Genomic DNA, 60,377 nt, shown 5'->3' on the forward strand with positions numbered 1-60,377 from the left:
CGATTCCAGCACTTGGGTGCATCTGTAAACACGAGTAAGTTTAGTTGACTCTTCGTTTTACCTAAAAACAATTTTTTACTATTGTTTTCTATACTGGTAGAAATTTCATTTAAAAGTGCCAACTTTTTCCCCCAAAACTGTAATTTTCCTTTTTCAAAGTTCATTAGTAATAAGAGAAAGGGAGAAGAGAAGCAATTTCTTGGGCATTTCTATTCATTTTATGAAAAAAGAAATATAAAAGAATTTCCCGCGAAGTTTCTATTCAAAATCGGGTTGTATATCTAATTTTTTCGCGTGAAAAAACAACTCTGTATCTCCTTAACAAAGGAAATGGCGCTCTAAATCGAACATCTCGAGAAAGCCAGCAAAGAAAAGGTCATATCGATTATATGTAAGTGTTTAACATCACATGTCTCGACGTTAGGTTTTCATTCTACATATCGGGTGATCTTTTTTAGCTGCATGAAAACTATCGATATCGATAACTATGATTTGACAACTGAGAATTACAAACTGTGTTGACATTTCTGTTCAGTAAAATTTGGCAAGTCATCATGAATCGATTAACGCCGTAACAAAGTGGGGAAATTTCGAAAGAGGGGAAATTTATTAAAAACAAAATAATAATAAATAAATAAATGTATTCGCGAAGTTCATAGAGCAAAGTGTTAAAGAAGACTATTGAATTGGATTTTACATTATCTAAACTATGTTTTTCTGCTCAATTAAACTCAATTAATTTTTTAATAACGATATTTTTATAGTATTTAGTGAGTAAAAAAACTTGTAATCTAACTTAGGTAAACATTTTTTTTGTTAAATTTACTTTTGTGATAAGTAGTCAGTAAGAACAATTGTTTTTTGATTTCTAAAATTAAACAAGTAGAAAGAAGCCGAAATATCGATTCTTCGTCGCTCTCAACTTGTTGGCCTTTGTCCTTCGACTATTTGGAAAATAAGGACCTGGCTTCACTTGATGTGCCTAACTCATGCCGGTTAGCACGAGAAAGAAACGACTGTCCCGCTTTGATAAAGTCGCTACAAATCGCGTAAGCGGTTGTCGCGCCAATCAAGAAGAAGAAGAAATCAAAAATTGAACTGATCGAATGCACCAGTAACTCGTAGCCGCGGCGGACATATGCCGGATATTATATAAAAAAAATACCTTGAAATTATCTACCAGATTATAATAAAAAAATGATTTCCAACTCTGAAAAACACAAAACACTCGACACAATCCCACATTTTCCTCCATATTCCCGTGCTTTTGTCTCCTCGTGCATCTACGCTAATTGAAATACAAAAAGATTTATGTAATTACATATATACAGTGCACTCGCGGTAACTCGAATAGCCGCTAAGTCGAACGACGTGCTAACTCGAACACATTTTTTCCCCTATTGACTTCTTTGTAACTCGAACAATAAAAAAGCGCTATAACTCGAACAAAAAAACAAATTTATTTGTACACACATTCTTTTCAAACATGTACATTTTGTACATAGATACATATGTAATAGTATATGTATATAAATTATATGTATACTAGTGTATTGTCCATATGAATATTTCGGCGTTAATATCCCGTTAGTTTTCTGGGAACAACATCTTGCATTGACCAAATTGCTTTAAATTTGTCATTTGTAGTATATCAGTGCACGTGAGTAATGGATCGTAAAAGGTTGAAGTGTTTAACATTAAAAGAGAGGGCTGAAGTCCTTAACAAAATTAAACGTGGACGTAGTGTTACTTCTCTAGCGAAGGAATATGGGGTAGCCAAGTCCACCATAAGTCTTATAAAAAAGAAAGATAAGGCAATTTATGGCTTGTACTAACGCTACCGGCAACCATAAGCTTAAACTTCTCGTTATTGACAAAGCAAGAAATCCTCGTGTTTTCAAAAATTTTAACTGTCCGGTGGAGTACAAAAATTCCAAATCAGCCTGGATGACTTTGGCGATTTTCAAAGACTGGTTTCATAATTCGTTCGTGCCGCAGGTAAAATTCAGATTCATTAAAACAATTTTTTTAACCAAGTTAAATGACTTTAATATTTAGGTAAGAAAAAAATTGAAAGATGGGGACTACCTGCGAAGGCTCTTCTTCTAATTGATAATGCCCCATCACATCCCAACGAAATCGAATTAAAGTCCGAGGATGGTTTAATTTTAACTATGTTTATGCCGCCGAATGTGACACCATTGATCCAGCCAATGGACCAAAATGTAATTCGTATAACGAAACTATACTACAGAAATTTTCTACTGGCTTCCATTTTCAACAATCGATCGAAAAATCGATATCGATGACTGTTTTTTTAACATAGCACACTCAATTGATAAGTCGAACAAATTCGATAAATCGAACAGCGCCTGTTTTAATTAGTTCGAGTTATCGCGAGTGCACTGTATTTGCAATACATACCTTATGTACGTATGTATGTAGATCAGCGAAAACGTGCCACCAGCCATCGCTCGAACTGGGTGCCGATGACGGGACCCCGCAACTTTTATTATTTATTTTGTCAATTTAATAAAAGATTTGTTATGCAAATAAATTGCTCGTTGCCTTGAGAGCTAAATGTTGTCTAACGTTGGCCCCCATTATTTCGATTAGCTTGCATTTGTTTTTTTTTTTTTTTAATTTTGAAATTTTTGCAAAACAGTGTTGTAGTAGTAGCTGTCTGGGTACACTGCCGCTAGTTTGCAAAATTTGCTATAAATATACAACGTCAGAAGGAGGTGTGTACCTGAGAAGAACAATATCATCATCATCCGAAGAGATCATGTGATTTGAGCACTTGCCAATTATAACCGTAATAAAATGGGCAGTGGCAAAAGGCTTGCGTCATACTTAAAACGGAAAAGAAAAAATACAAAAAATATGAATGCTGTGTACTATTTTCACAAACATAAAAAACAAATAAGACAATTGGCTGGCAAACAACGGTACTTTTTGGCAAATGAACTGAGTAAGACGCAATTTGCGGCTTTAAAAATTTAAATATTTGTATATTGTCAATCACGGGACTGCTATATTTAGAATATCTAAAAACAAAAAAGTTGTTGAACTAAGAAAGTGAGCGCATAAAAATGAAGTATTTAAAACGGCTTTTTTTAATTTAACCTAAATGCTTTTAAAAAGGCAATGATGCCAAATTTTCATAAAATACTTACGCCAAATGGCAATTAAAAAATACAACCATGTGACTAAATTTATTGATTATCAAATTATGAGACAAAGTGGTTTTCCTTGTATTAAATTAAATTTACCCGTTTTAATTTTTTTACTTCTATTCATACCTACACACATAAGTATGTTTGGAGATTAAGGCTGAGTATTAATTATTCCACAATGGTATTTACTATTTTTGGCAACTGGTGGAGTATTATTATTAATTCTGAAAATCGCGGGAAACGTCTATTCAAATCCCGGGATTGTTGAATAAATTTGTTTTATTAGTAACATGTTCATCCCCCTCATGAATAAATGAAAACTTTATTTGCAGCATTGGTTGAGTTTTTTTCAATAAAATAGCTGAGTTGGTATTAGGCGGAGAGTTGTTTATATAAATATATATATTATATATACAGTGGCCGACATAACTATGCATACCCTACCTAAGGGAAAATTCAAACACAAATATTTTTTTCTATTATATCATTCAAATTTCGATTAACTTATTAATTTATTTATAATATAGTAACATTATAAAAACACAAATCAAAATATTTCAATTCCAAAAACAAAATATTACTTTCATTTTTTTTTTTATAAATGCCCAGAAACTTGTAGCGACCAAATTTGCATACCCTTGTACCCTACTAGTAATAGTAAAAGTAATAACGTTATGCAAATGACTCGATACTTAGTGTTGCCGCCTTTTGCGTTAATTACAGCCAAAAGGCGGCGTGGCATACTGTGAACTAATCTCTTAAGAAGCTCTTCAGGTATTTTATTCCAGGTCTCTTGCAGTTTCTGAAAACATTCTGCTTTCTTTGAGCGGCAACTTGATCGATCGATTTTTTCGTCTAAATATTGCCATAAGTGCTCGATAGGATTTAAGTCTGGGCTTTAAGCGGGCCATTCTAAAAGCTCTTTTGAGTTTTGTCTAAAGTATTCCTTTCCTTTGCTACGCGACTGGTATGTTTGGGGTGGTTGTCTTGTTGATAGACCCATTCTTCGTGCCGAGGGCTCTAGGAATGTGCTTAGCATATTGACGTAGGACTCCCCAGTCATATTTCCTTCAATATGTACCAGATCTGATATACCGCTATAGGAAAAACAGCCCCAGATAATCACACTTCCCCCGCCAAACTTAATTGTGCTTTGCACTCACTTTGATTGGAGCCTCTCATTACTTTTTCGCCACACTTTTTTTCTTCTTTTTGTATTTTTAAACTCAAACTTGCTCTCATCGCTCCACATAATCCTCTTCCAGAAACTCAATGGCATATTGAAGTACGATTTCATGTTTTTATTGCTGATGAAAGGTTTCCTGATCTTGTAATGACTAGAAAATCCCTCTTCACGAATTCTCCGCTGAATTGTTCGCTGGCTTACATTAATTTGAAGACTTTCTTTAATAAACCTTGCCGAAGTGGTCGGGTCTTTCTTAATTTTCCTTACTATTTCCGTGTCATCGCAAGAATTGGTTACCCTTGGCCGACCTGTTCTTGGAGCGCTCGCAAAGCCGCCATTTTTTTTTTTAACTTTTTATAACTCTCTGGATTGTTGACTTGCATCTATTATATTTTTTAGCAATTTTGCCATACCCCATTCCATTTTTGTGGTCCTGAACAATTAGATTTCTTAAATCAATGCTTATTTCCTTCGACTTAGGCATTACAATATGCTAAAAGTATATTTGTTGTAAAACACAAGGTAAAATAAACACACCAAAAGATTGTTTCTATTACCTTTTCACTACGAATTTGGGAAATATTTAAAACGAAGGACAACACACGCGGATATTTTAGTGATATGCACACTTTTGTCGAATCCGGAAAGCAACTGAGACACAATTAGTGAAAATTGTTCTGCCATGTGAAAAGATAACGGGACATTTTTAACGGCGCTGGTTTGCTAGCTCACACTTAGAAAAATAATGTGTACATTCTTAAATTCGAGGAGCAGCTTACGGACTTATTTCCATAACAAAATATTTCTTCAAGGGTTATTCATAGTTATGTCGGCCACTGTATATATAATAGGCGCGTATACCCTTTCTGGGTGTTTGGCTGAGCTGCTCCTCCTATTTGTACGGTGCGTCTTGATGTTTGTTCCACGAATGGAGGGACCTACAATTTCAAGCCGACTCCGAGCGGCAGATATTTTTTATGAGGAGCTTTTTTAGAGGAGGTTTGCCATTGCCTGCCGAGGAGCGACCGCTATTAGAAACAACTTTTTCTTCATTTTGGTGTTTCACCGGGATTCGAACCTACATTCTCTCTGAATTCCAAGTGGTAGTCACGCACCAATCCATTCCGCTACGGCGGCCGACGTAGTGTCAAAAAAATAGCAATCGTACATGCATAAATAACATAATAACGTACATATGATACACATCAGCATATAAAAGGTGGCGCAAAATTAATTCCTCCAATTTTGTCTTGAATAACTAAATACAAGAAAAATAATTTTGAGTGATGGAAATCTTTATTTTGACCTTTACGGGCTTCTTTGCTTGTCTGTTTATATACTGCAGCTGCCTAGTCTACAAGTGTCAAATATGATTGACGTACATTTGCGAAAATTAAAATCTTCCGATACGGTGATTAATTTTGCCCCACATTGCATGTGCTCTTGCGCTCACATAATTAAATCACTTTATCCTTTTACAATATTCACAATATTTTCATGCAACTCTTTAGTTATGTATACGGAATTCTAACGCATTCAGTATCATTATAGTGAAGAGAAGGAATATATTTTTGTGCATACGCTGTTGAATACTTTCTGCCACTACTATACTTCCGCTTCATATGGAAGGAAATTCACGTCATCGTATGAAAAAAATTTCTCAAAAATCGATGATTTTTGAGCGACTTCAAACTTACACTTTATTATACTGAATTTGAGAGGGCTACAAAACTACAAAGCCATAAGTTACCTATTCTGATTCAAAAGTTTCAAATTTTTATGGAATTTTTTGAAATTTGTTAAATTTTTTAAGAGTTTTGTAAACAAATCAAACAGGAATATAATCTTAGAAAGTAATTCGCTTATATATTTTAAAATAAATAAATTCTCTACTTCGTTTAATTTCTGAAAGCGAACATTATTTAACATTTAAGTGTCAGGTTCTTGATAAACTGGGTGACTATATGAAGATAAATCGGTTGCAATTTTAATTTTTTATAAATGATGAATATCAATATTTATATTATATGTGTTTTTAGAAATTATATTTTCAAATGCACCTGTGAACGATAAATATTTAAAACCGATATCAAACAGTGAATTCAAATAATCTGATATAGGTGATTGCTGCTGCCCCAAATATTAGATATTTATACGTGTGATACAAAGACTCGTTAAAAAGTACTAACGATTTAAGTTTATAGAATTTTATGTTTATTTTTATTTATCATTTATAATTATAATTAATAATTATTGTGTGCTAATTAAGCCAGGGTGATATTGTATATATCTCCTATAAACAATAATAATAATTATTGTATATTTATAATATATTACTTTATTATATTTTTTAATCTATAATTTATGGTCTCAATATGGTCTAAATTGATATGGCGCAGAGAAAAACATACGTAAATATTAAACTAAAGACGGTCTTGATTGCGTAAAATCAAAATCTAAAGCATTGAAGACTAAATTTAGTTCAGCACAAGTTCTTGACACCAAAACTACTTCTACAAAAAGCAATTTTAAAAAATTCTGAATGGCGAAAAGTTCTAGAAGGAACATTAAAAGTGATCTTTTCTAGAAGAATAGAGCCAGTTATGATGTGAGCACTCTAAACTGGATATTTTGTCCTCCAGTGTAAAAAAGCTAATTAGTTGGCAACGAGAATAGTAGAAGATAGTGAAGAAGAAGAATAGAAGGTAGTGAAAAATCAGTCTTGACCCAACCAATGCACAATAAAGTGTGTAGGGGTTCGTAGACGCTTGAAAGTTTCGACGAATAAAAGCTAACATCGAATGCGAGCGGGAAATAATATAATTGACATGGCTATTATATGTCAGCTTGGAATCAAATACAACACCAAGGTCCTTTATTTGGTTCACAGATTGTAAGACAGAGCTAGCGATACTAAAAGAAATATTGATATTAAGCACCAACTGATTTTTACGGCACCATTCACTGCCTTTATTTTTGACGGATTGAAGGTTGACTGAGTCGCGGATATCTGTAGTAATTTCTGTATTATAATGTTTTGATTTAAAATAGTACCATAGGGTCTGTTTAACAAACTCAAACATTTCCTTACAAAATAAGTTCCCGTAAATCCCGGGTTCAGTAAGATCCCAAAAATTTACATCTCTAGTATAAGCGTAAATATACATATATGATAAGCGCTGTACTATTTTATACGACTTATATGGCATTCAATGGTAGAATGCAGGGTTCAAATCCAAGTGAGCACTCTTGTCCGTCTAACATGGCGGAGCATCAACATTTTGACTAGTTTTTTTCCTTTTTCGTTTTGAATGTTCATTATTTTTTATAAAATTACAGCCCACTGTCTAACATAAACCATATAAATCCAATTTCAAAATTTTATGGAAAAGTTATTGTAGAAAAATTCAATAACCCAAATCGATGGTTTTTAGTTATAATTTGTTGAAATATTTTTTGTATGCAGTTTATACAATTTTTCTACAATAAAGTACAAGTTTGTTCTTTTTTATAGTTTATTTCATTGATGGGTTTTAATCATATTTAACACTTTTCTAAGGAGTTTATGAAGTAAGATTGGGTCACGGTGTAGAGAATGCAAAGTGGTGGCTAACACCAAACCGTTCACCGGCTCTCAGCGATTTTGAAGGAATCAGCTGATTTGCTGACGTAACTGGCGATGTGACAGCTGTTTGTTTATAACAGAAGTCAGCAAAAACTGCGATTTGGTGGGGGTGTACGAAAAAATCAACGCAGTCACTGCCCATATTACTTTGTTGTCGTCTGAACAACGATTTATTGGAAGAGCGTAAAGTTGCAGATCCAATACAGGTTGGCTTCTTGGCTTCGTAACCTGTCAAAAATTAATAGAGTAATACTAAAACGGCGGCCGCCGTAGCCGAGTGGGTTGGTGCGTGATTACCATTCGGAATTCCCAGATAGAACGTTGGTTCGAATCTCGGTGAAACCAAAATTAATAAAACCATTTTTCTAATAGCGGTCGCCCCTCGGCAGGCAATGGCAAACCTCCGAGTGTATTTCTGTCATGAAAAAGCTCCTCATAAAAATATCTGCCGTTCGGAGTCGGCTTGAAACTGTAGGTCCCTCCATTTTGTGGAACAACATCAAAACGCACACCACAAATAATAGGAGGAGCTCAACCAAACACCAAAAGAGGGTGTATGCGCCAATTATATATATATAATACTAAAATATATGAAATGAGACCAACAGGCAGTTTTGTTTGAAGAGCTTGAAGTACGGCGAAGTTTCAAATAGCTCAATGTTCGACGAGTACTTGCATTCTATTCTTTTGACATTAGGAATTAAAAACCCCTGTCTTTCATTTAATTTGTTTTGGTTTAGCTTCATTTCTGAAATTTTAGGAAGATTAGAGGAGAGATTGTTTATTTACATTTATTTTTCAAAAATGTTTGAAGAAAATTTAATAAATGCCATTGAAAAGCATAGGTGCATGTGTTCGACGTCTCTTGACGCATAGCTGAAAGTGCCCATGTTTTTGTCGGTATAAATATATATAGTAATTCGCGCACCCATAACTTTCAACGTTGGCGCAATTGGCATCTTGTACATTTTTATTATTGAAAGAAAAATTCGCAAGATGTTTCCACAGCTTCAAGTTAATATCATGACTCAAAAATGTGTTATGTATTGTATTATTTAAATTGGCTAACATCTGTGATTCTTTTTTCCTTTTACGAATCATCTGATTGTAACAATCACAGCGTTCAAAGTGCCCATTTGGCCGTACAAGTTTTAAAACCCAAGCAAAACAAGTACAGCAAGCAAGGCCAGCCTGCATTGGGTCAACACTTTAAGAGTATGTGTGAAATTAGCGGGCAGACATTCTGCTGTGAAGTCCCCTTTGACGTAGCAGTTAAAGTTCCTCTCCCAAAATTGCTTTGCATGGCCAAAACTTGTATTCCATCATCCTTGAATCAGGGGTATAAATTGATTGTTTCAGATGGATGCTTCGGTAGAAAATAGCATTTATTAGTAATTTAGAATTTTGACTTAAAACGTGAAGCTACTTCATAAAAACAAAAGCACTGCCGCAATTATTAAAGCTCGAACACACCCACATTGTTGTGCCTCCATTGAAAACCTCGTTGAATAATGAAAGATATTTCAGTTTCTTTTATTTTCGATCTTGTTAATGGACTAATTGACTGCCCGGTTCTTCTTGAAAGAATACATTTTAATGTTCCTTGCAGGAATTTTCGCCGTGTCAAAATTTTTCATGTTGGCGTTAGGAGGACATTATATAGTTCCAAAGCACCTCTTGTTAGAACGCTGTCTGACATTAACTATCTCGCCTCATTTTTGGATCTAAACTTTTCCAGAGCGAAACATGTATTTAATACCCAATTAAAAAATTTCTTCCTTTGTAAGAATTCTAAATAACTACCTAATATATTTTGTTAATTTAGTTTAATAAGCTTTAATTTTGTCAACTACTTCTATATAAATACTCTTAGTTCTATTGTAGTCAGTAAGAAACTTTGTATTTCTTGACTTTCTAAAATGAATTAATCCTCTCTGTAAGTTATAAGAAATTTTCTTTTTTTCTTTTTACTCATTAAAATTGAAGCTAGTTAACTATAAGTTTAATTTTACTTTGATTAATTAATTTAGCATTAATCTGTATTCATAGTCTGTAAGAAATACTGTATTTTTAGACTATTAATTGAATTAAATAAATAAATTAAATAAATATTTCCATTCGTCATTTTATTACCAACAATTTTTCACAATTGCGTCGCGCAGCAGGAAGACAACGTCACAAATATTTTTTTTTGTTTTGCCTAGTTTCTCTTACGTACCGTTGTTTTTATTCTAATGAACAAAAAACAATAATTCCTGTCATTTTTGTTATTGTCACCATTCAATGCCAAATAAACGCAGAAATTGTGAAATCCGTGGCGCGCTGAAGCAGCAATGTCGGAAGAGTGGGCAGGCGTGTGCCTGTGTAAGTTTAAGGGAATTGTGCGCATGCAAAATCATTACTAATTAAAGTTCAATGTCGTCAGTGGCGCACTTGCCACTTACAACAATCAGCTTGTTGCTGTTGCTGGTTGCTGGTACATACTTAGGTGGGCAGTCAGTTGGATGGCGCACACACTGTCCCAGTCGCTTCCCAAGTGGTTACTGTTGCTGCTGTTGCATTGTGTGGCAATTAGTGGTGCACTAAAAATCATACATTTATTTGCCTGTAAATACATGTGAATTATTATCAACTCTATTAGAATGTTGACAACAAATTTAGTTTGTAATACGAGTATCGGTAACATGTACAGTGTCGGACAAAACTTACTGGACTTGTGCCTATTATTGACACTTTCGTCTCTTGCATTGGCAAATATGATTCTGATTATAATAAAATTATTTAGTGGTTATATAAAAAAAAAAAAAATAATAAACAATCGTAGAACTCATTTCACTGCGTGACATTTTATACAAAAAAAATGCACCTTCAATATTCAGTGCGGCAAAACATATTCGACTAATTATTATTATTTAATATTTTATAAACCAAGCTTAGCCTTCTACGCCTGTAAATCTATATTCGGCAAAAAATGGGGTCGCAAGCTACGTGTCATACTCTGGATCTACAACTTTGTGGTTCTGCCAATTTTAACGTATGGATGCCTAGTTTGGTGGGAAGCTCTTCAGAAGCGCTATAATAACACTAAACTGGGGAGGGTGCAAAGACTGCATGCATTGGCATCACTGGAGCATGTTAAACTTGCCCCAGAGCTGCCCTGAGTGTCCTTTTGCGCTTACTTCCCGTGGATTTTCTAGTTATATCCATTGCTGCTCAGAGCGCTATTAGGTTCAAGGAGATTAGCCTCTGGAGGCAACTTCCTGTAGGACATAGTAGCATCTTGAAGCAGATCTCCCCTTCCTTCCCTGTACTTCGTACTAACCTCTTCATGCGCAAACTGGGATTTGACGGTTGTGCTAAGGCTATCTTTCCGAGCAGGCAAGATTGGAAAGAAGGGAGAGTCGGCACGGATATACATAGGCACCTCTGTTTTCACTGACGGATCCAAGAAGAAAACTGCAGTGGGAGCGAGGGTTTTCTCCAAATCAGCCAACATTTCAGTCCCCTTTAAACTGCCGGAAACGAGCAGCGTTTTTCAAGCAGAGGTCTTCGCGATCCTTCAAGCATGCAAAATGCTTAGGGATCGCTGTTGGAAGGGAAACATTAATAGTTTTTCTGATAGTCAAGCTGCGATCAAGGCCCTGTTTTCCCTTATCTGGGTTTCTGTGCACAGGGATATAGAGGGAAATGAAATTGCCGATGAGTTTGCCAGGAAGGGTTTCAGTTGTCCCCTTCTCAGACATTGGTGTCCCCTTGACCGTTGTTAAAGGGAAACTGGACAATTTTTTTGTAAAAAAAAAACGCAAGACAGATGAAGGTCTGTCTCATTGTGTGCCATTTCAAAAACACTATGGCCTCAATACGATAGAAACTCAACGCTTAAGGTGATGGGAGCTCCCAGCCATTCAATTTGCAAACTCATTGCGGTGTTCACTGGTCACTGGGTGATCGGTACTCATGCGGAGAAGCTTGGAATTCCGTACAACCCCTATTGCAGAAGCTGTGGGGATCCTACAGAGAAAGAGACTGTTGACCAGTTTCTCTGTAAATGTCCGGCTCTGGCGGCTAGGCGCTTGATATTCCTTAGCGTGCCCTTTGGGGGTGGCTTGAGGAAATTTTCCAGCCTAGATCCCTTTTCTCTCCTCTACTACATCAACAGCACTGGATGGCTGCAGATGGTTTTCTCTTCCCTAAATTTTTTTGGAGGTAGTGCTACTTGAAATGTACCTGTCTCTTGCCATCTAACCTACCTACGTATCTAATATTTTATAGCACAACTTTTATTTTAAATGAAATAACCGCATCTCTATAGAAACATAAAGGCATACAAGGGTAACATAAGAAGACGTACATATAGGGTTGTTAATGATTTATGGAGAAATACTTAATCAGACCATATTGTTCATATTGACACCCCCTTTGCCTATCCAATTTTCCAGCAATTTTTGATTAAATGAAGGTCCCGCCATTTAAAGGCAATGACTTCCTTTGCGATCCAATTTCTTACGAGTTTTGAGTTGCGCTCGGGTCGTTATAATATTGGAACAACCATAAACGTTGCATATTCCATTTTTCATGGGGAAGCATTAAACTCTCGATAATATTTTTGAATATAAATCGATCCACTATGCCATTTAGTAGGTGTTGGGGTTCAGTGCCAAATCGAGAAAAACATCTCCACAGCATGATACCCATGCCCCATGCTTACCTACTTATATTACTTGCCAATATGGCGGATCTAAGCGCCTTTTGCGTGGCAGGCGAACTTTTCACATTCCGTCTGAATACCATATTTCATATTAAATTTGGATTAGGTACAAATACCACAGTTGTCCAGCTCTTCAGTGGTCAATTGATGTATTCTGCAGTAAATTGGAAATGTTTCAATTTATTTTTTCATGAAATATTCTAATTGGCTTTTTAGCTGCATTATAACTTCTTAGTCCGCCTGCAAATCCACTCATTGTACGGTGCTACTGCTTACTTTTAAGTTTAAGACTTCTTTAATTCTCTAATCATCCTTGAGTCTTCTTATCGTTTTGTAGCTTTAGGGCGTCTTCCTCGATAAAGAGTTTCCCCAGTTCGATATATTCTGAACTTGCTTATTATGAAACATACAGTTAATTTTTTGTATGAAAACGTTTTGCCAAAAGCTCTATTAAAACAGAAATGCTATGGTATATTCACTATTAAGACACATCCGTCCTACAGAATTTCTTGCCACAACTGTCTCAACACCAACTGCCAGTTCGTAGTTTAATGATTAAATTTCCATTATTCTGCGTCATTTACATGCGTGAATACAGCGGGCTGATTTGCGTGAAGCCATTTTGTAAATGAAATGTTAAGACAGCATATTGCCCACATCAGAAAACGGCACAAAGTAAAAACAGAAATTTGCCAGATGTTAAGACTCATTTAGCAGTGTTCCCACGGCACTCGATTCTACGTTACCGGAACGACCCGTATTTATATCCGGCCAAGAACTGTCACTGCAGCAGGACTCCTCATACATTTTTGGGAAATGTTAATGCACAACAACAATACTCGTAACATATTTAGTAGAGATTTAGATGTGGATTTGCGGTTTGTTTATAGCCCTAACTATTTTTTACTAGATTTTTAAGGGGTTATATACCTTGTGTTTTTCAAAAAAATCAAAATAAATTTTATTTCTTTATCGTAAAGTACAATCCCTTGAGAACATTTTCCAAAAATTTCATAGAGATCTGAGCAATAGATCGAAAGTTACAGCGTTTTAAATTGTGCGTCGTCACGTCCTGAGCGTACGGCCTCATGCGGCGCTTGAAACTTTAAACGCGATTATCTCAAAAACGTGTTTTTCCAAAAAATGCTTTTGCGGTGGACGCGATTGCAAAAAAAGTATTCAACCGATTTTTATAATTTTTTTTTTAAATTGTTCGTAATTGATGTCGCCTCTTAGTGAACGATCAACTTTTTATGTATAAATTTTTATTTTGCAGATATGAATTTTTTAATGCCAATTTTAGGACTGTAGAAGTGGAGTTTTTTAAAAACATGTTCCTATTTTCACAAAAATCAAAATATTTAATATATTGATCGTTCACTAAGAAGATATAACCCTATACTAATGAAATCTTTTCGATTTTTTGATTTCAGTTGACTTGGTGGACTTGAATCGCGTCCACCGCAAGCCTCTTCCAAAAAAAGGGTCTTGGGGGAAAACGCCATAACTCCGCCATTTTTAAATATTTTTACACAAACAAAGCCTTTTTTTTTCTTTAAACATTGTAATATCCAATAATAAAAACTTTTATACAATAAAATTATTGCTACATATCTTTAAAAAAAACCCAACTTTCGCTAATTTCACCGGACCACAAGGTATATAACCCCTTAAGCAAATATTAAAAAATCCAAATGCGGGACAACTTTTACACTCCATTTGGCTGCATCAAATAAAGTCTTACTAAAAATGCTTGAATTACGCAGAATGTGCATGTGGAGCTTGCTATGATAAATTGCAATTTCAGCATTTCTGCTTGTTTGCTTCAGATTTGTAAAAAAAAAAATGTTTGATAAAAATTCAAATTATATTCGATTATAAAAAATAATTATTTAACTTATTTGGGTTTTGGTTTGGTTTAATTTTATTTGCTAATTTGTCAGAGTTATATGGTTTTAAGATTGTATTAATACTTAGTTCCATATGTTTTGTCCCACACTGTATGTATGAATGTTTACAAATATTTCCACAATTTCCGTTTTATAAAATACCAGCTAATACCCGGCATGCGTTGCTACGCCTCAATAAACGAAGTAAAAGCAACCAATTTGAGAAAAATTTAACAAAATTATTTTTATTCAATTTTGTCTGAACCAAGCGGTTAAGGTGTTCGGGTCACAGCGGCATAGAGGGAGCTGGCTACACAGGGAACTTTGGAGACAGTTTCGTCGCGAAATGAGAGGATTGGGGTTGCCTTAAGAACCTGTGGTCTGCTCCTGGAAAGATGGGCCTCGAGTCAACTCAGCGAGCGCTGGGCTAGTGCGCAAAACGTGCAAGGTCACGAGATCCTTCTGGCCACGGGTAGATTGGGGACACTCGAGGGAACTCCTAAGGCTAACAAAGCCTCAGCTCTCGAATTTGGTGGGTATCCATACCGGACATTGTCCGTTAGGTGTTCATGCGGTGAGACTTGGGATTGCCTCAAGTCCGATCTGCAGAAGCTGTCTTGAGGACGAGGTGGAATCATCTCAACACCTTCTTCGCAGCTGCCCTACTCTCGTCTGACAAAGATTTAGACATCAGGGCTCTCATATTTTCGCTACGCCTGTGGATATAGCGGGTCTAAATGTCATAAATTTGGTGAAGATCATCAGTAGCTTGTTGCGGCTAATAACGAACGCAAATCAGCCACCGTCGGCGTCGTCGTAAAATGCCTCTTCTCTATCCATCCCTAGGCTCCTCCTTCCCTCCCTTCTCATTTCTCCTCTCCCATGTTTAGCGTCACAACGGACGAATTTTTAATATTTGTCCAAGTGTGCCCTAAGCTACAGCATCCATTTAACCTAACCTAACCTAAGCGGATAAAAAACGTTTTTGGCCTTCCCATTTGAGGCATAGATAAACAATTTATGCGGAGTTTCAAGTCTACGGAAAACTATAAATAGTGACCAAAGGACAAAATAAAGATTTTTTAAATTCAATCCAACTTTATTTAAAGACTTTGCTTGGACTTTATTTTTTTCGGTAGGTATAACTGCAACACGCGGAATCAAAGCAAGTTTTCTCCTTTCCAAAGAGTTTAAAAACCCAACATGGAATATAAGTTAAAGGAAATTTGTTTCTGCATTCAGTCTTTTTTTATGAAGTACATTAAATTAAAACATGTTAATTAAATGTCTTAATCATCGGTAACTGCGGTAAGTTAAGGGTTAAATTTGGTTCTACTAGACCCTAATCAAAAATCTTCGCTTCGAACTTTTCAGATAGCTCTAGCTTTTTAGCTGTTTGTTTTCGCCAAATTAAATGTACCTACGCTTTTTTAAATTTAAAAAATGCAAAAACGGTAATAAATCCAAAATATAAAATCCAGTAATAAATTCGAAAAGAAATTTAGAAAAACAGATAAGCGCATAACACAGCTATTTTTCTATTAAAGCAGAAACGATATGACGAGGTAAATGTTAATAACGTAAATATAAACAGTGAGAAAGAAGATGTTACCGAGTTTTTAGTTCTTATTAAATTTCAAAATTGTACATATATGTCAGAATCATTTTCTTATAAACATAGTTGGTATGGCTCATTTGAAAAGGAATTTTAGACCAATGTCAAAATAAGCCAAGTAACCACAACCAAAAACAAATGACGTCTCATGTAAGTAAGTTTTGAATAGTTGGAAAGTCTGAAGTTTGTAAAATATCAAATATCAAAAACAAAGAGAAAAAAAAATGGAAGCGTAATGTAGAATAAAATATTGATTTCACAATATAGCAGTATTTCAGTAAAATTTTACTTATTTATTGTTAATTATTGAATTTAGTTTTTTAGCAGGTGGCAACCATATTACCAAATGTATTCGAAATTAAGAGTTTTCATACATCTTTGCTTTGCTACACATATATTTCAGTAAAATTATCTATTAAATTGCATTAATAACCCTTTAAAACAAGTGGCAGCCATCTTCAAAAAATATTTGCTTAAATAAGCTTCCTTAAATTATTTTCGGTTAACACCCATGCTGATTTATTTTACTTATTTATTGTTAATTATTGAATTTAGTTTTTTAACAGGTGGCAATCCTATCAAAAACATATTCAAAGTTAAGATTTTTCACACCTCTTTCCTCTGTTATGTTTTATTTATTTCATTATTTTTACTTGCACTTAACCTTGGTACAAGTGGAAACTCCTTTAAAATTTCGTAATTAAACTCTATTAAATCTTTTCTTATTTGACACCTATATTTTAACATTTGATTGAACTTATTAATTTAATTTAATATAACCTTTTTAACAGGTGCCAACTCTCTTAAAAAAGTAGCCTAGTTTTCAATCACAAGTCATAAATTATCTTTGTGCACAATTTTATGCAAATCTGTTCAATATTTTTCGGGTGATTGAATCAGAAACATCCAATCTCTCAAGCCCATAATCATACATACAAACTTTCACATTCATAATATTTGTAAGAAATAAAATTAGTAGGATATGTAGATATGTAGAAAATAAACTCTATTCAATCTCGTAATTTCTTCTCTTCTCTTTCCAGATGCTTGTCTTCGTTGTCAGGCGGAAAATAAACGCGAGGTACTCGGCCGTCAGGATTGTGTGGTGGTTTGGGGCGAATGCAATCATTCATTCCACCACTGTTGCATGTCGCTCTGGGTGAAGCAGAACAATCGTTGCCCACTCTGTCAACAAGAGTGGTCCATTCAACGCATGGGCAAGTAGCCGACATGAGACCCAGATGATGAGCACAGTTGTACTATAAAAGAATAGAATATCTAAAAATTAAGAATACAATTGGTATTGAGATTATGTGAGGAAGTTTTCTCATTAGATTTAAGCTTCAATTTTTAGTTGCTGAGTATATAAGACAAAAACATTAAAACACAAATGTATGATGGGATAAATGTTGGAATAAATTTGATTTGAGATCAATTATGAAAGAAAACGAAACCAGAATCAATCTTAAATATGTGAAAATATAGTATGCCTCTGCATGGATGGAAGATAAAAATAATAGCAAAATCACTTCTGTAAATTATTAGCAGTAAATTTTCGTAATCAGAATAAAATTAAAAGAAAAAACAAAAAAGCGAATGCCCCGGGTGAGGCTCGAACTCACGACCTTAAGATTATGAGACTTACGCGCTGCCTACTGCGCCACCGAGGCTATACCAAATACGCGACGATAGTGACATAACAACTGCAAACGGGGCAAGTAAGTAAAAAAAAATACTATATACAAATAAAAACGGTTCAAGTACACATTTATAAAATACAGAAGAGCATTCAAATTAATAGTACATCAATGCAGTCAAAAGTGAATGCATGTTCGCAATTATTTTTACGTTGTAGTGCACGTAGTCATTTTTTAGTGTTTTTATAATGGGGCGCAAAACTATTGAAAACCGGAATCGGAATAATGAATAAGATTGTTCTTTACACTATTAATTTACACTATTTTTTATATATAATAGGACTATGAATAAGTTCGTGCGGTTTTTTTCGAAATTTGAAACTTTATTGACGTAAAATGGTTACAAATTTAATATTCAAAATATTGTCCATCGCTTACTACTACTTTTTCCCATCTTTCTGGCAATTCACGGATTCCCTTTGTGAAAAATTCGGTCGGTTTTGCCGCAATCCACGAATCGATCCATTTTTTGACTTCATCGTAATTATGGAAGTGCTGGTCAGCCAGGCCATGTTGCATCGATCGGAAGAGATAGTAATCGGATGGCGCAAGGTCTGGACTATACAGCGGGTGGGGTAGGACATCCCATTTGAGCGTTTCTAAGTATGTTTTTACCACTTGTGCAACATGTGGCCGAGCATTGTCATGTTGCAAAATAACTTTGTCGTGTCTATCGGCGTATTGCGGCCGTTTTTCTCGCAGTGCTCGGCTCAAACGCATCAATTGTCGTCGGTAGACATCCCCCGTAATCGTTTCATTCGGTTTCAGTAGCTCATAATACACAACACCCAGCTGGTCCCACCAGATACACAGCATAACCTTCAGGCCATGAATATTCTGCGCCGACGTCGATGTTGAAGCATGGCCAGGGTATCCATACGTTGCCCGACGTTTTGGATTGTCGTAATGGACCCACTTTTCATCGCCAGTCACAATTCGATGCAAAAAACCCTTTCTTTTGTGCCGTTGAAGCAGTTGTTCGCATGCCATAAAACGGCGTTCAACGTCTCTTGGCTTCAATTCATACGGCACCCAATGGCCTACCTTTCGGATCATTCCCATGGCTTTTAAACGTTTGGAAATGGTTGATTGATCAACTCCCAAAGTTTTTGCAACCTCTTCTTGCGTTTGAGCCGGATCTTGATCGAGCAATTCCTCCAATTCGGTATCCATGAACTTTGGCGGCGCACCCTCGCGTTCTTCGTCTTCCAAGCCAAAATCACCACTTTTAAAGCGTGCAAACCACTTCTGGCACGTTCGCTCAGATAGAGCATGCTCACCATAAACTTCCACCAAGATACGATGACTTTCGGCTGCTTTTTTCTTCATATTAAAATAATGAAGAAGAATTCCCCGCAAAAACACATTATTTGGCACGAAATTCGACATTTTCAAGTGTGGTAAAAATATTGTTGTTTACGCTTCAAATAAAAAACTTATACTGACGTTTGTGCCTTACGACAGTAGCTCTCCAATGAATGTTTGGAAATGTGGATCGATGGAATAATAATCAAGTTACGCCATCTGTTGTAAAACCGAAACGAACTTATTCATAGTCCTATTATTTCATCATGAAAATATATACATAGCTACATAAAATTGTATGAATTTCAATATACTTAAATGCGGACTTGTGTAATGTCAGCACAGAGTCGCTCTCTAAGCGCCAATTTTTTAATGCGAGTTTAATTAAATAACTGAGGAAACTTACGGCGAAAACTCGCTCCTAAACTAAATTTTTGTTAATAATCAAACTGCGTGAATTCTGCATGTATACAAGACACTTTAAAAAGCCGTCGGTAGTTACAATTTTGACACCGGCATGTGAAGGCGACACTTATCACCTTTTCACATGCCCTTTAAAACCCATCTAACACCCCTCTCCCTCTGGACCCAACCTGTCGAAACAGCATGTTTCCTGGGCCTACCTTTAGATGAGCATGACAAAGACGACCGATGATATACTCTTCACTGACGGGGCTTCCCTTACTGCTACAACAACAACAACAACAACAACACCACATTTGACAATGGTGACGGAGATTTGGACTCTTGCGCGGGACAGCTTGACCAAATGACCCACAGCATGAAAATATTGCCTCAAACTGTTCGAGCGAGGCGAATTCGTAGCGATTGAAGGGTAGAAGAAGACGGTCATATGGTAAAAAATTTCAAAACGATAATAAAAAATTGAACTGAAAAATGTTCAAACGGTATTTTCTTCCTTTTTCTTTCAACAACTTGTCTTGTATTCAAAGAATAGATGCGATACAGTATTATTCGATGGCAAGGATCATCACTCATTATTTGTTTTCGAAAACAATTATTGAATTCACTAAAATATTAGTTGTGTTCTACAAAAACACGTCTAGCATTTATGTACTAAGTTTTTTTTTATACAAATAATCACTCAATAAGAATTTATGAAAACATTTCTTGTGATTTTCCTGAACAAAAAATTAAAACCTCCAATAATATGTACTATATGTCTTAACAGTTACTAGACATTAACCTGCGCCTCGTTCATGCTTGCATGAAGCTAATTTTGGATTAAAATATACATATGTACATGCAAAGGAGGTTCAAAGGATACCACTTTTCATCATACTTAGCACGACAAAAAAATTTTAAAATACATTAATTGGTCAAAAGTTACACTCCAAAAAATATAAAAGTGCTGGTCAATACATTTGAAAACACAAACCCATGGGTATATACTCTTTGGCTTTCAAGCATTTTTCCCGATAATACGTTGAGCTGTACGATAATGCTATTCGAAATTAAAAAAGTGCATACTTTTTGTAGAGCTGGCTTAGGAGATTTTGAGCTCTAAAAGAGTATTAGAAATCATTGAGCAATGCCGAAAAGATACACTCCTCCCATAACAACTTACAACATAATTTTTATTACTTTGTCGACTCAAAACATTTTTGAGAAGTACGATGCCACAAGAGCGGTTGAATGGATGTGCTGTATATATATAGACATAAAGACATAAATTTCCACGAGAGAAAGAGTTTTAGAAAAGCGAAATGAAATTATAGTTCTTATTGTCTATTTCCATTATTGTTTGTTCCATTGTGATTTGGATTTAATTTGTTTTCACTAAAGAAATGTTTTTTTTTTTATTTTACTTATTCTTTTTGTTAGAACGTTGAATGTGTTTTTTATTTTCATTTATTTGCATACATATATGTACGCTATTGTCAGCTAATTAGAAACGCTCTCTTTTGATAAACGCTTGATGAGCATAATATTAAACTGTTTAAATGTACCGTTATTTTTTCTCTTAAAATCATTTGCATTGCTTTTGATACTCTATTTACTACCCAATGCGCCTAGTTTTGTAGTTGTGTAACTGAAGTACCGTTAATATTATCCAACGCAGTGTATGGGTTACTTAGTTCAAGGTAAATAAACTGAGACGAGTAATTAGAAACAGTTGTTCAATGGAAGCATATTCGGCAAGTTGTGTTATTTTAATAGTAATATAATCGACTTTTTGGTATGTATATATTTTAAATTGGTTGTTTAAAAGCAACTAAAATATTCGTCTTCAAGAAAAAGCAGCAGCTGTACACCTGCCCGGCGCAGCTTCATTTTTGACCTTCGTAAAACTGGAAAGTCGTACAGTGAGATTTCTAAGCAAGTCAAATGCTAAAAAAAAAAAATGGTTTTTAACGCCTTAAAGCATATCCAACTTTTAAAGACTATTGACAATGTTCCACGTAAGAAAAGGCCCCGGAAAACTTCAGCAGAAATTGACCGCAAGATAGCAATCATCTCCAAAAGAGACCCAAAAAGGACTTCCACTAACATCCAACGGGAAATTCAGGATCAATATAATTTCGAAATATCCAAGAGGACAATTGCTCGGCGTCTGGTCGAATCTGGACTGCATGGCAGAGCAACACGCAAGAAGCCCCTTCTAACCAAGATACAAAGGAGACGGCGAGTAGTCTTTGCGAGATCCCATTGGTCATGGACTCCAAATCAATGGAAATATATCGTTTGGAGCGATGAAACCAAGATAAATCGCATAGGCCCAGATGGTAGAAGGTATGTTCGACGGCCAATCAACCAAGAATTCAATCCTCGCTACGTTTCACGGGTAGTGAAGCATTGTGGAAGATCAATCATGGTGTGGGGATGTTTCTGGTGGAATGGTGTTGGCCCAATCCATAGGATTGATGGAATTTTAAATAAGGAGAAATATGTCGATATACTAAAAAATGTAATGTTGCCGTGGGCTGAGGAAAATTTTCCTGTTATATGGAAGTTTCAACAGGATAATGATCCAAAGCACACGGCAAAGTTGACGAAAGAGTTTTTCGACGAAAACTCCATCAACGTTTTGGAATGGCCATCATCCAGTCCGGACTTAAACCCAATAAAGCATCTCTGGGGTGTCGTTAAAAAAGCCGTGAGTGCCAAAAATATCCCAAATATGGATGCATTTTTTGCCGAAGTAAAAACGGCATGGCAAGCAATACCTGTGGCGCGCTGTCAGAATCTCATTACATCAATGCGCAATCGATGTGAGGCAGTGTTGAAGCAAAAGCGTTATGGAACCAAATACTAACATAATCTTTAAGTTGATCTGATAATACATTACTGTTTCTAATTAGTTGCCCTATCCAAATCGTGCATTTCACATGCTTTAAAAAAATATATATATTTAATAAAGAATTGCGATTAAATTGTTTTCCACTAGTTTTTAAGTTTATCATATGTTTAAATAAAATTGGCAAACAGTTATGAAAATACGTGTTTAAAAGGAAAATGGAAAATTTATTTTGAAATAAGTGTCGTTTCTAATAGTTAGCACCTAAATTGTATATTAATTTTTATGTTTTTTTTTTTTACTTTTTATAAATTAAGTACTGTAAGGAAACCTACAAAGCTGTACTTATTTCATATATGTATGTATTTATATTTATGAGAGAAACCTCCGCCGAAAAAAATTCTGGTTGCGCGCCTGTGACAGGATATACACATGTTCATTTTGAATTCTTCTGTTTTTTCTTCTTCTTTTTGGGACAAAAACGGCCTAATACATATTTATTAAAATTGTTCATGCAGTGTTTATATAAATAAAAGAATTGGAAATAGTTGAATAGTTTTCGAGTTGTGACGTCAGCCAATTTATATAATTTATGAGTTTTTAGCTGCGCTTCACTTTTGTGAACTGCTGTATTTATAGGCTCAGTATTGTTATGAAAGCTAACGGATTTGGTGGATAACTTAATGATTTGCAACCTTAAAAATGTTAACTTTTACTGTACTTGTGAAAGTTTTTTTGAATTATTACTTCCTACTAATATATTGGCTATCCTTACCCTTATCGTACATATGTATTTAAATTGTAAATATTATGTCTGCATGAATTTTAACTTGGCTTAAGAGTATACATATATACGCATCCGTATATACGTTTGTACTTGTAAATACATTTACTTTTATAGTCGAATCCTGTTTATATTATTGTTGTTTTTATTATTTATTCTCTAAACACACCCTGCTTTGAATAATAATAGCGTCAAACATTCTCTGAATGCAGTCGTCGGGTTTATATAAGACTTTCGGCAACCACCGTCCACTTGTCCCTTTGGCGCAGAGGATAGCGCGTTGGACTTCTAATCCAAAGGTCGCGGGTTCGATCCCCGCAAGGGATGTTCTAGTAAGTTAAATTCTATAACTACTTTTTTAAATAAATATGTTATTTATATTATAACATTTCAAGGAAATAATTTAAAGACTAAGGTATGTACAAACGTTGTTTTTTTTTTTTTAAATATTGGTTTTGGAATTATTGCCTATGAAATGTACTAACACGAAGCAATTTACTTTGAGAATTAATATTGCATAATATCTGTCTCGATAAATATAATACGCGCCTCCACTCGTCCCTTTGGCGCAGTGGATAGCGCGTTGGACTTCTAATCCAAAGGTCGCGGGTTCGATCCCCGCAAGGGATGTTTTTTTATTATGACAGAAAAGTGTTGCTGCTGTGATTGTTGCTTACCAATGCCAATGTGGGTTGGTATAAATAAAAAAAAAATTGGAGAGCTCATATTTTCCTCATTTCTAATCCAGTATTCTCCAGTCAACATATTAATTCAAAATTTAAATATTTGTACATCATGCTTCTGGCATATGAGGGACTATACATATATAAGAACATATTTAGATGAAACTGATGAGCAATTTAACTGTTTAATGCGAGCTATATACGGATATTTAATGTGCTAATTCGTTCCTTTACTTAATTTAAATTTTTAAATTGTCTTTCTATTATATGATCTGTACAACAATTATCATATTGACACTTTTACATAATTTCAAATATATCATATAAAAAGCAAAACCTTTAAAGAAATGAAAATTACATATTATATTTATTTTCCTTCCAAACAGCTAACACCTTTTAATTCATGACTTTGGCTGCAACGAAGGAGGCAGATTTCTTTCCAGTATATTTACATTTAGACGCAACTTGTCCACATGTGTGGGGTTAGTTAGCTCTTCTTCGGCCAGTCGTTCAGCTCGATTTTCCTGTATGGATTCTGAAAAAAGTAATATTTCTAAACGCAATACTCCACAATGATGCAGTGCACACTTACTATTATATGGAGTATGTCTGTCCGAGAGTATTCGCTCGAGGTTATAACCAATGAAGCCCACGACACCAGCAATCGGTAGTGTTATGTAGACAGCATTGCGACGGAGTACCGCCATTAGGATTGGCCACATTATTCACAAATTACAAGCTTTTGATTTTTATTCAAGAAAATTGGTAGTTTTTGGTATATTTATATAATTATAATATATTATTGCGGCTAGCACACTTAAATCCGAAATATTTGTAGATGTTTACCGGTGTGCACGTATTAAACAGCTGATTATAAGTTGGTTCTAATTTTTTGACGTTTCACACTCCCGCTTTTTCGGTTTAGTGGTATCACCCTGTGTCTAATTTAAATAACGCGCTTGAAATATTCGGTCGCGTATAAACAAAAGGCAAGTGTAACAAGTGGACAAGTTTATTGTTTTCTAATTAAATCAAAACAAAATGTGACTGTTTCAAATAGTGAGTGAATAGACTTATGAATTTAATAATAAATTGTCCTATATGGAATTTAATGCCTGGCCAGAAGGTGATGAAAGTAGCCGAGCTAATGGAAACCAAAGAAAAGTGAACTTGATACATACAATTTAGAATGATTTTATTGTTAGAAAAGCAGGATTTAGCGGTAAGTTTTTAAAGTACGCTAAAAAATTAAAAAATAACAATTGCGTTTTTACACACTTTGTTGCGCCAATATTTTCATCGTATACTATCGTATTTCTTAAAATTAATAGAAGTGAATTTCTCCTTTGAATTCTCAACTGGCGCGTGTATGCGTATCTGCCGTAAATGTGTGTCCCGACCATTTTGATGATTCGCCACGATAGCAATCTGCAACATGTATATGCGCACGGGCCGAGATTTACCATTTTCTACATGTATGGCAGTCCAACCTGAAATGTGTTAGCTGTTAATATATGTATATAACATATTATTGCTCTAAATGGTCCCACCTGTTGGTTCGAAAAGTTCATGGTTTTGCAGTTCTTGCAAGTCATTAAAGTTTGAGCCGGTCCTTAAAGAAATACGCGACGGTGTATAGCTTTCATCGAGTTTGTAGTCGGCATACAAATAAACAGCACTGATTCGCGTCTTGCGATGGAATTGTACATTGACAAGGTGCGGCAGTTGACCATCCGACTGCCAATATGTGTCAATAATATTATCACGCAGACGTTCAACGCCAAATCCTGTGGAAGACATGCCATTACTAGATTCACATACATATAACACATTGTATAGATCCATTTACAGATTTCTGTACAATAGGCTAGTACTCACCCGGTTTGCAAGACGATAAACTCCACACAGCTTGGTTGCCAATTTCACGCACTGAGCCGGAACGTTCAAGAGGTAATGGGTCCTGATTGCTGATTTCTTCATCGCCGTTACCTTCCATTTTGCGAAAAATCAATAGGAATTGGGAATAATATTGACTTGTCTTCAATGAAATTGTAGATTTAGCTTACAAATACCGCAGTATAAAAAAGCAACTAGAATTTTTGTTTACTGATTTGCAGGGGTAAAGAAATGTCAAATAGTGGTCGGCCGGCATTGATCAGCTGTTTTCGTTGTTTTTCTTATTTCGATTTCGGTTAGGGTTGCCAGTAGCTCCTGTAATATATGAACGAAAAAGAGAGAGATACTTGTTTTAAAATAACTTAAATTTCTGTTATAAAGTCTGGTTCATATTTGAGCAGAAGGTACATCATAAATCACATAAAAAAACTCGTAATGCAAGTATTTTTTTAAAAAGTTTAATTTCTGTTTAATCGAGTAATGTCTTTACCATGATTCAATTATAGAATTGAATTATTATTCAATCATGAGTCTTTATTATGTAAAATTCACAATATAATATATTGTAAAAACATTTGGCGATATGGCAATATAGACACATTTCACGATTTACCTTTTGACATTTTCATTTTCAAGTTGTTAAATAGCTGAAATTTGTTTATTTTAATTTTCACCTGTGATGTGCAAAAATAAAAATTGAGATTACAATGAGTCTGGAGCAGGGTGAACATTTGTTGGCGTTGAAAGGTAAGTCTAAGAATAAATAAATAACATAAAAACTAACCGCATGAGTTTGCAGTGATGCGGCTGACCAGGCCTGCACTCATCGGCCCACAGGTGATTTCCTGCGAGAATCGTGATTTGCCTCAACAAACCTTTCGTCGCCGCATGTTGGAACACGAAAGTACCACTGTTGCTGGTGCGGAAACGCTAGCAGCGGGACAATTTATGCTACTGCCACAATCATTTGGCTCCATATATTTGGGTACTATGCAATAAGAACACATACATTTTTATGCCATTTGTGACTGTTAACTTTTTTGTGAAGGTGAAACATTTGCCAGCTACATTTGTGTGCACAACTGCACCACGTATTCCGTGGAAGGGGTTACAGTAAAGGCGGATCTACAGTCAAACACCACGCGCATCAATCTGCCTATGAATGAGAAGCAGACAACGACAACACTTTCGCCCGATCAAACTTTGGACGACGTAATACGCTATGAGGTGAAAGAGATAGGCACGCATATGTAGGTAGAAATGAAACATACGATGAGTTTATTCATTTGTATCCCGCATAATATTCCAGTTTAGTCTGTGAAGTAAATTACACCACGCCCGCTGGATTCCCACAATCGTTTCGAAAATTCTTCAAATTTCAAGTACTCAAGCCACTTGATGTAAAAACCAAATTTTATAATGCAGAGATGGATGAGATATACTTGGAAGCGCAAATACAAAATATTACCACTGGACCTTTTTGTCTAGAGAAGGTCGAATTGGACAGCTCCGAGTACTATACCGTGACACCACTTAACACACTATCCAACGGCGAGTCAGTGTTCTCCTCAAAAAACATGCTGCAGCCAAATAATAGCTGCCAGTTTCTATATTGCATTAAGGTAACTATAGATACGTGCAATTTGCATCCCTTTCCAAATGTATAAAACGCAGTTTGGTTTTGTAGCCTAAAGCAGAAATCGCAAAAGATATTAAAGCTTTAAGGCAAGCTAATACGGTGGGTAAATTAGACATTGTATGGCGTTCGAATCTTGGTGAGAAGGGGCGTTTGCAGACCAGTCAGCTGCAACGTTTGGTAAATATTGTAAGGTTTTGTTAAATTTATATTTAATCAAAACTAATATATTCCAGCCATTCGAATACAAAGATGTGCGGCTTGAGATTATCAATGCACAAAATATTGTGAAAATAGGTGAACCGTTCACATTTATGTGTCGCGTTACAAACACTGCCGAGCGCTTAATGGATTTGATGGTCAAATTAGAAACACAACTTGAATTCGGATGCGATTATAGTGGGGCAGCTGAGTTTTCGATTGGTAAATTAGCGCCAGGAGAGCAGCGTGAATTTCCACTTACAGTATGCCCAGCGCGCTTAGGTCTTGTAAAAATTAGTCCACTATTCCTTACAAATGTGCAGCAACAGGAACAGTATATAATCGAAAAGGTGGTTGATGTGTTCGTCGTCGATTCGGATTATCACGAAGATGAAGCATTCCAAGTAAACAAATTTGTGCGCTACGATAATGCGCTATCAGCACAAACAGAGGAACGCACACTGCAGCTACAAGTGGTCTGAAGAAGTTTAAGGGAAAATGTTACGGCAATTAGTGTATACAGATGAATATTCAAGTGAAGTTATGGAACGGCATTTGACAATTTTTAAATCTAAGTTATCGTTACTACCGAACCATTGTAATAGTTTAAATGTAATAGTACTACTCTATATGTACTTAACTACATGTTTTTCTTTTCATTACTCCTCTTTTAAGTGAAGGGTATTGCCTCTTAGTTTGCAGCAAAAACCTTGGAACTCTTATTTACAATGTTAAACATCACTTTTGACGTGATAACGTCTTATAATACGATTTAGCCGGCTGCACGCACGAAAAAATCTGTCATTATCTTGCTCAATCATCGTTATCTTGCTCATGCGCCGTCACCTTGCTTGAACTGCAAGCGAGAGCGCGGAACGTACGACAAAGAGCACAATCGACCCTCGCATTTGGCAACTTTCGACATCTGGCTCTCTCCCACTTGAGTGAGCATATATATGTATGTATATGCGCATATTTCATATAAATTCACATATTTGTATTTGCATATGCCTTCTTCCTGTGTGCATGGTAATGAACCATTTCTCTGTTGAGAATAGGACGATAATAGAAAAAGTAGGAAATGAAAGGGAGTGTTTCGAGTGTAAAGTGTCGTGAAAAAGGCAAATCGATGATGGTGCCTCTTAGTGTTGTTGACTTATTAACGTCTGATGCACAATCGAAATTGAACATATCTTTCATGAATTTGATAAATGGTTCGTAATTTTTAACGTTTGGGTAAATGTAACTTGACCCATTCCATTGCGATTCCATTTACCTCCTTCTCTATATCCATACAAAATATCTATCAAACAAATAAAATTAAAATTTTGTTTTGAAAAATGCAACCATTACGTCAGTATTTTCTTATGACGTTGTTACGTTAAACTATCGTCAGTAAACCGACTTTACAGACAACCTCTTTTTTATTAAAGACTTCGCAGGTGAATATTTCAATTATATTATTCAATTATATTGAATCTATGTGTCCACGTACTTGAGCCAAACATTTGTTGAAGCCTTCAAAAGTTCATTGTACTTAATCGGTTATTAAACTATTGCCTGTCAAAATAAAATAAAAATTTCGGTACTTATCGGTGAATTTACAACTATGATAATGCGCTGCGGTGCACTCAATCAAAGTTGATTTGCATTCATTAAGAAATTGCATACTAAAATGTTAAAAGCAGTTGCGCCTAGGCATATAACAACGTGTAATATTTATGTATTTATGTGTGTATACAGGAGTTTGTGTTGATACACTGAAACACACACTTGCCACGGCATATCTGCACATATACATTTACATATATTGCCTCAATTTGCTATTTTGGGTGAGAAAATGCCAATATTTTTTTATTTATTGCTTTATTTCTATTTTTTAATCATTACATCGCCTTTTGGCTCGTAAATCTTGATTGAGTTTTCGAATTTGTTTGAAGCGAAATTTACGATTAAGTAAATGTTTGCAAGTCTACGCATTTTTTAATATGTAACTGTCCGAAGCACATTTGTTGTATGTCGTTTGGAGTTTGTTGTTGTTGTTTTTTATAGTGTCCTCGATTGCTTGCAGGTGGCGACTTTTTAGTTCGTTGATTGGACGCTGTGGCGGTGGTGGGGCGTTGGCGGTGTAGGTGCGGTGCATGGCGAAGCAGGCTCGTTCGTGTGTGCAAACATACATACACACCTATCTGTACATACATACATATGTAATTTATTAGATTTTGAGGAGATGTTTACAAGCCTGCGCTCATGTGCATACAAGCATGTTCATATACGTACACACATACAGATATGGTCATTAAAATAGGTACCCTCCACATTCATATGGAAAATGCAAGTTTTTTAAATAAATAATAACAGACATTCAATTGTATGTGGTTTTTATTTCATGGATTAAGATACAAAATTACGGCGGCCGCCGTAGCCGAATGGGTTGGTGCGTGACTACCATTCGGAATTCACAGAGAGAACGTCGGTTCGAATCTCGGTGAAACACCAAAATTAAAAAAAAACATTTTCCTAATAGCGGTCGCCCCTCGGCAGGCAATGGCAAACCTCCGAGTGTATTTCTGCCATGAAAAGGCTCCTCATAAAAATATCTGCCGTTCGGAGTGGGCTTGAAACTGTAGGGACCCTCCATTTGTGTAACAACATCAAGGCGCACACCACAAATAGGAGGAGGAGCTCGGCCAAACACCCAGAAAGGGTGTACGCGCCAATTATATATATATATATATAAGATACAAAATAAATAAATATTGTGCGCGTACACTTCTGTTAGGTGTTTCGGCGAGCTCCTCCTCATATTTGTGAATAGCGTCTTGATGTCTTAAACTAATGACAATAGGAACAAAAAGGAAATTTCCATGTGGTGACATTTTACAGGCGACACTTCCGCTAGGACTGAAGAGGTGGTCCGCAAACTATCTGAGTGGCCGACACTCGTCAGTAATATTTCGAGACCTAATCTCTAAACGGAGGAAGATAAAGCAAGGTGTTCCGCAGGGTTGTGTCCTTTCACCCTTGTTTTCAATTTCTATATATCGAGACTCCTCCAGCCACCAGAGGGAGTTTCCCTGGTCTTCTACGCTGACGACTGTACGATAATGGCGTTGGCTAATGACATTGATGGTTTGAGCGCCAAAGTAAACGACTACCTTACCTACCTTTAACTATTTTTCACTGCGAGGAATGTACAACTTTCGACCACTAAGTCTACGGCGACCCTTTTTAGCACCTGGACAAAGGAGGGCAAACTGCAACTCAAGGTCAAAATCGACGATACCGACTGTTAACAACCCCAATATTTTGGGAGTTACCTTTGACAGCTTTCTCTACGCACATAACCGCAATTTGCTACTTAATTCCAAATCGCAAAAAGGTCCTCAAATCGCTAGACGGCAGTACTAGAGGCAAAGATAAATAAATGTTGTTGGCGACATTTAAAGCAATTGGTCGGCTGGTCCCAAATTACGCTGCGCCTGTTTGGTGACCTGGTTCTAGTGATACGTAGTGTACAAAGCTTCAGACATTTCAAAACACTGCTATTCGGATAGCGACGGGATGCCCCCTCTTATACCCACTACAACACCTTCATAACGAGCCACAGATGCTTCCTGTTAAGGACCACAACAAACTGCTCAGCAAACAGTTTCTGCTAGGGTGCTACTGCAGGTCCCACCCATGTAGACACCTGCTTGAATCAGAGCCGCCTCCCAGCATGTTGTTGTTGTTGTAGCAGCATAAATATCCCACATACTTACATACGGGGAATGCTGCTGGAGTGACAGTCCTTGGCCGGATATAAATCCGGTTCGTTTCGATAACGTAGAACCGACTGTCGTGAAAACGTCCCAGCATTTTAGGATACATGTCTTATATTACGCCGACGAGATCCAGGACAAAACAAACTGACAACTACTGGACCGAATAGTGTTTAGACAGACTATAAATGGCATTCAGCGGTTGACACTTCTCACCTTCTTCAGCTCCCGACCCCCGAGTGCCGTTATCGGAGTCTAACCACCATCCATAGCCGATGAAGAGCTCCAGCTACCCCGAGATACCCGCATAACTTTGGCACAATTACGTTTTGTATACTATTACAGGTTAAACTCCTACCTATCCAGATTTGACCCTTAGGGTAGGTTTTTGTGGAATGTAATACCATAGTTCTTTGATTGTTTGCCATAAATCCTTCTAATTTTTTAATGTTACCTTCCCGATTCGTTTCGTTCAATCTTCCTAAAGATTTTCAAAGGGGTTTAGGTCGGGTGACTGGCTTGGCCTATCTATAATTCCAACATTATTTTGTAAAACCCATTCAAGTACCAACATTGAGGAGTGTTTTGGGTCATTATCTTGCATATAAAGTCACCGGATTGGAATATTATTGCCATTGTAAATTAATTTATCCATATTATTGGTTATGAGATGAATTGGTCCTACTCCATACCAAGAGGAGCATCCCCAAATCACTGTTATCATGTTGCCGCCACGGCGCTTAACCTTTTTGAGAACCGCCGTGAGAACTCTTGTGCTTTAGGACATCTGACATTTCGTCCAGCATCAGTTCGAATGAAATTGTAAATAAAATGTATTTTTGTTTCATCGCTCCAAAGTATGTTATACCATTTTTCCACTTATTATTACCATTTTTCGTACCCTCTTGCCCAAAACTTTTCTTCTTCCTTAAATTAGCTTGTTTCAATAGATGAACATAACGAGACGTACAGTCTCGCTGATAGTACGTTGTTGACTTTAGGTGCAACGGCCTTTGATGACTTAAAAACATCCCTCTTGGCAAGAATCATAATAAAATTATCAGTAGTGCAACTCATTTTCTCTTTGCCACCACGTCGTTCTGTGGATTTTTTGGGCTTTTACAACAAAATTTTCGGACCGTTCAAGAGACTCAGCGCTAAAATTGTACGATTGTTTTGTTTTCGAAAATTGACAAGAAGCCTCCACTCCTCAACTGCGCAATGCTGCGCACGAGCCATCTTTGAAATAAATTCATATTAATTATTAGTTATTAAATGAATTATCTAATTCGCTATTTACGTTACATTCAATATTTTTCACTTAATTAGTTAAAATGCGAGAGTTATCCGCAAGGTACCTATTTTAGTGGCCACGCAAATTAACACTTTATAAAAATAACCGAAGCTGTGCAGCCAATAACGCAACTTAATATCTTTTAAATTCACAACGAAGCAGTGATGCCATTTGTAAAAAAAACGAAATTTCAATAAAAGCTTTCAATTATTCTGAACATCATAAGGAAATCGATAGATGAAGGCAGCGTACCTATTTTGATGACCATATGTGTATGTACACATTTTCTTATGTGTGGACAATTTTTTGAAAACATTTGGTCGATGTAGTTTCTTATCGCTCGCAAAATAAATTCTCCACTGTCATTTGCATGCTGTATGGCTAGACTTGTGGTTGTTGCTTGGCGGGGTGGACGGCGTGTAAACTTAAAAAACTAGTAGATTTATTTCGTGTTATTAAATCAGCGCAAAAGATTGTTGCCAACTTCCGGTTTAAATTAAATTTTCAATACATGCATGCTAGAGTACAGTGTTGGGAAAAATTATAGGAACAAACTGCTGGAGTTTTCGAATTAATTGTTACAAACATTTCCTCGAATGGAACACCTAACAAGAATGGAGGTTAGCGGTTGTTTCTTTGCAAAACAATTACGTTAACTCTTCTCGTTTTTAATCTAAGTGCCGCAAGATGAGAAAAAGCTAATAAGAAATGTAAGGGAAGAAAAATAGTCGATAGGGTTAATAGCAGAATTGAAGCTCTTCGAAATTTCTTCTTTCAAGAGAATTTCATTAGATTGTACAGGTGTTGACAGAGCACGAGCATCACAAGTAACGAGTTGAAGCAACAAATTTTTTTTTTGGTTTTTTCCTCTCACCCATCCACTAAAAACCCATCTCAGATCCATTTCCCTACCACCGCGGGCAACCGTTAGTTATTACTTTACGGGAGAGGGAGCGGCCTATTGCCAATTCATGAAGATTTGCGCTGTTGTGCTACCGTCAAGTATAACTACATAAGCAACAAATGTGTCCATGAATGAACGCGGCCTTACTAATACTCATTAAGTGCTTCCGAACAAATGTAATTTTTGACAGCTCTTTTCCTGTGCTGTCAATGATTGTTTATTTATACCAGTTGCTTCATCTATTCGCCACTTGCTAACGCTTGGATAATTGAAGAGGCCTTAAATTTGCTTATATTCAAAACAAGTTTGCCTACAATTGACATATATGGCTAAACTTTTCAACTGGGCGATGGCAATCCCTCAGTCGGTTCTAGGTTATCGGAATCACATGGATTTATATTCGGTCAAGGGTTGTTGCTTCAGCATCATTGCCCAAAAGCGTATGTCGAGTATTTCGGTTTCTTGATCCGTAATTCGAGAAGCCAATTTCTTTCTGTCTTTATCATCGTCATAGCATCACTGTTCGGGGTGAACCATTGCTTCCTTTACAATTCGCCTCCACATCACTCGGACTTCATTTTCTTTCTTGACATCAGATTTGCCCTTGTTTCGTATGTCTTCTTCTACGTCATCTCACCATCTTTTTCTCGCCCGACCACTTCTTCTATCGCCTAGTGAATTTGTTTCGAAGATCTTTTTTGCAGTTCTTTTAGTCTTCAAATAAGCTAAAAACTGATTCGAAAAAAGTGCGATGTGCACGGATGAAAAAAATGTGTGATGTTGCCATTCGATGGAAAACAGTAGTAATAAGTACGACGACTCACGAACACAGTACACAAATAGATAAATTAAGTATAATAGAGGCTGTATCGTCATGCTCGTGACTATGACTCAAATATAGAAGTTCGGTTAGTGGACACTTCTTAAAAGATTTATACATCTCATAAACCTTCCGAAGGGGTGGAAGCAAGGGTCTGCACAAGACTGATGATAATAAAATATTCCTAAGAACAAATTCAAAATATTCACAGGCATTTTGATTGGTCACTGCAGAATGTGAAGTCATCTGCAAAGGCTCGGGACATCGTCTAACGACTGCTGTCGTTTAACTTGTCTCCAGAGACGAAGTCACAAAAGCATCTCGACCCGTTAGGGTCAGAAGGTGGCACATACTCAGAGGTTTATCTAAAGAACTCGGTCTGGGTGAGATATTGTGAAAAATAGAGTACACAATTTAAGATCTATTGAGGTGCATATCTCTATTTTCATACCAATCTGTCTATTAATCTATCTATCTAAGTAAACATTTACTACTCTATCTAACTTTGACAAATTTGCTTGCTTGTAGTAAATATTTAACATTGTTTTTGTAAAATGTGGTATTAATAGTAATTTTGATCCCTCATTAAAAACTGTAATGCTTGCAATATCGTCTCACGTTTTTGCATTGTAATAGGACTATCAATAAGTTCGTGCGGTTTTTTTTCGAAATTTGAAACTTTATTGACGTAAAATGGTTACAAATTTAATATTCAAAATATTGTCCATCGCTTACTACTACTTTTTCCCATCTTTCTGGCAATTCACGGATTCCCTTTGTGAAAAATTCGGTCGGTTTTGCCGCAATCCACGAATCGATCCATTTTTTGACTTCATCGTAATTACGGAAGTGCTGGTCAGCCAGGCCATGTTGCATCGATCGGAAGAGATAGTAATCGGATGGCGCAAGGTCTGGACTATACGGCGGGTGGGGTAGGACATCCCATTTGAGCGTTTCTAAGTATGTTTTGACCACTTGTGCAACATGTGGCCGAGCATTGTCATGTTGCAAAATAACTTTGTCGTGTCTATCGGCGTATTGCGGCCGTTTTTCTCGCAGTGCTCGGCTCAAACGCATCAATTGTCGTCGGTAGACATCCCCCCTAATCGTTTCATTCGGTTTCAGTAGCTCATAATACACAACACCCAGCTGGTCCCACCAGATACACAGCATAACCTTCAGGCCATGAATATTCTGCGCCGACGTCGATGTTGAAGCATGGCCAGGGTATCCATACGTTGCCCGACGTTTTGGATTGTCGTAATGGACCCACTTTTCATCGCCAGTCACAATTCGATGCAAAAAACCCTTTCTTTTGTGCCGTTGAAGCAGTTGTTCGCATGCCATAAAACGGCGTTCAACGTCTCTTGGCTTCAATTCATACGGCACCCAATGGCCTACCTTTCGGATCATTCCCATGGCTTTTAAACGTTTGGAAATGGTTGATTGATCAACTCCCAAAGTTTTTGCAACCTCTTCTTGCGTTTGAGCCGGATCTTGATCGAGCAATTCCTCCAATTCGGTATCCATGAACTTTGGCGGCGCACCCTCGCGTTCTTCGTCTTCCAAGCCAAAATCACCACTTTTAAAGCGTGCAAACCACTTCTGGCACGTTCGCTCAGATAGAGCATGCTCACCATAAACTTCCACCAAGATACGATGACTTTCGGCTGCTTTTTTCTTCATATTAAAATAATGAAGAAGAATTCCCCGCAAAAACACATTATTTGGCACGAAATTCGACATTTTCAAGTGTGGTAAAAATATTGTTGTTTACGCTTCAAATAAAAAACTTATACTGACGTTTGTGCCTTACGACAGTAGCTCTCCAATGAATGTTTGGAAATGTGGATCGATGGAATAATAATCAAGTTACGCCATCTGTTGTAAAACCGCACGAACTTATTGATAGTCCATTAATTACACTAGTTTTTTAATATTTTTTTTTAATTGGCGCGTACACCCTTTTTGGGTGTTTGGCCGAGCTCCTCCTCCTATTTGTGCTGTGCGTGTTGATGTTGTTCCACAAAATAGAGGGACCTACAGTTTCAAGCCGACTCCGAACGGCAGATATTTTTATGAGGAGCCTTTTCATGGGAGAAATACACTCGGAGGTTTGCCATTGCTATTAGAAAAATGTTTTTCTTAATTTTGGTGTTTCACCGAGATTCGAACCAACGTTCTCTCTGTGAACTCCGAATGTAATCACGCACCAACCCATTCGACTACGGCGGCCGCCGTAGTTTTCGTCCGAAAAAAAACTCGAGAAGGAGATCATCCGATTTCTATTTAAAATCGGTCGCTGAACTCGAACATCCACATAATTTTTTTGTGATGTAGGTTGCGATATAACGTTAAATAACATTTTTGCACACTTAATTAACGTCTGGGGCAGTTTAAATACCCCAATTCTCTGCTCTTTTGGTGGAATAGTTTTGAAGAGTGCTATTTCCTGTAGTCACTTCGCTGGATATAAAAATTCCCGGGATGGTTTGTCGAAAGCTCGCAATCTTATCCTTGATAAACCCGGACAATTGCAAAGGTAGTAAAGGAGTTTATGGTGTTATGATTTTTGGACGGAGAAACTCCAACCTGATAATATCATAGTTTTAATTACTACCGGCATTATTTGAAAGATTTTTCTTCTAAGCGAAACTTGGGAAGTGGTTCTTTGATTATTTGGGATGGTTTCAGTTACCACACCAAGACTCCCGTGTGAAAAATTTCGGGACGTATGAACACAGAAGGTTACATAAATCTGTTACAGGAAATCTTGATTCACTTTATGCAGGACCCTTCAGATAGTAACGCAATATTTCAGCAAGACAACTTTGCCAAAATGCGTCTCGTGCCAACCAGCTGGTTTCAGGAAAAACAAATTGAAGTATTAGGGTGGCCATCTGAATTTCCGGACTTAAATCTGATCGAGTATATGTGGGTCAACTTTTCTCGCTGGAAGACGTAAACTTCAGATGGTAAAAGAGCTATTTTACGCCGTTTTGGAAGAGTGTTTTTGAATAAAGAATTTACGATCTGCGCATTTGGAAAGCAGCCCTGCAGCCGAGAAAGTAAGAAATTTAAACAATTTGAGACAACAATCAGCAACATAAACTTCCCCACTGCCGTTCAGTACAAATAATAGTAACAACAGTTGGAGCACTTCCAATACACAGGAATTTAGTGAAAGGAGTGCTAATTTTTCTATAGGGCGCACTTGAATGATCATCTCATCATGACCAAAAGTTAAGGAAAATACAACTGTGCTTATAAAATCTTATCTAATTATGATTTCAATAATTCAAAATAATTAAATTTGTATGTGCAAATCGGGTCCAAAAGGGACTGCTGCTTCGGAGCAGGATTCTACTCTGAATACCTACATTTGTCCGAGTCAATAAGCCTTGCAGACAAAGCTAGTTTATTATAGGCAAAATTGCTAGTAATCATTGAAGCCCGCAAGTCCATCCCTCACATCATGCAAGCTGGAACCAAGATAGACATCTTCACCGATAGTCAGTCTGCTTCAATCATCATAACTTCCAAACTTGTAATGCAGTGTATGGAGGAGCTCAGTTCGCTCTGTCAATGGCTTATGTCACTCTAGTATGGATTCCAGCCTGCTCGGCTAGAATCCTCAATAAACTCGATCAAAGTGGAACCAGTAAAATTTCCCTTTAGCCGGATTAAGGCGGAATTAGGTTCTCATTATTAAAGCATTCCAGTTAGATGGTGGAAGGACCTACCAATCTGTGCAATATTTAGCAAAACATAGTCTGATTATGACGCATCAAAGGCCAAACAACTGCAACAACAACATGAAACAATTAATTTATTTAGTTAATTTAGAGCCGCCGTAGCTGAATGGGTTGGTACGTGACTACCATTTAGAGGTGCGTAAGTTCGAATCTCCGTGCATGAAACTCCAAATGATAGAAAACGTTTTTTCTAATAGCTGTCGCCCCTCGGCAGGCAGTGGCAAACCTCCGAGATTATTTCTGTCGTAAATAAAGCTCTTCATAAAAAATATCTGCCGTTCGGAGTCGGTTTAGAACTGTAGGTCCTTCCATTTGTGGCACAACATCAAGTCGCACACCACAAATAGGCTCCTCCTTGCCTCGGCCAAACTCCCAACAGAAGTGTACGCGCCAAGTATTTATTTACAATATTTATTAATTTAGAGCTAGGTGAGCTAGCGTTCCCCATTGATCGTTTTTAAAATTTCCTTTGGCAAGATTAGCATCGGAGGAAAAACGGAAAAAACTGAATTGTTATACTTTGCTCTAGTTATATGTAAATTTGAACAAAAAATGTGTATTTAATCATTATTACCAGATTTTAAAATTTGAGATTAATTACAATAATAGATTTCTGAGTTTTATTGTAATCATAAATCAAGGTATATTTTTTTATCAAAAATTAAACTTATTTTTGGGTGCCATTTTTTCGCTTTGGAATAATGCTTATTTTGTGGGCGGCTATTTTGTTGATCGGAAGAAATCATCATTTTTTGAGCTTTGAATTTTTCATAAAAAATTATGATTTTTTGAATTTTATTTGTTTCATCGAAAATAAAACTCAATTCCTGTGCGTTATTTTTTCTCTCAGAAATACAAATTAGTTTTTGAATCTTACCATTTTTTTGGCAGATCGATAAACTCAAATCGCCACACCTCACCTAAACTCGTCTCAGCTCACCTTACACACACATACATACTTACATAACTATAGCACAAGGACTTATGGACAAGTTTAGAAAATTTCATTGTTTCTAATTTAGTTTTAGTAATTTTATTATGATAATATAGGTTATTCTACTACAAAAATTATATAAATTCGCATTTCAAACTTTGTGTAATTTATAAAAAAACTAAGAAAAAAATTGTAAAAATTTCGATATTTTTAATCACAACTTGTAGAAAATTTTGGAGCTTGCAGCTTTATAGCCCATCAAATTTTCCATAAGAAAGTATAAGTTTGAAGTGGCTCAAAAAGCGTTCTCATATATTTTTTCTATTTAACGAATGCTCTATCTAAAAACAAAAAAAAAATATATATAATATATATTAATATAAATGTGTGTATTTGGAAGTAAACCTCCGAGTGTTTTTCTGATGCAGCGGCTTGCAGGTGGCTGGGTCATGTCGTCCGAATGGATACAAATGCACCGGCTCTGAAAGTATTCGTACCAGCTGGTGGTAGCAGAAAAAGGGAAAAACCTCCTCTGCCTTGGAAAGATCAGGTGAAGAAGGACTGGGCTTCACTTCGTGCTTCCAACTGGCGCCGGTTAGCATAAGAAAGACATGACTGGCGCGATTTGTTAAACTCGGCCAAAATTGGTTAAGCGGTTATCGCGCCAATCAAGATGAAGAAGGTATACTTTCAGAAAATATTAAAAAAGTCCGGGCTGGTTTCGGATGTGGTATAGCTCGAGGATTGCTATCTCTGGGTTGCATTTCAGGCCTTGGGCACTTCTGGTGTTGTTACGTGCCATCTGGCGTTTCAATTGAAAAGTTTGACGTGCATGGATACATAAATGTTAGTGTTGTTTACAGTGGCTTTCAAAATTCATCTCGTCAAAGAAGTGGAACTAAACCATGAACATTTTCGTGCGGTTATCTTTGACAAATTTTGACGTGGATTAATATGATCAAAAGGCATCGATGAGTTAAAATCATTATACGCCGAGCAAGCACCAACCTTAAGCACAGTGAAAAACTGGCACAGGAATTTTCGCGTGGTTCGTGTTCGCTCAATTTTCGCTGCTCGACGAATTTCGGGAATGTCGCCCAAAATCAGTTGTTGTGGTCAGGGGTATCCCTGGGCATTGGCATGACGAGCAGTAATAAGATTTTCAGTTATCAACTTGTGGTAAAAAAGATGTACTGGCGTTGGATGCCACACAATTTGAAAAACGCCTTGGCAAAGTGATCGGAAATCGGCTGAAATGAGTGCACACCTGTACTGACTGTCATGGAGAACATTTTGAAAAGCAATAAAACTGTTTTCAACCTTTAATGTTAATTTATCCATTATAAGGCCAGAAATATATGTAAATAGCAATCCTCGTGCTGCAAGATCTTGGTGGTCGACTCACAACGTTGACACTTACTAAGTGTCTCCGCAAAACTCATCATTTCGTTACTGGATTTTAACATTTTTTGTCCATTAGCGATTGTAATTTTCCATGATCGAACTTCAAAGTTCACACATGACAGCTGTCATACAAAAACGCCGTATGTCCGATACAACAACAAAAAATCGTTAAACTTCAGAAAAGCAGACTTAATGCGACACCCATTACTTGGACATGCTCATGGGATTCCATTTTCTTTTTATCAATTAATCAAAGGAAAATATTTTCAAATGTAACGACGATAAGTTTTAATTTTCTGTGCGAACCCCTAAAATTTTTATGACATTCGAATGCTTCTGAAAAATCATCACTCGGTGCACGCCGATGCAATCACGTGCACATTTTCTCTTAATAATGCCGCATCGTTGGACGTTTTTCCATTTTGATTGAGTATCAATTTTTAATGGTCGCCTCAATTCAGCCATAAGTAAAAATTTTTGTTTTGTGGCAAATACGTTTTAATGATCCATTCAATGTGCAATGTGCATTGCAGCGGCGATAAAGCAATTGCGTCTATAAAGCCGGAAATATAAAAATGCGCCGAAGATTATGCCTGTTTTTATAACTGCATTGGCAGTAGCAGCAGCTGCAGCATTTGCAACAGCATTAGCCGTAGCCGCAGTGACAGACGGCTTTGGTTATGGCAGCGGTGTCAACTAATGCACGCTCAAACTGTCCAGCGTTGTGCGCAATTGCGTGCGCTTTCAAAGTGATTGCGTCGTAGGGGAGTGGGAGGTGTAGGGGGATAGCGGAGCTAGGCAATGGATGCGATGGACGGCGCTGGATTGACGCGATGCTGATGCGTCGACTTTTGCAATATTTGCTGTTGATTGGCTGCAAGAGCAGATTACTTGCGGGAATGTCTGTTTAGACAGATCGTATGGCTGAGTGTGGTTGGGTGAGGCTTTGCGGCAGACGCTCGCACGCATGTGCGCATTCACTTGGGAATAAATTAACGCTGGAAATATAAAAAGTCTGCACTATTCCCTACCTTGTGTTTTTTAGTGTTTTTTGCTTTTTTCGCTTTCAACCACTTTGCGGCGCACAGCGCTCATTTTTATCGCTGCGCGTAATGTGCTTTATTTCACCGACTACAGACCATCGGCATTGCAGAGTGTGTATTGTCAATTGATTTTGAGTGCGATGCAAGCATTTCCCTACCTTGCGTACCCTTGTGCCATTCAGCTAACATCTTTTTCCCTTTAGTGATGTATTTGTGCACGGAATTCAGTCAGCACGTCAATTGCGCGTAATGCAAAAATTCCATAACAACATCGCGGCAGTAAAGACTTTAGTAAAGGCGAACGCGCAAGCGTCGCGATGCCATTTGGGCATTTATCGCTCCCGTGGATAGTTAATACTCCGCGCTGCTGCCGGCTCCTCACCTACATCAGTTAATGACACATTAAAAACGACTGCCATTACAAATATCCGCTTGCATTGCTGCTGCTGCCGTTGTCCGTTTCTGCCTTTGCTCCAGATCAGAGTCACAACGATTGCTTTTGTTGCCGCCGCCGCCGCCGCTGAGCTGCCGATGAACAGTCGTCCTGTGGTGACACTTTGACAACTTAATTCTTTCGCTACACTAAGCAATTGAGTTGAGTAGAACATTTCCTTTAGAAAAAGAAGTCATCCGCGGCTTTTACGCACAATTGCCAGTACACATCCGTATATGTATGTACGTATTGTATACGAGATAGCGGCTATGTTTTGCCTTTAGTTACGGCTTTTATGATACCCTCATCAAGTAGATAATTAAGTAGTTTTCCATCAGTTCCTGCTATTTCCCTTATTTCTCACGTCTCTTCTTTACCCCATCCTCTCCACATTGGCTAATCACCTTGGCTAAGTGTAGTGGAATTTACAGCGGCAAATCTGCTTTGCCGCATGAATGAATGCGCTCATTTAATTGGCAGCAAATGAGTGTTAAACAGAAGGAAATACCTTGAAACATTAAAGCTCATTAATTGATACGTCCCGGTTGCTAAATGAGCTCACAAAATATAATCCAAATTCATAGGCTGTGATAGATTTTATTACCGTAAAACCGTTAGAAGCTCTGAAACTATTCCATTAATTTTGCAGCGCTAATTATCCTCCTTATGAATTGTAAATTTGACGAAGTGACCGTACAAACATACATATATACTTTAGATACATGAACAGAAGCGATGAGGAGGTTTCGAAATTCTGTTTCTCATATTTTACAAGGAGGCGCAAAATGAATCATCCAATTTCGTTTTTGAATAACTTTTTTACTAAATAAAAAACAGAAAAAAAGAGATTTCGAGTGATGCTCTTCAATGCTTGACTGTTTGCATACTACAGCTGTCTATGTAGTTCACAAGTGTCAAATATGATTGACGTATGACGCCATTAGCAAAAATTATAAATCTTCCGTTAGGGTGACTAATTTGTGCCACCTGTGCAAGGGTCCTTACATAAACCATTTAAAAGTAATTTTAAAGTCAGGAATATATTGAGTTGGGGAATAAGTTCATAGCGCTTTTATATTGTCTTTTATTTTACAACGATTTGGCAAATGGCAATGAAATACTTTACTTATTTTATCTTACTCGTAATAGTAAGAGCGACGGGCGATGTGTATACATTTTAGAGCTAAAATTAAATTTTAATCTTTAAAATTTTACTATCAAATCCAGTTTAAAAAAAAAAAAAATCAAATTTAAATCCATTTAAATAATTTTATTCATTCAGTAGAACTCTTTCGCTCATTGTATTTTTGAGTTATTTAATTATTTATTAGCTTTGAGGCTTAGAAATGGAATACCCACGAGGTAAAAATCATCATTTTCGACACCTGCTCTTCTTTGCTTTTCATCGAGGTCAAAAAGCTGCTCGGGACATTTGCGACGTATATGGAGAAGGCTAAAGCACGGAAATGGTTTGCAAAGTACAAAAATAGCGACTTTGACCTCGTTGAGGCGTCCCGTAGCGGAAGGCCTTCTGAATTCGATGAAGAATGTCTCAAACCACTTTTGAAAGGAAACCGTCGCCAAACCAGTCGTGAATTGGCGGACAAAATGAACTGCGATCATAAAACGATTCTCAATCACCTTCATTATTATGAAGTAAAGAAAGGAGTGGGTGGCTCCAGGAGATGCGCCAATGCCGAAAGCCAAGCCGGATCTTCATCCAAAGAAGATCATGACATGTGTTTGGTGGGGCTGGGAGGGCATGGTGCATTGGAAAATGCTCGAAAAGAATGCCGAAGTCAACAAGGAACTCTACATTGCCCAACTGCAGCACGTGAATAAGGCTATACGACTGAAAATATCTGATCGACATGGTCAAACTATACTCCTTTTATTTGCAAAGCCGTACTCCAAGAGCTCGAACGGGAGGTCCTTCAGCATCCGCCGTATTCTCTGGACTTTGCACCGTCCGATTACCATCTTTTCCGCTGCCTGTCAAACCATATGAATGACGTTACCTTCGATAAAAAAGAGGTCCTTAAAAACTGGCTCAACAACTTCTTTGACATCAGATCAGGCGATTTTTGGCGGAACGTCATCAACAAATTGGTCGAGAGGTGGGAGGACATTGTAAATAGCAACGGCGATTGTATAATTGATTAACTTATTGATATAATTATTGTTTTTTGCTTAAAAAAAGTCTACCCAACCTAATATCACTGATACTATTCGGCAAAAAAAAAAATGTTTTTTGTTTTTAACGCAGTTACGCTTTGGTTGCATACACCATCATTCAACGTACACATGGTAGAAAAAGTCTGCGTTCACCCACTGTTATAAAGTATTAAAATAATTTAACGTGTTTATCTTAAAACTCTCAGTTATTTCTTTTCACTTATTTCAAAGAAAATTATTCATAGAGGTTATGAACAAAATTTTTTGGAGTTTGAGCTGCGTCGTGTTCAGATAACGGGATTGTAGTACAGTTACTTAAATAGGCTAAGCAGAAAAAGTGTGCGTTCATTTCGAATAGTGACGATTATTTGCATGGCAATTACGTTAAATTAAATTTTAAATCATTCATGTAGTTGACGCGGTTAAGAACAAATCTAAAGAGGGGAAAATTGATATTAGAAATACATTTTTTGTTACTATGGACCAAAGGCGAAAAGAAATAGATATTGGTGAAAGGAAAATCATTGTAAGCTTGTGGCAAAATAGTATGAGCTATCGGGAAATCGCGAAAATTGCTGGGAGGCAATACTCCTCGGTCCAAAGAGTGATAAACAACTTCAAGCAAACGAATTGTTTGGAGTCTAAGCCTCGTTCTGGGCGTCCAAAAAAACTGACGGAAAGAGAAGAACGCAACATAACTATTCTTGTGAATTCTAATCCACGACTAACAGCAAGCCGAATTTCAAAAGACATAGAAGTAAAATACCAAAAGAAAGTACATCCAGATACAGTAAGAAAAATTCGAAAAAGAATCGGATTTAACGGCAGAGTGGCCCGAAAAAAACCCTTCATATCGCGAGTAAATCGACTTAAGCGGATGGCTTTCGCCAAGGAATACGTAAACAAGCCACCTGAGTTTTGGAATAGTGTGATTTTTTCAGATGAGGGCAAGTTTTGCATTTTCGGGATAAAAAGTCGTAAAATTATTTGGAGGAAAAACGGAACGGCACTTGGAAAGCAAAATCTGGTACCTACGGTAAAGCATGGGGGAGGAGGTGCCATGATATGGGGGGTGTATGGCTAGTTCGGGCGTTGGAAATATGCAGTTTTTTGAGTCGATAATGAACAGACATGATTATCTCGATATTTTAAAAACGAATTTGTGAGAAAGTGCAATCAAACTGGGACTCGGTGAAAGATTTGTTTTCCAACAGGACAACGACCCGAAACACACAGCAGAGATTGTTAGGTTGTGGTTGTTGTATAATGTTCCAAAACAACTTCGCACACCCCCACAATCACCTGACCTTAACCCCATTGAGCACTTATGGGACGTTCTAGAAAAAAAAAATACGAGAGCGTACAATAACTAGCAAGGAAATGCTTAAGAACGCGCTTAAAGAGGAATGGGTACCCATAAGTCCAGAAATAACAGCCAACCTAGTTGGATCAATGAAAAGACGCCTCCTAGAAGTCATAAAAAGCCGGGGATATCCAACTAGCTATTAATTTTAAAACATTTCTATGATCTTAAGCCTTTTATTTTATTATTATTGAAGTGAACGCAAACTTTTTCCGTTTAGTTTGAATGGCCTTTTTAATTTTATGTGATCTCATTTTAAATTTGATTTTGTTATTGGTAGCGAAATATGTGTGATAGTTACGTTTAAGTGAACTTAATAAAACTCATTAAAAAAAATTTCTGAAATATTTATTGTTTTGAACTTTTTCTAATGCAAAGAATATTTGCATAGGTGAACGCAGACTTTTTCTACTATGTGTATCTCCATTTCTTAATGCCCTTTAAATTACTTGCTTTTTTGAAGTTCTCAAAATAAGCGTTTTTTAAATCCTCTCTCCATACGTGGAAACAGCTATTAGGCGCAGTTGCTTAATCTGAAGAATATTCTGGAAGCGAATGCCATTCCTAACCTAATTCGTGCAATTTTGCTATTGCGGCTGTGGGCTTTTGCGCCGGTGTGTTATCCTAGTGGAAGAGAACTTTTCCGCGCCAAATGTGGTCGTTTTTGCTTCTTGTCACTGTCGATACGATCTGCATAGGAATGCAGTTATTTGGAAATTGAAACAGTTTAAGGGCAGTTACAATTGGCAAAAGATGGGGTCTTTCGCCTAGAGACCATAATAAAGCCAATATTGTTATATGGAGTAGTTGTGTGGTGGAACTCACTGGAGTGGATGACATAAGTTAAAAAGCTGGAGAGAGTTCAAAGGTCTGCACTCATTGGAATCAATGTTAAATGTGGTACCTGTAGACATCGCAGGCAGAATTGCCGCTGCACGTACCGCAATCAGACTGAGGGGTTCGGGCATAGGCTCAATCTCACATATAGGAACTCAAGCATCCTTAAAAACTTTGAGTTCATCCCGCCACCGACGGATCAATGTGTACCCTCGCTTAGTCCAAGCGGAACTTTCTCCACCCATATTCCATCAAGGGAGGAGTGAACCGGGGACAACACCTGGGGCAGGGTCTGTTTAACCTGTTCACGGATGGCTCGAAGTTGGACGGTACGGTTGGAGGAGGAATATTCTGCACTCGAATTCTGGTATTCTGGTACACTCGAAACTGGTCAGGGAAGGCCTGGTCTTTCGATTGCATCAGAATTCTTCAACATAAGGATAATCTGGGTATCTGGTCATAGTGACATTGCTGGAAACTGTGAAGCCGACGGGTTGGCCAGACAAGAGACCTGTGAGGTAGTGTGCTCGTGAAAGGAGAGGACCGGGATCCTCTGGAAAGATGGGCTTTGCACCAACTCAGTGAGCGCTGGGCAAGTACACGAACGTGTAAGGTCGGAGGCGTTCGAGGGATATTCTGAGGATGATAAAATTTCAGTTCTCAAATTTTGTGGGCATCCTCACGGGACACTATCCGCGGGGTATACATACCGTGAGACTAGGAATAACTTCGAGTCCTTTTTGCGTCAGTTATATGGAGGATGAGGTGGAATCATCTCAGCACATGCTCCTTAGCTGACCCACTCTCGCGGGACTAAGATTTAAGCATCTTGGTTCTCACTTCTTTTCTGCGCCTGTTGACATAGCAGGTCTTGATAACAAAAATCGGATGAACTTCATCAGCAGCATAAAGCAGCTAACACAGCCTCACATTAGTCACCGTTCATAGTCCACAAATACTCAACCCCTCACCTTTTCGTGCTTTCGTTTTCCTTCACCTCTTTTTCCCCCCTTGCAATGGTATCAAAAAGGATGAACCTCACCTAGCCAGTTACAAAATAGAACTAATTTTAATACGGATTGTAAGAAAGGTTTTACTTTTATAAAAAGAGAGGATGGAACTAATTCAATCGATATAAAAAAAGAATGATAAATATTGGATATACAAGTGGTCAGTTATAAGTAATTTATTTTTTATATAATTATATTTTATTAAAAATGGAATATTGTATGGTTTATATAAAAAAAATTTACTGAAAATTACTTATTTAACGAGTTGCTGAACGAGCTGGAGAGGAGGGGCTGCAGGGTGATTGCTTACGCGGATGACGTTGCACTTATTGTCAGAGGAAAGTTTTTTGATACTCTGATGGAATTTGTGCAGAGTGATCTTAATTTAGTTGTGAAATGGATCAGAAGCTGCGGTCTCTCGATAAATCCTCTGAAGACGGAGCAAATCTTATTTACGAGGAAATATGAAATACCTAGAGTTTTTTTCTTCTCAATAGCGGGCGCTCCGTTGGTGCTTTCTCACAGAGTGGAGTACCTGAGACGTATCCTTATGGAGGTCTTATGTGGAAGCCCAAAATTGAGGAGAGAATTAGAAAGGCAACAGTCGCCTTGTAAGTAGTTGCAGGAGCGCTTTCAGAAAAATATGGGGTCTTTCGCTTAAAGTTACGTAAGTCATCTTTCCTCGGTTTTGTTAATGCTCCGCTGGCCTTGACGAGTTTAAGAGTTGTAGGATCGAAGAAGAAAAATGCCAGACTAGCTTAGAAAAAATGTTAGCGTTAGCTTCATCTAAAATCTGATCTTCTTGAACCTCTTCGAAAATAGGACAGGAATGTAAATTGAGGTTGAACTCGGTTGTAAGGTGGAATGAGCTTGAATATTTGTAGGCGCGGGCACACTGTGGTGTTCAAGGCAATGATTTGGCTGTGAAGCGCGTTTCGCAAAATTCCTTCTCTGGTTAAGGAGGTATGAACTTTGAGCCCTGATGGAACTAATTACGGGTCATAATCCATGAGGACAACCATGTAGATCACAAGACATCTTGTTTAGAAGATGAGGATAGTACAAAACATTTTTTCTGCCGCTGTTCCAGACTTTACCCGGCTTAGATGGTGTAATTTTGGCTCGGATGTATGTTTTTACTCTCAAGAAGCTTCAAAGATTCATAAAAGAGTCTGCAGAGGTTTCAGAAGATCAAAGCATTCCTCCCACACCTGTTCTTCCCTGTCTTTTAAAGCCAATACCATTCTAAGCATTTTATGAAACTGAGAATATCTATGCCATTCGCCCCTAACCAACTCACATACCCCATTCTAATATAAATAAATATGATATTTTATGTGAACCTCAAAACTAATTACTTATACAAAAGTCCGCAACAAATGCATCTCCCCACAACGTCAATGTCAAACAGCACTTGATCGAATAACCAAAAAAAAAATAAGAAAAAACAATTTTTGCCGCTGCGCCCAAAATACCCTCGTACGGGGTTCGCCATTTTTGCCAATGCCTTTGTTGTTCGATATGTAAGCTAAATTGCACATTGAACGCTGAGCTGGGCTGAACTGAGTTGGGCTGGGCTGGGCACGGGTCAACGCTGTTCAAGATACAAGTGGAATTGGAGCAAACTCAAAAGAATTGCGATTTATTCTTTGGGCTTGAACGCAAGCGGTGCAACGTCGGAATGCAGCGACAACGCGGAGACAGCAAAAGACAATGCTTTTCGCAGTTATTGCAGCTCTCAACTCGGAGCTATTATTATTGGCATTTTGGCTTTTTACTAAAGCGCTTACAATTATTATTATTGTTGTTGCTGCTGCTGCTGTCCGTTGTTGCTTGTCAATGCGGTAGTAGTTGCATTGGAATGACATAATTGCCTCCCAGTACTTTGTAGTTGTGACTGCAGTGATGGCGGTTGTGGTCGCGCAGCGCGCACTTGGAGGATAGAGTGGCAAGCGTACATTGTTGTTGCAAACATTTTTCCTAAATTGACATAATGACAGATGTACCTGTGTGTGCCAATAGCAAGAACAAATGCTACAGTAACAACAATAACAAACACTAAAAAGAACAATGAGAACAATGCTTAATAAACGGTAACAAAAGCGCTGGTGGTGGGGCAAGCAGCGGTGGCGGGAAATCAGACAAGAAACCGCAGAAAGATAGCAATATTGGCGACGTTGCAGCTGATTGCTGATGCTGCTGTCGCCTTTTGTTGTGGTTGTTGTTATTGTTGTAACTGCTCGTTAAGTGAATTGCATAAGAATGTAGCCACCAACACCAACATGAGCAATCCACGAGAACTTATAGTACCGACGTGTACCGCAACGGCGGCGGCGACACATCCAACGCCACTACCGTCACTCTGCTCTACTTTGCTTCATACGAAATTTAAATATTCGATACAATTCTATACAATTCGTTTGTAATGCGATTCGTCGTTTGCAATTGAATTGTAAATTCAGTTGTCGTCGTTGTCTGCCGACGTCTGTCGTCTATTCGTCCGCCTCCCCCACTCAGCCGACGGTTGGATTGGTGGAAAATCTGTGCTACCATCATCGCCGCGGGTGATTTTATTCTGGAGCGTGTACAAGGCCTCATTAGCGTAATGCGGTTGCAACTCTGGCGGTCAGCATGTCCAAGTGTCCGCTTGTTTCCGGTGTATCCACCAGCGCGCCCACAGTTATACGTATGCCCACCCGCTCGCTTCGGCATGCCGCACAACTGACTGTCATGTCATAGCCGACTCTTGCAACCTGGCGCTTTCTAATGATCCCAGACAGTCGGACAATAGGACAGTCAGACAGTGGAGCAGTGAATGTGCGTGTGCAGCCATTGTGCCGTTAAGGAAATTTTTAGAGCCACTAGTCTTTGGTTACTCTGTTAACTGCAGTCAATGCAATTGATTTAATTTGCAAGCTGTTTCAGTTATCAAAACTCCTGATGAGTGAAGCATTAAAATTGTGGTTGGATATTTTTTATATATTATCTTTTATTTATTTATTTATAAATAATTACATTACAATAGTAAGGCAACTAGAATCTGGGGCTATCGGCTGTAAATATTTTATAGTTGCATACTCGTACATTTGTATGTATGTAGATAAAATAAATGGGAAAATTAGGCTCTTAAGGGGTTAGTACCAAAGTTTTCACTTTTTAGTTTTTCATATTAAAATTTATTTTATTGTCTTAAGCTTTTCTCACATGAATATTAACGACAAAAAACTATTACACAAAAATGTTTTTTATTATACATCCGGCTGGTATGACTGTCTGAAATTACTGCTATTGAAAACGACCTTAACAAGTTCTGCCTTTTCCAAACTGAATAAAGAAGCAAAGCGAATGGATCTGGTGGGAAACGAGGACAAAACGAAGTACTTCCTGACGTCAACCAAATAGCCGGTGCACTCGCGTATCGACAGCCACGTCACGGTTGACAGTTATGATTTCGCGGTTATAAGAGACTTCGGTAATAATGTCAGCCTTGAAATCCAATGAAGAATATCTTTTGCCAACAAGTACTACTTTGGACTAAGTAGGCAATTGAGTAGTAAAGTCCTCTCTCGACGAACAAAACTAACACTCTACAAGACTCTCATCATGCCTGTCCTAATGTATGACTTGGACGATGACAATATACGCTGTGGCCTCCCTTGGAGTGTCTGAGAGAAAGATTCTTCGGAAGATTTTTGGATCTTTGCACGTTGGTGTCGACGAGTATCGTAGGCGATGGGACTATGACCTGTATGAGCTGTAAGAGGCCTTCGCTGACTGGGATATGTCGTCCGAATGTATACAAACGTTCGGCCGCTAAAAGTATTCGATGCGGTACCAGTTGGTGGTGGCAGAGGAAGAGGAAGACCTCCTCTACGTTGGAAAGATCAGGGGGGAAAGAACTTGGCTTCACTTGGTGTGTTTAACTGTCGCCGGTTAGTAAAAGAAAGAAACGACTAGCGCGCTTTGTTAAATTTGGCTAAAATTGCGTAAGGGGTTATCGAGCCAATTAAGAAGAAGAAGAAAAACGGTTGAAATGATTTCGCAAGTTTGGAGGATCTAAAACAAAACACAAAAAGTTATTAGTAAATAGTAGATTTGTCACTTTGACATGAACTACGGTGACTAAAATCAGAAAAAAATGGCAGACTCGAAAATTTTGAAACTTTTTTAACCGTAAATTGTTAGAAAAACTCATTAATTATTATTCATTGTTTCGCATTTGTCGATCTGCATTCTATCTTTTGTACCAAAATAGAGTTTTTCTCGACAATTCTACAAACGTTTTCTACAAGAATTTCCACTTTATAAAAAATCGATTTTATGAAAATTTCTTTGGTACTAACCACTTAATGGTGGATCAATAAGTCTCCTTTTTTAAGAAATAAACTTCGATATATGGTAAGTTGCGAAGGACCTCATGGTGAAGGTGAGGGTTGATTGCAGTTTTGACTATTTATTTATTTATGTTTTAATTTCAATTTTTTTTTCATTAAAAATAGTTCATCAGCTAGAAAAAACCATATAAATCCAAGTTTCAAACTTTGTACAAGATTTATTAAAGTTCGAAATTTAAACATTTTTAATCAGAATTTAGAAAAAAAATAGGGTGTGCAGTTTTATAGCGCATTGAATATTAGTGTGAAATAAAGTGCAAATTTCAGAGCTACAAATTTTCGTTGATGTTTGATAATTTTTTTTTTCAGACGATGTTTTGTACGAGTATTTTCTCCGTCAAAAAAAAAAAAGAAGGAAAATGTGCTTTCGTGTACTCGTATAGAAAAGTACTTTAATAAAAATAATCGAATATCATTAATGCACTAACCGTTCACTTTTGATTAACCTTTCATATTCGACTAGTTGACAGATTTGACTATTCAAATAGTTGTTTTCTTTCACCGTTTCATAAGTTTTTCGTTTGCTAAGATTTTGCCAGATAAGCCAGATTTTGTTCACATTTTATGCACTTCGGAATTGGAAAACAATTTCTATACTCAGCTACGCTTACGGAACTCATTCTGAATGCATAACAAGCATCTGGTTGTTTGGAGTGAGAAAAAATGGAATGCATACAACTTTCACTAGTCGACTAATGACAGTGGACTACATGAACAGTCGGAAGTGATGAATCTGTCCAATACTTGCGCTCGGTTTTAAATCAATGCAAATGTTGCTATTTGACTATTTAAATAATTGGATATTCGGATAATGGATTGATAATAGGAGCTCTACTATTAAAATTTGTAAATTGCACTTTGGTTGTCGAATCCCACACTTCATGAGTGTCCTTTGTTAACGGATGCAAGGCCCAGATATTCGTTTGGGAACTCTTGAACAGTTGAACTCTGGAACGTCGAGGCGTCAGCTGCCTTCAGTTCTGCTCATTGTCTTTTTTTTTACTAATCCATCTTCGCTCTGAGGCGGGCCCCGATGCACCGGTAGGTTTGTGCGTGACTGTCATTCGGTAGGGTCCAGATTCAAAACTCATTGCGAGCATGTAGCACAAAGTGATAGAAAAGGTTTTTTTTAATAGTGGTCGCCTCTCGACAGGCACTGGAAAATCTTGAATTTTTGCCATTAAAAAGCTTCCCATATAAATTAGGAATAACGACAATATATAGAAAATTAGAAAATTATGTTAATGGTTTAATATTTCGAACACTATTAAGAAAAGAATTTCTTTTTTTTTCATTCTCATTTTTTAAGGCGACTTAAGCTGCTATCGTATAGGACCACAAAAATGATCTAAAATCGCTGACATCCACCTGCTAACTGGAGCTTTAATATTATACCTATAAACGACTCGAAATCCCTCGCATTTAATTTGAAAATTTTGTCAAATTGACACAAAAAATGCTTGAAGATTAAGGCCCCAGTTATTATCGAATTGAAAATTATTGCTTTATTTATAGCTAAGCACAAAAGATTACCAATCGGGGATTTTTGGAGTCGCTGATTACGAGTTCGTTGGCAGTTTCTTAAAATTAAAAATAGCGGATCCAAGACGGCAGACCAAAGTTCAAAAATATGAGCCAAGGTCCTGAAAATCACCGCTCGGGTGTTTTTGCGTGCCTCTCAGTGCCTTTTACGTCCGGGTTTGAAAAAGGTGGGGACAGAAACCCCAAGAAACTTGATTTTGGTGTATTTTATTTTTACTTTTATTTACACTTTCCACTCTTATTTATTTTTTTTAAACTGTTAATTTTTTTTGGGGCTTGCATGTGTGGTTATTGTAATATAAGCTTCAAGTTTTCAATTTAAAAGTACCCAAAAAGACGTTCCTATGGGGGGTTTCCCCCTATGAAGTGATGGGCAGATTTGAGCATCGGAATAATGTTTAGGGAACAGAACTACATCGAAGACAAGTTTAATGTAGGTAGGTAGGTATAGTGGTTGTCGGTTGACACACCTAGGCCTGCTGTAGGCCCCTAGAGTCCCCTTTCCTCACTCTACATGGTCCTGATTGAACCAACCTTTGGCTTTAATATATCTAACAAGGCTTGTTATTTTTATATTGGCTATTTCTGCCAAGTTATACAGGGAACTTTTTCCTAAAATATTGAACCTTCTTCTATCCAGAGCCATGCACCCGCATAGAAAGTGTTCTATAGTCTCTTCTTCTTCAATGTCGTAACAGCTTCTGCAATAGTCGTTATAGGGTGCTCCCAGTCTACTGGCATGCCTGCCAATCAGACAATGCCCTGTTAGGACCCCGAGAAGACGTCTCATGTTTTTCCTGTTTAGTTTCAACAGTCGGTTTGTGCGGCCCATGTTCCATTCCGGCCACGTCATTCTACTTGTTGCACAGGTCAGAGACTGAGACCATAGCCTGTTGGCAGCACTGTTAGTGTGTTTATCTATAAGCATCTTACAAGTTGCTAAAGGAAAAGGTTCATCTGCTTTGCAGTTGCCTTCTATGCCTCCTTCAGAATGAAGGCCTCCGCCTACTTGATCATTTAGCTTGGAACCATCAGTATAGTTGCGGATTCCGCTTCTATTGTCCATTACCCCATTGTTCCAATCTTCTCTCGTTGGGGAAGTTGTGGTAAAGGGTGTATTTAAATGCAACTCTACGGAGCTACAAAAGTCTGTCGTTTGATGTAGGAAGGGGTATTCGTCTAGTATTCTTGCGTGACCCCTTCTGTTAGTGGCTAAGTTAGAAGATTCTCTTAACCTAAGAGCCGATTTCGCAACCAGCTGTTTCCTGTATTCCTCAATCGGTAATAAGTGCAGCACGACATTCATCGCAGCCGTGGGCGTAGTCTTTAGTGCCCCGCTTATGCAGAGACTAGCGTCCCTTTGAATACTTTCTAGGCGTTTTACTGTTGTTCTTTTCTCAAGTGTTGGCCACAAGACTAAGACCCCGTATGCCATGATAGGTCGCACCACTGCTGTATATAGCCAGTGTACTATTTTTGTGGTTAGGCCCCATTTTGCCCTCACAATTCTTTTGCATGTATACAGTGCTGTGACTGCTTTTTTACTCTATCATTAACCGTTTGTTTCCATGAGAGCTTCATATCTAATACCAGTCCTAGGTAGCTCGCCTCTTCCCCAATTAACAGTGTGATTCCCTCAAGGGTAGGGGGGTTTAGAACAGGTCTCCTGTGTTTTCTGGTGAATATAATTAGTTCTTTTTTGTTGGGATTTACCCCAAGACCAATCGATACAGCCCACCGACTTACATGGTTCAAGGCAATTTGCATTATGTTGCAGAGGGTATCTGGGAGTTTCCCTCTTATTAATATTGCTACATCGTCTGCGTAGGCCACTACGTGTATCCTCCTTTTCTCTAGATTTTTCAACAATTGATTCATTGCCAGAATCCACAGCAGAGGAGAAAGTACACCGCCCTGAGAGGTGTCCCTCCTGCCGGATCTGCGTATCGTCGAGGGACCCAACGTCGAAATTACGAACCTGCCTAGTAGCAACTGTTCCGTAAATTTCACAAGGCCCTCGGCGACACCCAAATCAGTCATTGAACTTGTCTAGGAAGGCCTTTAGAGTATCCATGTTGTGATATCGCGAGTAGCGACGGGGTCAACGACTTAAATAGAAATGAGGAAAGGCTAATAGGTCTGAAGTCTTTAGGATTCGTATGCGAGCTCCTACCAGCCTCTGACTACACTCCACCTTAGGGGGACGTAATTTAGTAGTAATGTTGCTCTGAATATGGTTATCAGCCATTTCATAATGTTACCCATTGTCTGTTGTAGTTGCGCAGGGATTATACCATCTGGTTCCGGTGTTTTATATGATTGGAAGTTTTCTACAGCCCAAGTTATCTCGGCTTCTGTGACAATGTTGAGGATGAGTTTAATGTAAGGTGACGCAAAATTAAACAAAGTTGTTATTATGAGCATCAATCATATTTGACATTTGTGAACTAAAATAATCATGTATACAAACAGACAAACAATTGAGCGCTAGAGTCCTCAAAAGCGTGGAATAATTGTGCCAATTTGTTTGACCAATAATCGGTCGATGGTGTTGGCGCAGCGAGATTATTGACGTTGATTTCGTAATCGTGTTGCGCCAAACAGTCCGGTGCTCAGCTGCTCAACTCGAACAGACTGGCACCATACGAGAATTTGCAGGGCGTGGCCGTCACAGAACTGGTCGTTCAGGCGAGAATATAGTGGCGCCAATGTGGCTGAAAACGAAGAAACATCAATCAGACGATAGACCACGCAAATGGGCATCACCAGACGGATTCCATAGCGAATTTTAGTGAAAGACTTACACGGTGTATCAGTTAATGCCTGCTGCCCGTCAGTCGCGTGTGAATTACTGTCAAGTCATCCTCAATCTCAACCACGAAGATTTTGTGTCGGAAATGTGTCATGAGCGACTAGGCGCATTTCCACTTCAGCGGTTACGTCAATAAGCAAAATCTTAGTTTTTGGGATACTGGAAATCCAGAATCTAGGTCGAGCAGTCTGTAGATACTGTTACTCAGTAAGAGCCTACGCCATAGGGGCAAAGTCATAATAATTTGCTTTGACTGTTGTGACGTTAAATGGATAAGAAAAGTTTTGTGAGGAATAACCCAATCTATTCGAGAACTTCGGGACAATTAAAAGAATCACAAATAATATCAAAATTAAGCATCAAGGACTGAAGGGTACTGCTATTGGTCAGGGAGCCCAGATCTATTAACATTCACGGATCATTGTAGGATGGTAATAGAGCAGCTAAATTATGAGATTGCAGAGCGGGTGGAGTAAAATTTCATTGTGGCCTTTTAATTCTATTTGAATGAAAAGCATAAATTGGATTTCAAACCAAGTATGCATATTCGAGCTTAGAGTGAGCTAGGAAGTTATATAAAATTTTTCTAGTATAGAGGTATTTAAATTCCTCGCAAAGCGCCTTAGAAATGCTAAATTAGCATAAGCCTTACGAATGTAAAGACAGAGTCAAATGTCACGCATAGATCAAAAAACTCTTTAACTTTAGAAAGAATAGCATTTGGTAAAGAATTAAAAAGGAATAGCATTCAGAGTTGTTGAAAAGGTGACATGAAAACATTTCTTTATATTAGGTGAAAGCTTATTTTGGACACTGCAAACGACAAGGTTGTGTAAATCATGTTGTACTAAAGAAAAGTATGCAATAGAGTATCAGTATAGAGTAAAAACTTACAGTGGTTAAAATATAACCCAATGCCGTTAATAAAAAGGGGAAATAAAAACTAAGAATACTCTCCTATGGGACACCCGAGAAGGCTACAAAAGTGTAGGGTTTAGTATTTTCAATTTATGCAACCGATTTTCCTTTAGATAGATGAGATCTCAACATTGACATAAAAGTTCAATGAAAACCTAAGCATTCAAGTTTCCGCAATAGGATATTGTGTGAAACGGGGTCAAAGGTTCTAGAAGAGACTTTGTATAAAGTGCCGACTTGACAAGTACTCATAAGTGTAGAGATCAGCATTCTGAAAATACCACGAGAAATGTAACAGTGGATATAAATGCGAACAGTTGCGGAAAATTATGCAAAATGCGATAAAACGCATACCACTTGCCAGAAAAAATCACTCCAAATCAAGTTTTTTGTATTAGGTGTATATCCCCAAATTTTATTTATTCATCGGGATTGTCAACTTTTAAATTAGAAGATACGAATTTTTGGATGGTCGTTATAATAGGCGATGATAAAACTTGAAATAAAAATTTAATACTTTCCTTCACCAATAAATTTCTTAATTGAGCAACAGCAAAATATTATCTGAACAAGTTTTACTTTTACTTCCTTTTCTTTCAGTCAAAATGAAATCGCTTCTGATTTGCAGCAGCAATCACCACTCGCATTACCATTAAACAATCTCTGGTAAATTCAATTCCCTATTTGCCTTTTTACGGGGTTTTTGCCCTTTATTTATTTATTTTTTTCGCTACTGCCGTTTCTTTTTCTGCATCGCTGCACAAGGATCGCCAATGCCATTTTGCATTTCTTTAACGTGACGTGTGCATCTCGCCATCACCGTTGCTATGGTAAGAGTCTCCAATGCTGTTGATCGCTGCAGTTGCCAAGCGCTAATTACAATGATTAATTGGCCGTCATTATAATTCTATTTAAGGGAAGCGAATATTTCGCAGGCGCTCCAAGTATGCTTCTGGTGACTTGCTAACTTCACTGATGAATGACCACTAAGTTGAGCCTTCGAATGTGCAACAAATATTTGCTTGCGACTTTGTTGAATAATTATGGGTTCAATGGCGTTGCACAAATGGACTGATGTCAACATTTGTTAGCGGTGAATGGATGGTTAGGCGATGCTTAAAAGAGCTTGTTACGAATGGTAGAAAACGTTTGAAAAAAAGAAAGTGATTAAAGAGAAACATCAGCGGCATAAGCAACTTTAGATGGTTACGATGGCTACTTTGTGCTTCGCCTTTTTCCTCTAAGCGATATATTTTTATAAAGTGAAATGTGCAGAAGATATGCCGCCTCACTATTTAAAAACCTGTAGAAGGTTTATACTATAAATAAGGTGTAAGGTTATACTATAAATAAGGTGTAATTTAGCTGACCGCCGGAGGTGGTTAAGTTTAGCTAAGAAGATGGTAAGGAGGCCCAAGGTCCAAGTAATAAAACATTTGCCGAATGGTTTTTAAAACTAACCAGCGCAGGTGATGGATGCTGTGATTGGAAAAGTTCTGTAAATTTTGCAGACGCTTCCATAGTGACTTTACCTTTTCCCACTATAGGTGGACCTCTAACGGATAAACCTTGTTTATATTGTATGTAAACATTCAATGTCATTGACATTTATCAACCGATTGATTTGAGTAGACAAATCTTTTCAACATTAATTCAGTTCATCGATACAACTCGCCGAAAGTGACGCCGTATATGAAATCCGGCCACACAGTTGCTCGAATCAGTTTAACCTGATTTTTGGAATGATTTCGATCACCGAAGATACCCAATCCACATTCTTTGGCGCCGTTGAGAAGCAAAGTAGCCGCACTTGGGGAATGCCGAATCCACACGAAATCCATGAAATACTTTTTTCAGAGAACGCGAAACAGACGAAAAGAATCGATGCCGGTGGAAGTTGGCTCATTATGTCTGCAAACAAATGTGTGAAAAAGATCTGGATGATTATTGATTTCATCAAGACGGTGTGGCATTCCACTGCAAATCAAACAATGTTCAGTTTGTGCAATAAAAGTTCCCTGGATGTGTGATGCCAAAAAAGGTGACATTGACTGGTCACCCAGATCTCTAGCTTTGATTTATGCGGACTTCTTTTTGTGGGATTATTACGATTGTTATTATGATAGAAAATTTTAGCTTGAGGTAAAAATTCGTGCCGAAGCCCTATACCGCCCGAGATGATCAAAAAAGTGATTGAAAACGTAGGAAAAAGGGGGAAATTTTTGTTAAAATAGCCAATAACGACGGCCACTTGGTTGATGCTAAATGTAAAAACTAGTCCAAATAAATTTGAAAATACCACTTTGAATGAAAATAACTCTATCTGGAAATCTTTTTTTTTTTTTAGTTATATAATATTCACATATCGACAGGAAAGAAGGTGCAACCTGAAAGTTTTGGCTACTATTATGCAATAATCATTCTAAGCTATACTAACAGTTTTTCCGTAGGTGGTTATTGCCCTGTAAAGATTTCACGTGGTTCCACGACAAAATAGTCGACCGGCGTTAAGTCATTCGCGCGTGAATAGTGAATGTCACCACCTCACAAAGATGACGAAGCTCTTTAACTTCTAATTCAATAAATTTAATGTTTCCCATGCAATATGGGAAGTGACGTCATATTGCTGAAACCCTATGTTTGTGAGATCTACAGCATCCATACAGCATTGCTATCATTCTTCAATATCTGTCACCTTTGACGGATCTGTGATTTTGATAATCGGGTAGCGTTCCTCGGTTGAGGGGTATAATTTTGTGAAGACCCTAAGTTCAAAACGAGACCGGTGTCAGTCGTCTACCCCGCAGAGGTAGGTATCTACTGCAGCCTAGAAAACCAATCTTTGGAACAGTTATGTGTGAAATTGACCACAAACTGGGTTCAACGAACTTATTTTTGTTCCCAAAAAAACGTGAAAGTAACGTGTCAACGGACGCGGGAGGCGGTAGCTGTTGCCGACTCTCAGCGCGTTTTTAATACTTAAGCGAAGCATTGGAAATGGTGCATCGAAACAGGGAAGAACGCATATTTTGAAAAGTTCTGAAAATATTGTAAACTGTATTAGATAAATGACTTAAAAGACACATTTCAACAACTTTTTGGGTTCTGAATATTATCTGCATATGAGTGACTGCTTATAAATGGGCGTGACTACCATTCGTTAGAGCTCGGGTTGGGAGAAATTAAGGCAATGGCCTGGTCTGAAATTTCATTAGGATATCTGGAGATTTCGCACAAATCCATTCATCAACGTATATGCGACGTAATTCATACACAACGAGGCCGCACAACCTATTAACCTTTAAATAATAAATG

General features: G+C 37.5%; 4 protein-coding genes and 3 non-coding genes across 7 annotated transcripts; 4 read left to right on the plus strand and 3 right to left on the minus strand.

Moving 5' to 3' along the window:
• The first annotated feature begins 16,141 nt into the window (after positions 1-16,141).
• LOC128867087 (RING-box protein 2-like) lies at positions 16,142-17,792 on the plus strand. The gene is made up of 3 exons (XM_054108184.1): positions 16,142-16,149; positions 17,034-17,086; positions 17,243-17,792. Exons 1-3 carry the CDS (start codon positions 16,142-16,144, stop codon positions 17,422-17,424), a joined length of 243 nt encoding a protein of 80 aa, XP_053964159.1. The 3' UTR covers positions 17,425-17,792.
• Positions 17,793-17,796: 4 nt separating this feature from the next.
• Positions 17,797-17,869, minus strand: Trnam-cau (transfer RNA methionine (anticodon CAU)). Its single transcript has one exon. It is a non-coding gene; the product is annotated as a tRNA-Met (tRNA).
• A 5,629-nt stretch (positions 17,870-23,498) lies between these two features.
• Trnar-ucu (transfer RNA arginine (anticodon UCU)) lies at positions 23,499-23,571 on the plus strand. Its single transcript has one exon. It is a non-coding gene; the product is annotated as a tRNA-Arg (tRNA).
• A 230-nt stretch (positions 23,572-23,801) lies between these two features.
• On the plus strand, positions 23,802-23,874 carry Trnar-ucu (transfer RNA arginine (anticodon UCU)). The gene has a single exon. It is a non-coding gene; the product is annotated as a tRNA-Arg (tRNA).
• Positions 23,875-24,242: 368 nt separating this feature from the next.
• LOC128867836 (small integral membrane protein 12-A) lies at positions 24,243-24,807 on the minus strand. Its single transcript, XM_054109378.1, has 2 exons — positions 24,520-24,807; positions 24,243-24,462 (listed from the first exon to the last, which is right to left on the minus strand). The coding sequence occupies exons 1-2, from the start codon at positions 24,647-24,649 to the stop codon at positions 24,329-24,331; spliced, it is 264 nt and encodes an 87-aa protein (XP_053965353.1). The 5' UTR covers positions 24,650-24,807; the 3' UTR covers positions 24,243-24,328.
• Positions 24,808-24,993: 186 nt separating this feature from the next.
• On the minus strand, positions 24,994-26,087 carry LOC128867835 (anaphase-promoting complex subunit 10). The gene is made up of 3 exons (XM_054109377.1): positions 25,806-26,087; positions 25,478-25,714; positions 24,994-25,417 (listed from the first exon to the last, which is right to left on the minus strand). The coding sequence occupies exons 1-3, from the start codon at positions 25,921-25,923 to the stop codon at positions 25,224-25,226; spliced, it is 549 nt and encodes a 182-aa protein (XP_053965352.1). The 5' UTR covers positions 25,924-26,087; the 3' UTR covers positions 24,994-25,223.
• Positions 26,088-26,417: 330 nt separating this feature from the next.
• LOC128867731 (probable trafficking protein particle complex subunit 13 homolog) lies at positions 26,418-28,303 on the plus strand. Its single transcript, XM_054109188.1, has 6 exons — positions 26,418-26,570; positions 26,623-26,808; positions 26,872-27,073; positions 27,133-27,445; positions 27,511-27,639; positions 27,696-28,303. The coding sequence occupies exons 1-6, from the start codon at positions 26,531-26,533 to the stop codon at positions 28,140-28,142; spliced, it is 1,317 nt and encodes a 438-aa protein (XP_053965163.1). The 5' UTR covers positions 26,418-26,530; the 3' UTR covers positions 28,143-28,303.
• Positions 28,304-60,377: the final 32,074 nt, after the last annotated feature.

The sequence above is a fragment of the Anastrepha ludens genome, chromosome 6 (assembly GCF_028408465.1).
Source record: "Anastrepha ludens isolate Willacy chromosome 6, idAnaLude1.1, whole genome shotgun sequence".
Lineage (NCBI taxonomy): Eukaryota > Metazoa > Arthropoda > Insecta > Diptera > Tephritidae > Anastrepha > Anastrepha ludens.

Excerpts from the sequence above, each read along its gene's own strand:
- LOC128867087 (XM_054108184.1), top strand. Across the intron at positions 17,087-17,242 it reads ATCTGTTCAATATTTTTCGG|ATGCTTGTCTTCGTTGTCAG; the intron begins GTGATTGAATCA and ends TTCTCTTTCCAG.
- LOC128867836 (XM_054109378.1), bottom strand. The coding sequence starts at position 24,649 with ATGTGGCCAATCCTAATGGCGGTACTCCGTCGCAATGCTGTCTACATA. Across the intron at positions 24,463-24,519 it reads CAGACATACTCCATATAATA|AATCCATACAGGAAAATCGA; the intron begins GTAAGTGTGCAC and ends TACTTTTTTCAG.
- LOC128867835 (XM_054109377.1), bottom strand. The coding sequence starts at position 25,923 with ATGGAAGGTAACGGCGATGAAGAAATCAGCAATCAGGACCCATTACCT. Across the intron at positions 25,715-25,805 it reads TTTATCGTCTTGCAAACCGG|GATTTGGCGTTGAACGTCTG; the intron begins GTGAGTACTAGC and ends TGTCTTCCACAG. Across the intron at positions 25,418-25,477 it reads TGAACTTTTCGAACCAACAG|GTTGGACTGCCATACATGTA; the intron begins GTGGGACCATTT and ends AACACATTTCAG.
- LOC128867731 (XM_054109188.1), top strand. The coding sequence starts at position 26,531 with ATGAGTCTGGAGCAGGGTGAACATTTGTTGGCGTTGAAAG. Across the intron at positions 26,809-26,871 it reads ATTTGGCTCCATATATTTGG|GTGAAACATTTGCCAGCTAC; the intron begins GTACTATGCAAT and ends TTTTTTGTGAAG. Across the intron at positions 27,640-27,695 it reads CCAGTCAGCTGCAACGTTTG|CCATTCGAATACAAAGATGT; the intron begins GTAAATATTGTA and ends AATATATTCCAG.